We start from the raw sequence: 72089 nt of genomic DNA on the forward strand, positions 1-72089 counted from the left end.
CACATGTTCCTGGACTCAAAAAGCTGTTTGGACATGTGCTGTTTTCAGATTCTGAAAAGTGGATTGAAAATGTGTCAGACTGTAAAAGTACTTATCACTTGCCAAAAAAAGAGTAGTAAGTGTGCTTTCAAATTGGCAAAGAAATTTCGTTTTCTGCCTAATATCAAACCATTACTCTGTGTGCAAAGAGGAATTGTTGACAGAGATTTATTGCGTAATACTCTGGTAATTTTAGATTGGCATTAGTAGGAAAGGGGCAGCTATTTTTCTGCAGAAGCATACTCTTAGCACACACCCAGCTGCTTATCCTGTAGAATCATGCATAGTATTCACAACCGAGTGGTGTTTGAGGTTGCAGTAAGTAATGCAAATACATTCAACAACACTAAGGCTGGTTGCCTTTGCTGGAGTGTAGTCATTCACCCAGGTTACACATGTTCCTGGTCTCAAAAAGCTGTTTGGACATGTGCTGTTTTCAGATTCTGAAAAGTGGATTGAAAATGTGTCAGACTGTAAAAGTACTTATCACTTGCCAAAAAAAGAGTAGTAAGTGTGCTTTCAAAATGACAAAGAAATTTCGTTTTCTGCCTAATATCAAACCATGACTCTGTGTGCAAAGAGGAATTGTTGACAGAGATTTATTGCGTATTACTCTGGTAATTTTAGATTGGCATTAGTAGGAAAGGGGCAGCTATTTTTCTGCAGAAGCAGACTCTTAGCACACACCCAGCTGTTTATCCTGTAGAATCATGCATAGTATTCACAACCGAGTGGTGTTTGAGGTTGCAGTGAGTAATGCAAATACATTCAACAACACTAAGGCTGGTTGCCTTTGCTGGAGTGTAGTCATTCACCCAGGTTACACATGTTCCTGGTCTCAAAAAGCTGTTTGGACATGTGCTGTTTTCAGATTCTGAAAAGTGGATTGAAAATGTGTCAGACTGTAAAAGTACTTATCACTTGCCAAAAAAAGAGTAGTAAGTGTGCTTTCAAATTGGCAAAGAAATTTCGTTTTCTGCCTAATATCAAACCATGACTCTGTGTGCAAAGAGGAATTGTTGACAGAGATTTATTGCGTATTACTCTGGTAATTTTAGATTGGCATTAGTAGGAAAGGGGCAGCTATTTTTCTGCAGAAGCAGACTCTTAGCACACACCCAGCTGCTTATCCTGTAGAATCATGCATAGTATTCACAACCGAGTGGTGTTTGAGGTTGCAGTAAGTAATGCAAATACATTCAACAACACTAAGGCTGGTTGCCTTTGCTGGAGTGTAGTCATTCACCCAGGTTACACATGTTCCTGGTCTCAAAAAGCTGTTTGGACATGTGCTGTTTTCAGATTCTGAAAAGTGGATTGAAAATGTGTCAGACTGTAAAAGTACTTATCACTTGCCAAAAAAAGAGTAGTAAGTGTGCTTTCAAAATGACAAAGAAATTTCGTTTTCTGCCTAATATCAAACCATGACTCTGTGTGCAAAGAGGAATTGTTGACAGAGATTTATTGCGTATTACTCTGGTAATTTTAGATTGGCATTAGTAGGAAAGGGGCAGCTATTTTTCTGCAGAAGCAGACTCTTAGCACACACCCAGCTGCTTATCCTGTAGAATCATGCATAGTATTCACAACCGAGTGCTGTTTGAGGTTGCAGTGAGTAATGCAAATACATTCAACAACACTAAGGCTGGTTGCCTTTGCTGGAGTGTAGTCATTCACCCAGGTTACACATGTTCCTGGACTCAAAAAGCTGTTTGGACATGTGCTGTTTTCAGATTCTGAAAAGTGGATTGAAAATGTGTCAGACTGTAAAAGTACTTATCACTTGCCAAAAAAAGAGTAGTAAGTGTGCTTTCAAATTGGCAAAGAAATTTCGTTTTCTGCCTAATATCAAACCATGACTCTGTGTGCAAAGAGGAATTGTTGACAGAGATTTATTGCGTATTACTCTGGTAATTTTAGATTGGCATTAGTAGGAAAGGGGCAGCTATTTTTCTGCAGAAGCAGACTCTTAGCATACACCCAGCTGCTTATCCTGTAGAATCATGCATAGTATTCACAACCGAGTGGTGTTTGAGGTTGCAGTAAGTAATGCAAATACATTCAACAACACTAAGGCTGGTTGCCTTTGCTGGAGTGTAGTCATTCACCCAGGTTACACATGTTCCTGGTCTCAAAAAGCTGTTTGGACATGTGCTGTTTTCAGATTCTGAAAAGTGGATTGAAAATGTGTCAGACTGTAAAAGTACTTATCACTTGCCAAAAAAAGAGTAGTAAGTGTGCTTTCAAAATGGCAAAGAAATTTCGTTTTCTGCCTACTATCAAACCATGACTCTGTGTGCAAAGAGGAATTGTTGACAGAGATTTATTGCGTATTACTCTGGTAATTTTAGATTGGCATTAGTAGGAAAGGGGCAGCTATTTTTCTGCAGAACCAGACTCTTAGCACACACCCAGCTGCTTATCCTGTAGAATCATGCATAGTATTCACAACCGAGTGGTGTTTGAGGTTGCAGTAAGTAATGCAAATACATTCAACAACACTAAGGCTGGTTGCCTTTGCTGGAGTGTAGTCATTCACCCAGGTTACACATGTTCTTGGTCTCAAAAAGCTGTTTGGACATGTGCTGTTTTCAGATTCTGAAAAGTGGATTGAAAATGTGTCAGACTGTAAAAGTACTTATCACTTGCCAAAAAAAGAGTAGTAAGTGTGCTTTCAAATTGGCAAAGAAATTTCGTTTTCTGCCTAATATCAAACCATGACTCTGTGTGCAAAGAGGAATTGTTGACAGAGATTTATTGCGTATTACTCTGGTAATTTTAGATTGGCATTAGTAGGAAAGGGGCAATTATTTTTCTGCAGAAGCAGACTCTTAGCACACACCCAGCTGCTTATCCTGTAGAATCATGCATAGTATTCACAACCGAGTGGTGTTTGAGGTTGCAGTGAGTAATGCAAATACATTCACAACACTAAGGCTGGTTGCCTTTGCTGGAGTGTAGTCATTCACCCAGGTTACACATGTTCCTGGTCTCAAAAAGCTGTTTGGACATGTGCTGTTTTCAGATTCTGAAAAGTGGATTGAAAATGTGTCAGACTGTAAAAGTACTTATCACTTGCCAAAAAAAGAGTAGTAAGTGTGCTTTAAAATAGGCAAAGAAATTTCGTTTTCTGCCTAATATCAAACCATTACTCTGTGTGCAAAGAGGAATTGTTGACAGAGATTTATTGCGTAATACTCTGGTAATTTTAGATTGGCATTAGTAGGAAAGGGGCAGCTATTTTTCTGCAGAAGCAGACTCTTAGCACACACCCAGCTGCTTATCCTGTAGAATCATGCATAGTATTCACAACCGAGTGGTGTTTGAGGTTGCAGTAAGTAATGCAAATACATTCAACAACACTAAGGCTGGTTGCCTTTGCTGGAGTGTAGTCATTCACCCAGGTTACACATGTTCCTGGTCTCAAAAAGCTGTTTGGACATGTGCTGTTTTCAGATTCTGAAAAGTGGATTGAAAATGTGTCAGACTGTAAAAGTACTTATCACTTGCCAAAAAAAGAGTAGTAAGTGTGCTTTCAAAATGACAAAGAAATTTCGTTTTCTGCCTAATATCAAACCATGACTCTGTGTGCAAAGAGGAATTGTTGACAGAGATTTATTGCGTATTACTCTGGTAATTTTAGATTGGCATTAGTAGGAAAGGGGCAGCTATTTTTCTGCAGAAGCAGACTCTTAGCACACACCCAGCTGCTTATCCTGTAGAATCATGCATAGTATTCACAACCGAGTGGTGTTTGAGGTTGCAGTGAGTAATGCAAATACATTCAACAACACTAAGGCTGGTTGCCTTTGCTGGAGTGTAGTCATTCACCCAGGTTACACATGTTCCTGGTCTCAAAAAGCTGTTTGGACATGTGCTGTTTTCAGATTCTGAAAAGTGGATTGAAAATGTGTCAGACTGTAAAAGTACTTATCACTTGCCAAAAAAAGAGTAGTAAGTGTGCTTTCAAATTGGCAAATAAATTTAGTTTTCTGCCTAATATCAAACCATGACTCTGTGTGCAAAGAGGAATTGTTGACAGAGATTTATTGCGTATTACTCTGGTAATTTTAGATTGGCATTAGTAGGAAAGGGGCAGCTATTTTTCTGCAGAAGCAGACTCTTAGCACACACCCAGCTGCTTATCCTGTAGAATCATGCATAGTATTCACAACCGAGTGGTGTTTGAGGTTGCAGTAAGTAATGCAAATACATTCAACAACACTAAGGCTGGTTGCCTTTGCTGGAGTGTAGTCATTCACCCAGGTTACACATGTTCCTGGACTCAAAAAGCTGTTTGGACATGTGCTGGTTTCAGATTCTGAAAAGTGGATTGAAAATGTGTCAGACTGTAAAAGTACTTATCACTTGCCAAAAAAAGAGTAGTAAGTGTGCTTTCAAATTGGCAAAGAAATTTCGTTTTCTGCCTAATATCAAACCATGACTCTGTGTGCAAAGAGGAATTGTTGACAGAGATTTATTGCGTATTACTCTGGTAATTTTAGATTGGCATTAGTAGGAAAGGGGCAGCTATTTTTCTGCAGAAGCAGACTCTTAGCATACACCCAGCTGCTTATCCTGTAGAATCATGCATAGTATTCACAACCGAGTGGTGTTTGAGGTTGCAGTAAGTAATGCAAATACATTCAACAACACTAAGGCTGGTTGCCTTTGCTGGAGTGTAGTCATTCACCCAGGTTACACATGTTCCTGGTCTCAAAAAGCTGTTTGGACATGTGCTGTTTTCAGATTCTGAAAAGTGGATTGAAAATGTGTCAGACTGTAAAAGTACTTATCACTTGCCAAAAAAGAGTAGTAAGTGTGCTTTCAAAATGGCAAAGAAATTTCGTTTTCTGCCTACTATCAAACCATGACTCTGTGTGCAAAGAGGAATTGTTGACAGAGATTTATTGCGTATTACTCTGGTAATTTTAGATTGGCATTAGTAGGAAAGGGGCAGCTATTTTTCTGCAGAAGCAGACTCTTAGCACACACCCAGCTGCTTATCCTGTAGAATCATGCATAGTATTCACAACCGAGTGGTGTTTGAGGTTGCAGTAAGTAATGCAAATACATTCAACAACACTAAGGCTGGTTGCCTTTGCTGGAGTGTAGTCATTCACCCAGGTTACACATGTTCCTGGTCTCAAAAAGCTGTTTGGACATGTGCTGTTTTCAGATTCTGAAAAGTGGATTGAAAATGTGTCAGACTGTAAAAGTACTTATCACTTGCCAAAAAAAGAGTAGTAAGTGTGCTTTCAAAATGGCAAAGAAATTTCGTTTTCTGCCTACTATCAAACCATGACTCTGTGTGCAAAGAGGAATTGTTGACAGAGATTTATTGCGTATTACTCTGGTAATTTTAGATTGGCATTAGTAGGAAAGGGGCAGCTATTTTTCTGCAGAAGCAGACTCTTAGCACACACCCAGCTGCTTATCCTGTAGAATCATGCATAGTATTCACAACCGAGTGGTGTTTGAGGTTGCAGTAAGTAATGCAAATACATTCAACAACACTAAGGCTGGTTGCCTTTGCTGGAGTGTAGTCATTCACCCAGGTTACACATGTTCCCGGTCTTAAAAAGCTGTTTGGACATGTGCTGTTTTCAGATTCTGAAAAGTGGATTGAAAATGTGTCAGACTGTAAAAGTACTTATCACTTGCCAAAAAAAGAGTAGTAAGTGTGCTTTCAAAATGGCAAAGAAATTTCGTTTTCTGCCTACTATCAAACCATGACTCTGTGTGCAAAGAGGAATTGTTGACAGAGATTTATTGCGTATTACTCTGGTAATTTTAGATTGGCATTAGTAGGAAAGGGGCAGCTATTTTTCTGCAGAAGCAGACTCTTAGCACACACCCAGCTGCTTATCCTGTAGAATCATGCATAGTATTCACAACCGAGTGGTGTTTGAGGTTGCAGTGAGTAATGCAAATACATTCAACAACACTAAGGCTGGTTGCCTTTGCTGGAGTGTAGTCATTCACCCAGGTTACACATGTTCCTGGTCTCAAAAAGCTGTTTGGACATGTGCTGTTTTCAGATTCTGAAAAGTGGATTGAAAATGTGTCAGACTGTAAAAGTACTTATCACTTGCCAAAAAAAGAGTAGTAAGTGTGCTTTCAAATTGGCAAAGAAATTTCGTTTTCTGCCTACTATCAAACCATGACTCTGTGTGCAAAGAGGAATTGTTGACAGAGATTTATTGCGTATTACTCTGGTAATTTTAGATTGGCATTAGTAGGAAAGGGGCAGCTATTTTTCTGCAGAAGCAGACTCTTAGCACACACCCAGCTGCTTATCCTGTAGAATCATGCATAGTATTCACAACCGAGTGGTGTTTGAGGTTGCAGTGAGTAATGCAAATACATTCAACAACACTAAGGCTGGTTGCCTTTGCTGGAGTGTAGTCATTCACCCAGGTTACACATGTTCCTGGTCTCAAAAAGCTGTTTGGACATGTGCTGTTTTCAGATTCTGAAAAGTGGATTGAAAATGTGTCAGACTGTAAAAGTACTTATCACTTGCCAAAAAAAGAGTAGTAAGTGTGCTTTCAAAATGACAAAGAAATTTCATTTTCTGCCTAATATCAAACCATGACTCTGTGTGCAAAGAGGAATTGTTGACAGAGATTTATTGCGTATTACTCTGGTAATTTTAGATTGGCATTAGTAGGAAAGGGGCAGCTATTTTTCTGCAGAAGCAGACTCTTAGCACACACCCAGCTGCTTATCCTGTAGAATCATGCATAGTATTCACAACCGAGTGGTGTTTGAGGTTGCAGTGAGTAATGCAAATACATTCAACAACACTAAGGCTGGTTGCCTTTGCTGGAGTGTAGTCATTCACCCAGGTTACACATGTTCCTGGTCTCAAAAAGCTGTTTGGACATGTGCTGTTTTCAGATTCTGAAAAGTGGATTGAAAATGTGTCAGACTGTAAAAGTACTTATCACTTGCCAAAAAAAGAGTAGTAAGTGTGCTTTCAAAATGGCAAAGAAATTTCGTTTTCTGCCTACTATCAAACCATGACTCTGTGTGCAAAGAGGAATTGTTGACAGAGATTTATTGCGTATTACTCTGGTAATTTTAGATTGGCATTAGTAGGAAAGGGGCAGCTATTTTTCTGCAGAAGCAGACTCTTAGCACACACCCAGCTGCTTATCCTGTAGAATCATGCATAGTATTCACAACCGAGTGGTGTTTGAGGTTGCAGTAAGTAATGCAAATACATTCAACAACACTAAGGCTGGTTGCCTTTGCTGGAGTGTAGTCATTCACCCAGGTTACACATGTTCCTGGTCTCAAAAAGCTGTTTGGACATGTGCTGTTTTCAGATTCTGAAAAGTGGATTGAAAATGTGTCAGACTGTAAAAGTACTTATCACTTGCCAAAAAAAGAGTAGTAAGTGTGCTTTCAAAATGGCAAAGAAATTTCGTTTTCTGCCTACTATCAAACCATGACTCTGTGTGCAAAGAGGAATTGTTGACAGAGATTTATTGCGTATTACTCTGGTAATTTTAGATTGGCATTAGTAGGAAAGGGGCAGCTATTTTTCTGCAGAACCAGACTCTTAGCACACACCCAGCTGCTTATCCTGTAGAATCATGCATAGTATTCACAACCGAGTGGTGTTTGAGGTTGCAGTAAGTAATGCAAATACATTCAACAACACTAAGGCTGGTTGCCTTTGCTGGAGTGTAGTCATTCACCCAGGTTACACATGTTCCTGGTCTTAAAAAGCTGTTTGGACATGTGCTGTTTTCAGATTCTGAAAAGTGGATTGAAAATGTGTCAGACTGTAAAAGTACTTATCACTTGCCAAAAAAAGAGTAGTAAGTGTGCTTTCAAAATGGCAAAGAAATTTCGTTTTCTGCCTACTATCAAACCATTACTCTGTGTGCAAAGATGAATTGTTGACAGAGATTTATTGCGTATTACTCTGGTAATTTTAGATTGGCATTAGTAGGAAAGGGGCAGCTATTTTTCTGCAGAAGCAGACTCTTAGCACACACCCAGCTGCTTATCCTGTAGAATCATGCATAGTATTCACAACCGAGTGGTGTTTGAGGTTGCAGTGAGTAATGCAAATACATTCAACAACACTAAGGCTGGTTGCCTTTGCTGGAGTGTAGTCATTCACCCAGGTTACACATGTTCCTGGTCTCAAAAAGCTGTTTGGACATGTGCTGTTTTCAGATTCTGAAAAGTGGATTGAAAATGTGTCAGACTGTAAAAGTACTTATCACTTGCCAAAAAAAGAGTAGTAAGTGTGCTTTCAAATTGGCAAAGAAATTTCGTTTTCTGCCTAATATCAAACCATGACTCTGTGTGCAAAGAGGGATTGTTGACAGAGATTTATTGCGTATTACTCTGGTAATTTTAGATTGGCATTAGTAGGAAAGGGGCAGCTATTTTTCTGCAGAAGCAGACTCTTAGCACACACCCAGCTGCTTATCCTGTAGAATCATGCATAGTATTCACAACCGAGTGGTGTTTGAGGTTGCAGTAAGTAATGCAAATACATTCAACAACACTAAGGCTGGTTGCCTTTGCTGGAGTGTAGTCATTCACCCAGGTTACACATGTTCCTGGTCTTAAAAAGCTGTTTGGACATGTGCTGTTTTCAGATTCTGAAAAGTGGATTGAAAATGTGTCAGACTGTAAAAGTACTTATCACTTGCCAAAAAAAGAGTAGTAAGTGTGCTTTCAAAATGGCAAAGAAATTTCGTTTTCTGCCTACTATCAAACCATGACTCTGTGTGCAAAGAGGAATTGTTGACAGAGATTTATTGCGTATTACTCTGGTAATTTTAGATTGGCATTAGTAGGAAAGGGGCAGCTATTTTTCTGCAGAAGCAGACTCTTAGCACACACCCAGCTGCTTATCCTGTAGAATCATGCATAGTATTCACAACCGAGTGGTGTTTGAGGTTGCAGTGAGTAATGCAAATACATTCAACAACACTAAGGCTGGTTGCCTTTGCTGGAGTGTAGTCATTCACCCAGGTTACACATGTTCCTGGTCTCAAAAAGCTGTTTGGACATGTGCTGTTTTCAGATTCTGAAAAGTGGATTGAAAATGTGTCAGACTGTAAAAGTACTTATCACTTGCCAAAAAAAGAGTAGTAAGTGTGCTTTCAAATTGGCAAAGAAATTTCGTTTTCTGCCTAATATCAAACCATGACTCTGTGTGCAAAGAGGAATTGTTGACAGAGATTTATTGCGTATTACTCTGGTAATTTTAGATTGGCATTAGTAGGAAAGGGGCAGCTATTTTTCTGCAGAAGCAGACTCTTAGCACACACCCAGCTGCTTATCCTGTAGAATCATGCATAGTATTCACAACCGAGTGGTGTTTGAGGTTGCAGTGAGTAATGCAAATACATTCAACAACACTAAGGCTGGTTGCCTTTGCTGGAGTGTAGTCATTCACCCAGGTTACACATGTTCCTGGTCTCAAAAAGCTGTTTGGACATGTGCTGTTTTCAGATTCTGAAAAGTGGATTGAAAATGTGTCAGACTGTAAAAGTACTTATCACTTGCCAAAAAAAGAGTAGTAAGTGTGCTTTCAAAATGACAAAGAAATTTCGTTTTCTGCCTAATATCAAACCATGACTCTGTGTGCAAAGAGGAATTGTTGACAGAGATTTATTGCGTATTACTCTGGTAATTTTAGATTGGCATTAGTAGGAAAGGGGCAGCTATTTTTCTGCAGAAGCAGACTCTTAGCACACACCCAGCTGCTTATCCTGTAGAATCATGCATAGTATTCACAACCGAGTGGTGTTTGAGGTTGCAGTGAGTAATGCAAATACATTCAACAACACTAAGGCTGGTTGCCTTTGCTGGAGTGTAGTCATTCACCCAGGTTACACATGTTCCTGGTCTCAAAAAGCTGTTTGGACATGTGCTGTTTTCAGATTCTGAAAAGTGGATTGAAAATGTGTCAGACTGTAAAAGTACTTATCACTTGCCAAAAAAAGAGTAGTAAGTGTGCTTTCAAATTGGCAAAGAAATTTCGTTTTCTGCCTAATATCAAACCATGACTCTGTGTGCAAAGACGAATTGTTGACAGATTTATTGCGTAATACTCTGGTAATTTTAGATTGGCATTAGTAGGAAAGGAGCAGCTATTTTTCTGCAGAAGCAGACTCTTAGCACACACCCAGCTGCTTATCCTGTAGAATCATGCATAGTATTCACAACCGAGTGGTGTTTGAGGTTGCAGTGAGTCATGCAAATACATTCAACAACACTAAGGCTGGTTGCCTTTGCTGGAGTGTAGTCATTCACCCAGGTTACACATGTTCCTGGTCTCAAAAAGCTGTTTGGACATGTGCTGTTTTCAGATTCTGAAAAGTGGATTGAAAATGTGTCAGACTGTAAAAGTACTTATCACTTGCCAAAAAAAGAGTAGTAAGTGTGCTTTCAAATTGGCAAAGAAATTTCGTTTTCTGCCTAATATCAAACCATGACTCTGTGTGCAAAAAGGAATTGTTGACAGAGATTTATTGCGTATTACTCTGGTAATTTTAGATTGGCATTAGTAGGAAAGGGGCAGCTATTTTTCTGCAGAAGCAGACTCTTAGCATACACCCAGCTGCTTATCCTGTAGAATCATGCATAGTATTCACAACCGAGTGGTGTTTGAGGTTGCAGTAAGTAATGCAAATACATTCAACAACACTAAGGCTGGTTGCCTTTGCTGGAGTGTAGTCATTCACCCAGGTTACACATGTTCCTGGTCTCAAAAAGCTGTTTGGACATGTGCTGTTTTCAGATTCTGAAAAGTGGATTGAAAATGTGTCAGACTGTAAAAGTACTTATCACTTGCCAAAAAAAGAGTAGTAAGTGTGCTTTCAAAATGGCAAAGAAATTTCGTTTTCTGCCTACTATCAAACCATGACTCTGTGTGCAAAGAGGAATTGTTGACAGAGATTTATTGCGTATTACTCTGGTAATTTTAGATTGGCATTAGTAGGAAAGGGGCAGCTATTTTTCTGCAGAAGCAGACTCTTAGCACACACCCAGCTGCTTATCCTGTAGAATCATGCATAGTATTCACAACCGAGTGGTGTTTGAGGTTGCAGTGAGTAATGCAAATACATTCAACAACACTAAGGCTGGTTGCCTTTGCTGGAGTGTAGTCATTCACCCAGGTTACACATGTTCCTGGTCTCAAAAAGCTGTTTGGACATGTGTTGTTTTCAGATTCTGAAAAGTGGATTGAAAAAGTACTTATCACTTGCCAAAAAAAGAGTAGTAAGTGTGCTTTCAAATTGGCAAAGAAATTTCGTTTTCTGCCTAATATCAAACCATGACTCTGTGTGCAAAGAGGAATTGTTGACAGAGATTTATTGCGTATTACTCTGGTAATTTTAGATTGGCATTAGTAGGAAAGGGGCAATTATTTTTCTGCAGAAGCAGACTCTTAGCACACACCCAGCTGCTTATCCTGTAGAATCATGCATAGTATTCACAACCGAGTGGTGTTTGAGGTTGCAGTAAGTAATGCAAATACATTCAACAACACTAAGGCTGGTTGCCTTTGCTGGAGTGTAGTCATTCACCCAGGTTACACATGTTCCTGGTCTCAAAAAGCTGTTTGGACATGTGCTGTTTTCAGATTCTGAAAAGTGGATTGAAAATGTGTCATACTGTAAAAGTACTTATCACTTGCCAAAAAAAGAGTAGTAAGTATGCTTTCAAAATGACAAAGAAATTTCGTTTTCTGCCTAATATCAAACCATGACTCTGTGTGCAAAGAGGAATTGTTGACAGAGATTTATTGCGTATTACTCTGGTAATTTTAGATTGGCATTAGTAGGAAAGGGGCAGCTATTTTTCTGCAGAAGCAGACTCTTAGCACACACCCAGCTGCTTATCCTGTAGAATCATGCATAGTATTCACAACCGAGTGGTGTTTGAGGTTGCAGTGAGTAATGCAAATACATTCAACAACACTAAGGCTGGTTGCCTTTGCTGGAGTGTAGTCATTCACCCAGGTTACACATGTTCCTGGTCTCAAAAAGCTGTTTGGACATGTGCTGTTTTCAGATTCTGAAAAGTGGATTGAAAATGTGTCAGACTGTAAAAGTACTTATCACTTGCCAAAAAAAGAGTAGTAAGTGTGCTTTAAAATTGGCAAAGAAATTTCGTTTTCTGCCTAATATCAAACCATTACTCTGTGTGCAAAGAGGAATTGTTGACAGAGATTTATTGCGTAATACTCTGGTAATTTTAGATTGGCATTAGTAGGAAAGGGGCAGCTATTTTTCTGCAGAAGCATACTCTTAGCACACACCCAGCTGCTTATCCTGTAGAATCATGCATAGTATTCACAACCGAGTGGTGTTTGAGGTTGCAGTAAGTAATGCAAATACATTCAACAACACTAAGGCTGGTTGCCTTTGCTGGAGTGTAGTCATTCACCCAGGTTACACATGTTCCTGGTCTCAAAAAGCTGTTTGGACATGTGCTGTTTTCAGATTCTGAAAAGTGGATTGAAAATGTGTCAGACTGTAAAAGTACTTATCACTTGCCAAAAAAAGAGTAGTAAGTGTGCTTTCAAAATGACAAAGAAATTTCGTTTTCTGCCTAATATCAAACCATGACTCTGTGTGCAAAGAGGAATTGTTGACAGAGATTTATTGCGTATTACTCTGGTAATTTTAGATTGGCATTAGTAGGAAAGGGGCAGCTATTTTTCTGCAGAAGCAGACTCTTAGCACACACCCAGCTGCTTATCCTGTAGAATCATGCATAGTATTCACAACCGAGTGGTGTTTGAGGTTGCAGTGAGTAATGCAAATACATTCAACAACACTAAGGCTGGTTGCCTTTGCTGGAGTGTAGTCATTCACCCAGGTTACACATGTTCCTGGTCTCAAAAAGCTGTTTGGACATGTGCTGTTTTCAGATTCTGAAAAGTAGATTGAAAATGTGTCAGACTGTAAAAGTACTTATCACTTGCCAAAAAAAGAGTAGTAAGTGTGCTTTCAAATTGGCAAATAAATTTCGTTTTCTGCCTAATATCAAACCATGACTCTGTGTGCAAAGAGGAATTGTTGACAGAGATTTATTGCGTATTACTCTGGTAATTTTAGATTGGCATTAGTAGGAAAGGGGCAGCTATTTTTCTGCAGAAGCAGACTCTTAGCACACACCCAGCTGCTTATCCTGTAGAATCATGCATAGTATTCACAACCGAGTGGTGTTTGAGGTTGCAGTAAGTAATGCAAATACATTCAACAACACTAAGGCTGGTTGCCTTTGCTGGAGTGTAGTCATTCACCCAGGTTACACATGTTCCTGGACTCAAAAAGCTGTTTGGACATGTGCTGTTTTCAGATTCTGAAAAGTGGATTGAAAATGTGTCAGACTGTAAAAGTACTTATCACTTGCCAAAAAAAGAGTAGTAAGTGTGCTTTCAAATTGGCAAAGAAATTTCGTTTTCTGCCTAATATCAAACCATGACTCTGTGTGCAAAGAGGAATTGTTGACAGAGATTTATTGCGTATTACTCTGGTAATTTTAGATTGGCATTAGTAGGAAAGGGGCAGCTATTTTTCTGCAGAAGCAGACTCTTAGCATACACCCAGCTGCTTATCCTGTAGAATCATGCATAGTATTCACAACCGAGTGGTGTTTGAGGTTGCAGTAAGTAATGCAAATACATTCAACAACACTAAGGCTGGTTGCCTTTGCTGGAGTGTAGTCATTCACCCAGGTTACACATGTTCCTGGTCTCAAAAAGCTGTTTGGACATGTGCTGTTTTCAGATTCTGAAAAGTGGATTGAAAATGTGTCAGACTGTAAAAGTACTTATCACTTGCCAAAAAAAGAGTAGTAAGTGTGCTTTCAAAATGACAAAGAAATTTCGTTTTCTGCCTAATATCAAACCATGACTCTGTGTGCAAAGAGGAATTGTTGACAGAGATTTATTGCGTATTACTCTGGTAATTTTAGATTGGCATTAGTAGGAAAGGGGCAGCTATTTTTCTGCAGAAGCAGACTCTTAGCACACACCCAGCTGCTTATCCTGTAGAATCATGCATAGTATTCACAACCGAGTGGTGTTTGAGGTTGCAGTGAGTAATGCAAATACATTCAACAACACTAAGGCTGGTTGCCTTTGCTGGAGTGTAGTCATTCACCCAGGTTACACATGTTCCTGGTCTCAAAAAGCTGTTTGGACATGTGCTGTTTTCAGATTCTGAAAAGTGGATTGAAAATGTGTCAGACTGTAAAAGTACTTATCACTTGCCAAAAAAAGAGTAGTAAGTGTGCTTTCAAATTGGCAAAGAAATTTCGTTTTCTGCCTAATATCAAACCATGACTCTGTGTGCAAAGACGAATTGTTGACAGATTTATTGCGTAATACTCTGGTAATTTTAGATTGGCATTAGTAGGAAAGGGGCAGCTATTTTTCTGCAGAAGCAGACTCTTAGCACACACCCAGCTGCTTATCCTGTAGAATCATGCATAGTATTCACAACCGAGTGGTGTTTGAGGTTGCAGTGAGTCATGCAAATACATTCAACAACACTAAGGCTGGTTGCCTTTGCTGGAGTGTAGTCATTCACCCAGGTTACACATGTTCCTGGTCTCAAAAAGCTGTTTGGACATGTGCTGTTTTCAGATTCTGAAAAGTGGATTGAAAATGTGTCAGACTGTAAAAGTACTTATCACTTGCCAAAAAAAGAGTAGTAAGTGTGCTTTCAAATTGGCAAAGAAATTTCGTTTTCTGCCTAATATCAAACCATGACTCTGTGTGCAAAAAGGAATTGTTGACAGAGATTTATTGCGTATTACTCTGGTAATTTTAGATTGGCATTAGTAGGAAAGGGGCAGCTATTTTTCTGCAGAAGCAGACTCTTAGCATACACCCAGCTGCTTATCCTGTAGAATCATGCATAGTATTCACAACCGAGTGGTGTTTGAGGTTGCAGTAAGTAATGCAAATACATTCAACAACACTAAGGCTGGTTGCCTTTGCTGGAGTGTAGTCATTCACCCAGGTTACACATGTTCCTGGTCTCAAAAAGCTGTTTGGACATGTGCTGTTTTCAGATTCTGAAAAGTGGATTGAAAATGTGTCAGACTGTAAAAGTACTTATCACTTGCCAAAAAAAGAGTAGTAAGTGTGCTTTCAAAATGGCAAAAAAAATTCGTTTTCTGCCTACTATCAAACCATGACTCTGTGTGCAAAGAGGAATTGTTGACAGAGATTTATTGCGTATTACTCTGGTAATTTTAGATTGGCATTAGTAGGAAAGGGGCAGCTATTTTTCTGCAGAAGCAGACTCTTAGCACACACCCAGCTGCTTATCCTGTAGAATCATGCATAGTATTCACAACCGAGTGGTGTTTGAGGTTGCAGTGAGTAATGCAAATACATTCAACAACACTAAGGCTGGTTGCCTTTGCTGGAGTGTAGTCATTCACCCAGGTTACACATGTTCCTGGTCTCAAAAAGCTGTTTGGACATGTGCTGTTTTCAGATTCTGAAAAGTGGATTGAAAATGTGTCAGACTGTAAAAGTACTTATCACTTGCCAAAAAAAGAGTAGTAAGTGTGCTTTCAAATTGGCAAAGAAATTTCGTTTTTTGCCTAATATCAAACCATGACTCTGTGTGCAAAGAGGAATTGTTGACAGAGATTTATTGCGTATTACTCTGGTAATTTTAGATTGGCATTAGTAGGAAAGGGGCAGGTATTTTTCTGCAGAAGCAGACTCTTAGCACACACCCAGCTGCTTATCCTGTAGAATCATGCATAGTATTCACAACCGAGTGGTGTTTGAGGTTGCAGTAAGTAATGCAAATACATTCAACAACACTAAGGCTGGTTGCCTTTGCTGGAGTGTAGTCATTCACCCAGGTTACACATGTTCCTGGTCTCAAAAAGCTGTTTGGACATGTGCTGTTTTCAGATTCTGAAAAGTGGATTGAAAATGTGTCAGACTGTAAAAGTACTTATCACTTGCCAAAAAAAGAGTAGTAAGTGTGCTTTCAAAATGACAAAGAAATTTCGTTTTCTGCCTAATATCAAACCATGACTCTGTGTGCAAAGAGGAATTGTTGACAGAGATTTATTGCGTATTACTCTGGTAATTTTAGATTGGCATTAGTAGGAAAGGGGCAGCTATTTTTCTGCAGAAGCAGACTCTTAGCACACACCCAGCTGCTTATCCTGTAGAATCATGCATAGTATTCACAACCGAGTGGTGTTTGAGGTTGCAGTGAGTAATGCAAATACATTCAACAACACTAAGGCTGGTTGCCTTTGCTGGAGTGTAGTCATTCACCCAGGTTACACATGTTCCTGGTCTCAAAAAGCTGTTTGGACATGTGCTGTTTTCAGATTCTGAAAAGTGGATTGAAAATGTGTCAGACTGTAAAAGTACTTATCACTTGCCAAAAAAAGAGTAGTAAGTGTGCTTTAAAATTGGCAAAGAAATTTCGTTTTCTGCCTAATATCAAACCATTACTCTGTGTGCAAAGAGGAATTGTTGACAGAGATTTATTGCGTAATACTCTGGTAATTTTAGATTGGCATTAGTAGGAAAGGGGCAGCTATTTTTCTGCAGAAGTATACTCTTAGCACACACCCAGCTGCTTATCCTGTAGAATCATGCATAGTATTCACAACCGAGTGGTGTTTGAGGTTGCAGTAAGTAATGCAAATACATTCAACAACACTAAGGCTGGTTGCCTTTGCTGGAGAGTAGTCATTCACCCAGGTTACACATGTTCCTGGCCTCAAAAAGCTGTTTGGACATGTGCTGTTTTCAGATTCTGAAAAGTGGATTGAAAATGTGTCAGACTGTAAAAGTACTTATCACTTGCCAAAAAAAGAGTAGTAGGTGTGCTTTCAAAATGACAAAGTAATTTCGTTTTCTGCCTAATATCAAACCATGACTCTGTGTGCAAAGAGGAATTGTTGACAGAGATTTATTGCGTATTACTCTGGTAATTTTAGATTGGCATTAGTAGGAAAGGGGCAGCTATTTTTCTGCAGAAGCAGACTCTTAGCACACACCCAGCTGCTTATCCTGTAGAATCATGCATAGTATTCACAACCGAGTGGTGTTTGAGGTTGCAGTGAGTAATGCAAATACATTCAACAACACTAAGGCTGGTTGCCTTTGCTGGAGTATAGTCATTCACCCAGGTAACACATGTTCCTGGTCTCAAAAAGCTGTTTGGACATGTGCTGTTTTCAGATTCTGAAAAGTGGATTGAAAATGTGTCAGACTGTAAAAGTACTTATCACTTGCCAAAAAAAGAGTAGTAAGTGTGCTTTCAAATTGGCAAATAAATTTCGTTTTCTGCCTAATATCAAACCATGACTCTGTGTGCAAAGAGGAATTGTTGACAGAGATTTATTGCGTATTACTCTTGTAATTTTAGATTGGCATTAGTAGGAAAGGGGCAGCTATTTTTCTGCAGAAGCAGACTCTTAGCACACACCCAGCTGCTTATCCTGTAGAATCATGCATAGTATTCACAACCGAGTGGTGTTTGAGGTTGCAGTAAGTAATGCAAATACATTCAACAACACTAAGGCTGGTTGCCTTTGCTGGAGTGTAGTCATTCACCCAGGTTACACATGTTCCTGGTCTCAAAAAGCTGTTTGGACATGTGCTGTTTTCAGATTCTGAAAAGTGGATTGAAAATGTGTCAGACTGTAAAAGTACTTATCACTTGCCAAAAAAAGAGTAGTAAGTGTGCTTTCAAAATGGCAAAGGAATTTCGTTTTCTGCCTACTATCAAACCATGACTCTGTGTGCAAAGAGGAATTGTTGACAGAGATTTATTGCGTATTACTCTGGTAATTTTAGATTGGCATTAGTAGGCAAGGGGCAACTATTTTTCTGCAGAAGCAGACTCTTAGCACACACCCAGCTGCTTATCCTGTAGAATCATGCATAGTATTCACAACCGAGTGGTGTTTGAGGTTGCAGTGAGTAATGCAAATACATTCAACAACACTAAGGCTGGTTGCCTTTGCTGGAGTGTAGTCATTCACCCAGGTTACACATGTTCCTGGTCTCAAAAAGCTGTTTGGACATGTGCTGTTTTCAGATTCTGAAAAGTGGATTGAAAATGTGTCAGACTGTAAAATTACTTATCACTTGCCAAAAAAAGAGTAGTAAGTGTGCTTTCAAATTGGCAAAGAAATTTCGTTTTCTGCCTAATATCAAACCATGACTCTGTGTGCAAAGACGAATTGTTGACAGATTTATTGCGTAATACTCTGGTAATTTTAGATTGGCATTAGTAGGAAAGGGGCAGCTATTTTTCTGCAGAAGCAGACTCTTAGCACACACCCAGCTGCTTATCCTGTAGAATCATGCATAGTATTCACAACCGAGTGGTGTTTGAGGTTGCAGTGAGTCATGCAAATACATTCAACAACACTAAGGCTGGTTGCCTTTGCTGGAGTGTAGTCATTCACCCAGGTTACACATGTTCCTGGTCTCAAAAAGCTGTTTGGACATGTGCTGTTTTCAGATTCTGAAAAGTGGATTGAAAATGTGTCAGACTCTAAAAGTACTTATCACTTGCCAAAAAAAGAGTAGTAAGTGTGCTTTCAAATTGGCAAAGAAATTTCGTTTTCTGCCTAATATCAAACCATGACTCTGTGTGCAAAAAGGAATTGTTGACAGAGATTTATTGCGTATTACTCTGGTAATTTTAGATTGGCATTAGTAGGAAAGGGGCAGCTATTTTTCTGCAGAAGCAGACTCTTAGCATACACCCAGCTGCTTATCCTGTAGAATCATGCATAGTATTCACAACCGAGTGGTGTTTGAGGTTGCAGTAAGTAATGCAAATACATTCAACAACACTAAGGCTGGTTGCCTTTGCTGGAGTGTAGTCATTCACCCAGGTTACACATGTTCCTGGTCTCAAAAAGCTGTTTGGACATGTGCTGTTTTCAGATTCTGAAAAGTGGATTGAAAATGTGTCAGACTGTAAAAGTACTTATCACTTGCCAAAAAAAGAGTAGTAAGTGTGCTTTCAAAATGGCAAAGAAATTTCGTTTTCTGCCTACTATCAAACCATGACTCTGTGTGCAAAGAGGAATTGTTGACAGAGATTTATTGCGTATTACTCTGGTAATTTTAGATTGGCATTAGTAGGAAAGGGGCAGCTATTTTTCTGCAGAAGCAGACTCTTAGCACACACCCAGCTGCTTATCCTGTAGAATCATGCATAGTATTCACAACCGAGTGGTGTTTGAGGTTGCAGTGAGTAATGCAAATACATTCAACAACACTAAGGCTGGTTGCCTTTGCTGGAGTGTAGTCATTCACCCAGGTTACACATGTTCCTGGTCTCAAAAAGCTGTTTGGACATGTGCTGTTTTCAGATTCTGAAAAGTGGATTGAAAATGTGTCAGACTGTAAAAGTACTTATCACTTGCCAAAAAAAGAGTAGTAAGTGTGCTTTCAAATTGGCAAAGAAATTTCGTTTTCTGCCTAATATCAAACCATGACTCTGTGTGCAAAGAGGAATTGTTGACAGAGATTTATTGCGTATTACTCTGGTAATTTTAGATTGGCATTAGTAGGAAAGTGGCAGCTATTTTTCTGCAGAAGCAGACTCTTAGCACACACCCAGCTGCTTATCCTGTAGAATCATGCATAGTATTCACAACCGAGTGGTGTTTGAGGTTGCAGTAAGTAATGCAAATACATTCAACAACACTAAGGCTGGTTGCCTTTGCTGGAGTGTAGTCATTCACCCAGGTTACACATGTTCCTGGTCTCAAAAAGCTGTTTGAACATGTGCTGTTTTCAGATTCTGAAAAGTGGATTGAAAATGTGTCAGACTGTAAAAGTACTTATCACTTGCCAAAAAAAGAGTAGTAAGTGTGCTTTCAAAATGACAAAGAAATTTCGTTTTCTGCCTAATATCAAACCATGACTCTGTGTGCAAAGAGGAATTGTTGACAGAGATTTATTGCGTATTACTCTGGTAATTTTAGATTGGCATTAGTAGGAAAGGGGCAGCTATTTTTCTGCAGAAGCAGACTCTTAGCACACACCCAGCTGCTTATCCTGTAGAATCATGCATAGTATTCACAACCGAGTGGTGTTTGAGGTTGCAGTGAGTAATGCAAATACATTCAACAACACTAAGGCTGGTTGCCTTTGCTGGAGTGTAGTCATTCACCCAGGTTACACATGTTCCTGGTCTCAAAAAGCTGTTTGGACATGTGCTGTTTTCAGATTCTGAAAAGTGGATTGAAAATGTGTCAGACTGTAAAAGTACTTATCACTTGCCAAAAAAAGAGTAGTAAGTGTGCTTTAAAATTGGCAAAGAAATTTCGTTTTCTGCCTAATATCAAACCATTACTCTGTGTGCAAAGAGGAATTGTTGACAGAGATTTATTGCGTAATACTCTGGTAATTTTAGATTGGCATTAGTAGGAAAGGGGCAGCTATTTTTCTGCAGAAGCATACTCTTAGCACACACCCAGCTGCTTATCCTGTAGAATCATGCATAGTATTCACAACCGAGTGGTGTTTGAGGTTGCAGTAAGTAATGCAAATACATTCAACAACACTAAGGCTGGTTGCCTTTGCTGGAGTGTAGTCATTCACCCAGGTTACACATGTTCCTGGTCTCAAAAAGCTGTTTGGACATGTGCTGTTTTCAGATTCTGAAAAGTGGATTGAAAATGTGTCAGACTGTAAAAGTACTTATCACTTGCCAAAAAAAGAGTAGTAAGTGTGCTTTCAAAAGGACAAAGTAATTTCGTTTTCTGCCTAATATCAAACCATGACTCTGTATGCAAAGAGGAATTGTTGACAGAGATTTATTGCGTATTACTCTGGTAATTTTAGATTGGCATTAGTAGGAAAGGGGCAGCTATTTTTCTGCAGAAGCAGACTCCTAGCACACACCCAGCTGCTTATCCTGTAGAATCATGCATAGTATTCACAACCGAGTGGTGTTTGAGGTTGCAGTGAGTAATGCAAATACATTCAACAACACTAAGGCTGGTTGCCTTTGCTGGAGTGTAGTCATTCACCCAGGTTACACATGTTCCTGGTCTCAAAAAGCTGTTTGGACATGTGCTGTTTTCAGATTCTGAAAAGTGGATTGAAAATGTGTCAGACTGTAAAAGTACTTATCACTTGCCAAAAAAAGAGTAGTAAGTGTGCTTTCAAATTGGCAAATAAATTTCGTTTTCTGCCTAATATCAAACCATGACTCTGTGTGCAAAGACGAATTGTTGACAGATTTATTGCGTATTACTCTGGTAATTTTAGATTGGCATTAGTAGGAAAGGGGCAGCTATTTTTCTGCAGAACCAGACTCTTAGCACACACCCAGCTGCTTATCCTGTAGAATCATGCATAGTATTCACAACCGAGTGGTGTTTGAGGTTGCAGTAAGTAATGCAAATACATTCAACAACACTAAGGCTGGTTGCCTTTGCTGGAGTGTAGTCATTCACCCAGGTTACACATGTTCCTGGTCTTAAAAAGCTGTTTGGACATGTGCTGTTTTCAGATTCTGAAAAGTGGATTGAAAATGTGTCAGACTGTAAAAGTACTTATCACTTGCCAAAAAAAGAGTAGTAAGTGTGCTTTCAAAATGGCAAAGAAATTTCGTTTTCTGCCTACTATCAAACCATGACTCTGTGTGCAAAGAGGAATTGTTGACAGAGATTTATTGCGTATTACTCTGGTAATTTTAGATTGGCATTAGTAGGAAAGGGGCAGCTATTTTTCTGCAGAAGCAGACTCTTAGCACACACCCAGCTGCTTATCCTGTAGAATTATGCATAGTATTCACAACCGAGTGGTGTTTGAGGTTGCAGTGAGTAATGCAAATACATTCAACAACACTAAGGCTGGTTGCCTTTGCTGGAGTGTAGTCATTCACCCAGGTTACACATGTTCCTGGTCTCAAAAAGCTGTTTGGACATGTGCTGTTTTCAGATTCTGAAAAGTGGATTGAAAATGTGTCAGACTGTAAAAGTACTTATCACTTGCCAAAAAAAGAGTAGTAAGTGTGCTTTCAAAATGGCAAAGAAATTTCGTTTTCTGCCTACTATCAAACCATGACTCTGTGTGCAAAGAGGAATTGTTGACAGAGATTTATTGCGTATTACTCTGGTAATTTTAGATTGGCATTAGTAGGAAAGGGGCAGCTATTTTTCTGCAGAAGCAGACTCTTAGCACACACCCAGCTGCTTATCCTGTAGAATCATGCATAGTATTCACAACCGAGTGGTGTTTGAGGTTGCAGTGAGTAATGCAAATACATTCAACAACACTAAGGCTGGTTGCCTTTGCTGGAGTGTAGTCATTCACCCAGGTTACACATGTTCCTGGTCTCAAAAAGCTGTTTGGACATGTGCTGTTTTCAGATTCTGAAAAGTGGATTGAAAATGTGTCAGACTGTAAAAGTACTTATCACTTGCCAAAAAAAGAGTAGTAAGTGTGCTTTCAAATTGGCAAAGAAATTTCGCTTTCTGCCTAATATCAAACCATGACTCTGTGTGCAAAGAGGAATTGTTGACAGAGATTTATTGCGTATTACTCTGGTAATTTTAGATTGGCATTAGTAGGAAAGGGGCAGCTATTTTTCTGCAGAAGCAGACTCTTAGCACACACCCAGCTGCTTATCCTGTAGAATCATGCATAGTATTCACAACCGAGTGGTGTTTGAGGTTGCAGTGAGTAATGCAAATACATTCAACAACACTAAGGCTGGTTGCCTTTGCTGGAGTGTAGTCATTCACCCAGGTTACACATGTTCCTGGTCTCAAAAAGCTGTTTGGACATGTGCTGTTTTCAGATTCTGAAAAGTGGATTGAAAATGTGTCAGACTGTAAAAGTACTTATCACTTGCCAAAAAAAGAGTAGTAAGTGTGCTTTCAAATTGGCAAATAAATTTCGTTTTCTGCCTAATATCAAACCATGACTCTGTGTGCAAAGAGGAATTGTTGACAGAGATTTATTGCGTATTACTCTGGTAATTTTAGATTGGCATTAGTAGGAAAGGGGCAGCTATTTTTCTGCAGAAGCAGACTCTTAGCACACACCCAGCTGCTTATCCTGTAGAATCATGCATAGTATTCACAACCGAGTGGTGTTTGAGGTTGCAGTAAGTAATGCAAATACATTCAACAACACTAAGACTGGTTGCCTTTGCTGGAGTGTAGTCATTCACCCAGGTTACACATGTTCCTGGTCTCAAAAAGCTGTTTGGACATGTGCTGTTTTCAGATTCTGAAAAGTGGATTGAAAATGTGTCAGACTGTAAAAGTACTTATCACTTGCCAAAAAAAGAGTAGTAAGTGTGCTTTCAAAATGACAAAGAAATTTCGTTTTCTGCCTAATATCAAACCATGACTCTGTGTGCAAAGAGGAATTGTTGACAGAGATTTATTGCGTATTACTCTGGTAATTTTAGATTGGCATTAGTAGGAAAGGGGCAGCTATTTTTCTGCAGAAGCAGACTCTTAGCACACACCCAGCTGCTTATCCTGTAGAATCATGCATAGTATTCACAACCGAGTGGTGTTTGAGGTTGCAGTGAGTAATGCAAATACATTCAACAACACTAAGGCTGGTTGCCTTTGCTGGAGTGTAGTCATTCACCCAGGTTACACATGTTCCTGGACTCAAAAAGCTGTTTGGACATGTGCTGTTTTCAGATTCTGAAAAGTGGATTGAAAATGTGTCAGACTGTAAAAGTACTTATCACTTGCCAAAAAAAGAGTAGTAAGTGTGCTTTCAAATTGGCAAAGAAATTTCGTTTTCTGCCTAATATCAAACCATGACTCTGTGTGCAAAGAGGAATTGTTGACAGAGATTTATTGCGTATTACTCTGGTAATTTTAGATTGGCATTAGTAGGAAAGGGGCAGCTATTTTTCTGCAGAAGCAGACTCTTAGCATACACCCAGCTGCTTATCCTGTAGAATCATGCATAGTATTCACAACCGAGTGGTGTTTGAGGTTGCAGTAAGTAATGCAAATACATTCAACAACACTAAGGCTGGTTGCCTTTGCTGGAGTGTAGTCATTCACCCAGGTTACACATGTTCCTGGTCTCAAAAAGCTGTTTGGACATGTGCTGTTTTCAGATTCTGAAAAGTGGATTGAAAATGTGTCAGACTGTAAAAGTACTTATCACTTGCCAAAAAAAGAGTAGTAAGTGTGCTTTCAAAATGGCAAAGAAATTTCGTTTTCTGCCTACTATCAAACCATGACTCTGTGTGCAAAGAGGAATTGTTGACAGAGATTTATTGCGTATTACTCTGGTAATTTTAGATTGGCATTAGTAGGAAAGGGGCAGCTATTTTTCTGCAGAAGCAGACTCTTAGCACACACCCAGCTGCTTATCCTGTAGAATCATGCATAGTATTCACAACCGAGTGGTGTTTGAGGTTGCAGTAAGTAATGCAAATACATTCAACAACACTAAGGCTGGTTGCCTTTGCTGGAGTGTAGTCATTCACCCAGGTTACACATGTTCCTGGTCTCAAAAAGCTGTTTGGACATGTGCTGTTTTCAGATTCTGAAAAGTGGATTGAAAATGTGTCAGACTGTAAAAGTACTTATCACTTGCCAAAAAAAGATTAGTAAGTGTGCTTTCAAAATGGCAAAGAAATTTCGTTTTCTGCCTACTATCAAACCATGACTCTGTGTGCAAAGAGGAATTGTTGACAGAGATTTATTGCGTATTACTCTGGTAATTTTAGATTGGCATTAGTAGGAAAGGGGCAGCTATTTTTCTGCAGAAGCAGACTCTTAGCACACACCCAGCTGCTTATCCTGTAGAATCATGCATAGTATTCACAACCGAGTGGTGTTTGAGGTTGCAGTAAGTAATGCAAATACATTCAACAACACTAAGGCTGGTTGCCTTTGCTGGAGTGTAGTCATTCACCCAGGTTACACATGTTCCTGGTCTTAAAAAGCTGTTTGGACATGTGCTGTTTTCAGATTCTGAAAAGTGGATTGAAAATGTGTCAGACTGTAAAAGTACTTATCACTTGCCAAAAAAAGAGTAGTAAGTGTGCTTTCAAAATGGCAAAGAAATTTCGTTTTCTGCCTACTATCAAACCATGACTCTGTGTGCAAAGAGGAATTGTTGACAGAGATTTATTGCGTATTACTCTGGTAATTTTAGATTGGCATTAGTAGGAAAGGGGCAGCTATTTTTCTGCAGAAGCAGACTCTTAGCACACACCCAGCTGCTTATCCTGTAGAATCATGCATAGTATTCACAACCGAGTGGTGTTTGAGGTTGCAGTGAGTAATGCAAATACATTCAACAACACTAAGGCTGGTTGCCTTTGCTGGAGTGTAGTCATTCACCCAGGTTACACATGTTCCTGGTCTCAAAAAGCTGTTTGGACATGTGCTGTTTTCAGATTCTGAAAAGTGGATTGAAAATGTGTCAGACTGTAAAAGTACTTATCACTTGCCAAAAAAAGAGTAGTAAGTGTGCTTTCAAATTGGCAAAGAAATTTCGCTTTCTGCCTAATATCAAACCATGACTCTGTGTGCAAAGAGGAATTGTTGACAGAGATTTATTGCGTATTACTCTGGTAATTTTAGATTGGCATTAGTAGGAAAGGGGCAGCTATTTTTCTGCAGAAGCAGACTCTTAGCACACACCCAGCTGCTTATCCTGTAGAATCATGCATAGTATTCACAACCGAGTGGTGTTTGAGGTTGCAGTGAGTAATGCAAATACATTCAACAACACTAAGGCTGGTTGCCTTTGCTGGAGTGTAGTCATTCACCCAGGTTACACATGTTCCTGGTCTCAAAAAGCTGTTTGGACATGTGCTGTTTTCAGATTCTGAAAAGTGGATTGAAAATGTGTCAGACTGTAAAAGTACTTATCACTTGCCAAAAAAAGAGTAGTAAGTGTGCTTTCAAATTGGCAAATAAATTTCGTTTTCTGCCTAATATCAAACCATGACTCTGTGTGCAAAGAGGAATTGTTGACAGAGATTTATTGCGTATTACTCTGGTAATTTTAGATTGGCATTAGTAGGAAAGGGGCAGCTATTTTTCTGCAGAAGCAGACTCTTAGCACACACCCAGCTGCTTATCCTGTAGAATCATGCATAGTATTCACAACCGAGTGGTGTTTGAGGTTGCAGTAAGTAATGCAAATACATTCAACAACACTAAGGCTGGTTGCCTTTGCTGGAGTGTAGTCATTCACCCAGGTTACACATGTTCCTGGTCTCAAAAAGCTGTTTGGACATGTGCTGTTTTCAGATTCTGAAAAGTGGATTGAAAATGTGTCAGACTGTAAAAGTACTTATCACTTGCCAAAAAAAGAGTAGTAAGTGTGCTTTCAAAATGACAAAGAAATTTCGTTTTCTGCCTAATATCAAACCATGACTCTGTGTGCAAAGAGGAATTGTTGACAGAGATTTATTGCGTATTACTCTGGTAATTTTAGATTGGCATTAGTAGGAAAGGGGCAGCTATTTTTCTGCAGAAGCAGACTCTTAGCACACACCCAGCTGCTTATCCTGTAGAATCATGCATAGTCTTCACAACCGAGTGGTGTTTGAGGTTGCAGTGAGTAATGCAAATACATTCAACAACACTAAGGCTGGTTGCCTTTGCTGGAGTGTAGTCATTCACCCAGGTTACACATGTTCCTGGACTCAAAAAGCTGTTTGGACATGTGCTGTTTTCAGATTCTGAAAAGTGGATTGAAAATGTGTCAGACTGTAAAAGTACTTATCACTTGCCAAAAAAAGAGTAGTAAGTGTGCTTTCAAATTGGCAAAGAAATTTCGTTTTCTGCCTAATATCAAACCATGACTCTGTGTGCAAAGAGGAATTGTTGACAGAGATTTATTGCGTATTACTCTGGTAATTTTAGATTGGCATTAGTAGGAAAGGGGCAGCTATTTTTCTGCAGAAGCAGACTCTTAGCATACACCCAGCTGCTTATCCTGTAGAATCATGCATAGTATTCACAACCGAGTGGTGTTTGAGGTTGCAGTAAGTAATGCAAATACATTCAACAACACTAAGGCTGGTTGCCTTTGCTGGAGTGTAGTCATTCACCCAGGTTACACATGTTCCTGGTCTCAAAAAGCTGTTTGGACATGTGCTGTTTTCAGATTCTGAAAAGTGGATTGAAAATGTGTCAGACTGTAAAAGTACTTATCACTTGCCAAAAAAAGAGTAGTAAGTGTGCTTTCAAAATGGCAAAGAAATTTCGTTTTCTGCCTACTATCAAACCATGACTCTGTGTGCAAAGAGGAATTGTTGACAGAGATTTATTGCGTATTACTCTGGTAATTTTAGATTGGCATTAGTAGGAAAGGGGCAGCTATTTTTCTGCAGAACCAGACTCTTAGCACACACCCAGCTGCTTATCCTGTAGAATCATGCATAGTATTCACAACCGAGTGGTGTTTGAGGTTGCAGTAAGTAATGCAAATACATTCAACAACACTAAGGCTGGTTGCCTTTGCTGGAGTGTAGTCATTCACCCAGGTTACACATGTTCCTGGTCTTAAAAAGCTGTTTGGACATGTGCTGTTTTCAGATTCTGAAAAGTGGATTGAAAATGTGTCAGACTGTAAAAGTACTTATCACTTGCCAAAAAAAGAGTAGTAAGTGTGCTTTCAAAATGGCAAAGAAATTTCGTTTTCTGCCTACTATCAAACCATGACTCTGTGTGCAAAGAGGAATTGTTGACAGAGATTTATTGCGTATTACTCTGGTAATTTTAGATTGGCATTAGTAGGAAAGGGGCAGCTATTTTTCTGCAGAAGCAGACTCTTAGCACACACCCAGCTGCTTATCCTGTAGAATCATGCATAGTATTCACAACCGAGTGGTGTTTGAGGTTGCAGTGAGTAATGCAAATACATTCAACGACACTAAGGCTGGTTGCCTTTGCTGGAGTGTAGTCATTCACCCAGGTTACACATGTTCCTGGTCTCAAAAAGCTGTTTGGACATGTGCTGTTTTCAGATTCTGAAAAGTGGATTGAAAATGTGTCAGACTGTAAAAGTACTTATCACTTGCCAAAAAAAGAGTAGTAAGTGTGCTTTCAAATTGGCAAAGAAATTTCGCTTTCTGCCTAATATCAAACCATGACTCTGTGTGCAAAGAGGAATTGTTGACAGAGATTTATTGCGTATTACTCTGGTAATTTTAGATTGGCATTAGTAGGAAAGGGGCAGCTATTTTTCTGCAGAAGCAGACTCTTAGCACACACCCAGCTGCTTATCCTGTAGAATCATGCATAGTATTCACAACCGAGTGGTGTTTGAGGTTGCAGTGAGTAATGCAAATACATTCAACAACACTAAGGCTGGTTGCCTTTGCTGGAGTGTAGTCATTCACCCAGGTTACACATGTTCCTGGTCTCAAAAAGCTGTTTGGACATGTGCTGTTTTCAGATTCTGAAAAGTGGATTGAAAATGTGTCAGACTGTAAAAGTACTTATCACTTGCCAAAAAAAGAGTAGTAAGTGTGCTTTCAAATTGGCAAATAAATTTCGTTTTCTGCCTAATATCAAACCATGACTCTGTGTGCAAAGAGGAATTGTTGACAGAGATTTATTGCGTATTACTCTGGTAATTTTAGATTGGCATTAGTAGGAAAGGGGCAGCTATTTTTCTGCAGAAGCAGACTCTTAGCACACACCCAGCTGCTTATCCTGTAGAATCATGCATAGTATTCACAACCGAGTGGTGTTTGAGGTTGCAGTAAGTAATGCAAATACATTCAACAACACTAAGGCTGGTTGCCTTTGCTGGAGTGTAGTCATTCACCCAGGTTACACATGTTCCTGGTCTCAAAAAGCTGTTTGGACATGTGCTGTTTTCAGATTATGAAAAGTGGATTGAAAATGTGTCAGACTGTAAAAGTACTTATCACTTGCCAACAAAAAGAGTAGTAAGTGTGCTTTCAAATTGGCAAAGAAATTTCGTTTTCTGCCTAATATCAAACCATGACTCTGTGTGCAAAGACGAATTGTTGACAGATTTATTGCGTAATACTCTGGTAATTTTAGATTGGCATTAGTAGGAAAGGGGCAGCTATTTTTCTGCAGAAGCAGACTCTTAGCACACACCCAGCTGCTTATCCTGTAGAATCATGCATAGTATTCACAACCGAGTGGTGTTTGAGGTTGCAGTGAGTCATGCAAATACATTCAACAACACTAAGGCTGGTTGCCTTTGCTGGAGTGTAGTCATTCACCCAGGTTACACATGTTCCTGGTCTCAAAAAGCTGTTTGGACATGTGCTGTTTTCAGATTCTGAAAAGTGGATTGAAAATGTGTCAGACTGTAAAAGTACTTATCACTTGCCAAAAAAAGAGTAGTAAGTGTGCTTTCAAATTGGCAAAGAAATTTCGTTTTCTGCCTAATATCAAACCATGACTCTGTGTGCAAAAAGGAATTGTTGACAGAGATTTATTGCGTATTACTCTGGTAATTTTAGATTGGCATTAGTAGGAAAGGGGCAGCTATTTTTCTGCAGAAGCAGACTCTTAGCATACACCCAGCTGCTTATCCTGTAGAATCATGCATAGTATTCACAACCGAGTGGTGTTTGAGGTTGCAGTAAGTAATGCAAATACATTCAACAACACTAAGGCTGGTTGCCTTTGCTGGAGTGTAGTCATTCACCCAGGTTACACATGTTCCTGGTCTCAAAAAGCTGTTTGGACATGTGCTGTTTTCAGATTCTGAAAAGTGGATTGAAAATGTGTCAGACTGTAAAAGTACTTATCACTTGCCAAAAAAAGAGTAGTAAGTGTGCTTTCAAAATGGCAAAGAAATTTCGTTTTCTGCCTTCTATCAAACCATGACTCTGTGTGCAAAGAGGAATTGTTGACAGAGATTTATTGCGTATTACTCTGGTAATTTTAGATTGGCATTAGTAGGAAAGGGGCAGCTATTTTTCTGCAGAAGCAGACTCTTAGCACACACCCAGCTGCTTATCCTGTAGAATCATGCATAGTATTCACAACCGAGTGGTGTTTGAGGTTGCAGTGAGTAATGCAAATACATTCAACAACACTAAGGCTGGTTGCCTTTGCTGGAGTGTAGTCATTCACCCAGGTTACACATGTTCCTGGTCTCAAAAAGCTGTTTGGACATGTGCTGTTTTCAGATTCTGAAAAGTGGATTGAAAATGTGTCAGACTGTAAAAGTACTTATCACTTGCCAAAAAAAGAGTAGTAAGTGTGCTTTCAAATTGGCAAAGAAATTTCGTTTTTTGCCTAATATCAAACCATGACTCTGTGTGCAAAGAGGAATTGTTGACAGAGATTTATTGCGTATTACTCTGGTAATTTTAGATTGGCATTAGTAGGAAAGGGGCAGCTATTTTTCTGCAGAAGCAGACTCTTAGCACACACCCAGCTGCTTATCCTGTAGAATCATGCATAGTATTCACAACCGAGTGGTGTTTGAGGTTGCAGTAAGTAATGCAAATACATTCAACAACACTAAGGCTGGTTGCCTTTGCTGGAGTGTAGTCATTCACCCAGGTTACACATGTTCCTGGTCTCAAAAAGCTGTTTGGACATGTGCTGTTTTCAGATTCTGAAAAGTGGATTGAAAATGTGTCAGACTGTAAAAGTACTTATCACTTGCCAAAAAAAGAGTAGTAAGTGTGCTTTCAAAATGACAAAGAAATTTCGTTTTCTGCCTAATATCAAACCATGACTCTGTGTGCAAAGAGGAATTGTTGACAGAGATTTATTGCGTATTACTCTGGTAATTTTAGATTGGCATTAGTAGGAAAGGGGCAGCTATTTTCTGCAGAAGCAGACTCTTAGCACACACCCAGCTGCTTATCCTGTAGAATCATGCATAGTATTCACAACCGAGTGGTGTTTGAGGTTGCAGTGAGTAATGCAAATACATTCAACAACACTAAGGCTGGTTGCCTTTGCTGGAGTGTAGTCATTCACCCAGGTTACACATGTTCCTGGTCTCAAAAAGCTGTTTGGACATGTGCTGTTTTCAGATTCTGAAAAGTGGATTGAAAATGTGTCAGACTGTAAAAGTACTTATCACTTGCCAAAAAAAGAGTAGTAAGTGTGCTTTAAAATTGGCAAAGAAATTTCGTTTTCTGCCTAATATCAAACCATTACTCTGTGTGCAAAGAGGAATTGTTGACAGAGATTTATTGCGTAATACTCTGGTAATTTTAGATTGGCATTAGTAGGAAAGGGGCAGCTATTTTTCTGCAGAAGTATACTCTTAGCACACACCCAGCTGCTTATCCTGTAGAATCATGCATAGTATTCACAACCGAGTGGTGTTTGAGGTTGCAGTAAGTAATGCAAATACATTCAACAACACTAAGGCTGGTTGCCTTTGCTGGAGTGTAGTCATTCACCCAGGTTACACATGTTCCTGGTCTCAAAAAGCTGTTTGGACATGTGCTGTTTTCAGATTCTGAAAAGTGGATTGAAAATGTGTCAGACTGTAAAAGTACTTATCACTTGCCAAAAAAAGAGTAGTAAGTGTGCTTTCAAAATGACAAAGTAATTTCGTTTTCTGCCTAATATCAAACCATGACTCTGTGTGCAAAGAGGAATTGTTGACAGAGATTTATTGCGTATTACTCTGGTAATTTTAGATTGGCATTAGTAGGAAAGGGGCAGCTATTTTTCTGCAGAAGCAGACTCTTAGCACACACCCAGCTGCTTATCCTGTAGAATCATGCATAGTATTCACAACCGAGTGGTGTTTGAGGTTGCAGTGAGTAATGCAAATACATTCAACAACACTAAGGCTGGTTGCCTTTGCTGGAGTGTAGTCATTCACCCAGGTAACACATGTTCCTGGTCTCAAAAAGCTGTTTGGACATGTGCTGTTTTCAGATTCTGAAAAGTGGATTGAAAATGTGTCAGACTGTAAAAGTACTTATCACTTGCCAAAAAAAGAGTAGTAAGTGTGCTTTCAAATTGGCAAATAAATTTCGTTTTCTGCCTAATATCAAACCATGACTCTGTGTGCAAAGAGGAATTGTTGACAGAGATTTATTGCGTATTACTCTGGTAATTTTAGATTGGCATTAGTAGGAAAGGGGCAGCTATTTTTCTGCAGAAGCAGACTCTTAGCACACACCCAGCTGCTTATCCTGTAGAATCATGCATAGTATTCACAACCGAGTGGTGTTTGAGGTTGCAGTAAGTAATGCAAATACATTCAACAACACTAAGGCTGGTTGCCTTTGCTGGAGTGTAGTCATTCACCCAGGTTACACATGTTCCTGGTCTCAAAAAGCTGTTTGGACATGTGCTGTTTTCAGATTCTGAAAAGTGGATTGAAAATGTGTCAGACTGTAAAAGTACTTATCACTTGCCAAAAAAAGAGTAGTAAGTGTGCTTTCAAAATGGCAAAGGAATTTCGTTTTCTGCCTACTATCAAACCATGACTCTGTGTGCAAAGAGGAATTGTTGACAGAGATTTATTGCGTATTACTCTGGTAATTTTAGATTGGCATTAGTAGGAAAGGGGCAGCTATTTTTCTGCAGAAGCAGACTCTTAGCACACACCCAGCTGCTTATCCTGTAGAATCATGCATAGTATTCACAACCGAGTGGTGTTTGAGGTTGCAGTGAGTAATGCAAATACATTCAACAACACTAAGGCTGGTTGCCTTTGCTGGAGTGTAGTCATTCACCCAGGTTACACATGTTCCTGGTCTCAAAAAGCTGTTTGGAAATGTGCTGTTTTCAGATTCTGAAAAGTGGATTGAAAATGTGTCAGACTGTAGAAGTACTTATCACTTGCCAAAAAAAGAGTAGTAAGTGTGCTTTCAAATTGGCAAAGAAATTTCGTTTTCTGCCTAATATCAAACCATGACTCTGTGTGCAAAGATGAATTGTTGACAGATTTATTGCGTAATACTCTGGTAATTTTAGATTGGCATTAGTAGGAAAGGGGCAGCTATTTTTCTGCAGAAGCAGACTCTTAGCACACACCCAGCTGCTTATCCTGTAGAATCATGCATAGTATTCACAACCGAGTGGTGTTTGAGGTTGCAGTGAGTCATGCAAATACATTCAACAACACTAAGGCTGGTTGCCTTTGCTGGAGTGTAGTCATTCACCCAGGTTACACATGTTCCTGGTCTCAAAAAGCTGTTTGGACATGTGCTGTTTTCAGATTCTGAAAAGTGGATTGAAAATGTGTCAGACTGTAAAAGTACTTATCACTTGCCAAAAAAAGAGTAGTAAGTGTGCTTTCAAATTGGCAAAGAAATTTCGTTTTCTGCCTAATATCAAACCATGACTCTGTGTGCAAAAAGGAATTGTTGACAGAGATTTATTGCGTATTACTCTGGTAATTTTAGATTGGCATTAGTAGGAAAGGGGCAGCTATTTTTCTGCAGAAGCAGACTCTTAGCATACACCCAGCTGCTTATCCTGTAGAATCATGCATAGTATTCACAACCGAGTGGTGTTTGAGGTTGCAGTAAGTAATGCAAATACATTCAACAACACTAAGGCTGGTTGCCTTTGCTGGAGTGTAGTCATTCACCCAGGTTACACATGTTCCTGGTCTCAAAAAGCTGTTTGGACATGTGCTGTTTTCAGATTCTGAAAAGTGGATTGAAAATGTGTCAGACTGTAAAAGTACTTATCACTTGCCAAAAAAAGAGTAGTAAGTGTGCTTTCAAATTGGCAAAGAAATTTCGTTTTCTGCCTAATATCAAACCATGACTCTGTGTGCAAAGAGGAATTGTTGACAGAGATTTATTGCGTATTACTCTGGTAATTTTAGATTGGCATTAGTAGGAAAGTGGCAGCTATTTTTCTGCAGAAGCAGACTCTTAGCATACACCCAGCTGCTTATCCTGTAGAATCATGCATAGTATTCACAACTGAGTGGTGTTTGAGGTTGCAGTAAGTAATGCAAATACATTCAACAACACTAAGGCTGGTTGCCTTTGCTGGAGTGTAGTCATTCACCCAGGTTACACATGTTCCTGGTCTCAAAAAGCTGTTTGGACATGTGCTGTTTTCAGATTCTGAAAAGTGGATTGAAAATGTGTCAGACTGTAAAAGTACTTATCACTTGCCAAAAAAAGAGTAGTAAGTGTGCTTTCAAAATGACAAAGAAATTTCGTTTTCTGCCTAATATCAAACCATGACTCTGTGTGCAAAGAGGAATTGTTGACAGAGATTTATTGCGTATTACTCTGGTAATTTTAGATTGGCATTAGTAGGAAAGGGGCAGCTATTTTTCTGCAGAAGCAGACTCTTAGCACACACCCAGCTGCTTATCCTGTAGAATCATGCATAGTATTCACAACCGAGTGGTGTTTGAGGTTGCAGTAAGTAATGCAAATACATTCAACAACACTAAGGCTGGTTGCCTTTGCTGGAGTGTAGTCATTCACCCATGTTACACATGTTCCTGGTCTCAAAAAGCTGTTTGGACATGTGCTGTTTTCAGATTCTGAAAAGTGGATTGAAAATGTGTCAGACTGTAAAAGTACTTATCACTTGCCAAAAAAAGAGTAGTAAGTGTGCTTTCAAAATGACAAAGTAATTTCGTTTTCTGCCTAATATCAAACCATGACTCTGTGTGCAAAGAGGAATTGTTGACAGAGATTTATTGCGTATTACTCTGGTAATTTTAGATTGGCATTAGTAGGAAAGGGGCAGCTATTTTTCTGCAGAAGCAGACTCTTAGCATACACCCAGCTGCTTATCCTGTAGAATCATGCATAGTATTCACAACCGAGTGGTGTTTGAGGTTGCAGTAAGTAATGCAAATACATTCAACAACACTAAGGCTGGTTGCCTTTGCTGGAGTGTAGTCATTCACCCAGGTTACACATGTTCCTGGTCTCAAAAAGCTGTTTGGACATGTGCTGTTTTCAGATTCTGAAAAGTGGATTGAAAATGTGTCAGACTGTAAAAGTACTTATCACTTGCCAAAAAAAGAGTAGTAAGTGTGCTTTCAAAATGGCAAAGAAATTTCGTTTTCTGCCTACTATCAAACCATGACTCTGTGTGCAAAGAGGAATTGTTGACAGAGATTTATTGCGTATTACTCTGGTAATTTTAGATTGGCATTAGTAGGAAAGGGGCAGCTATTTTTCTGCAGAAGCAGACTCTTAGCACACACCCAGCTGCTTATCCTGTAGAATCATGCATAGTATTCACAACCGAGTGGTGTTTGAGGTTGCAGTGAGTAATGCAAATACATTCAACAACACTAAGGCTGGTTGCCTTTGCTGGAGTGTAGTCATTCACCCAGGTTACACATGTTCCTGGTCTCAAAAAGCTGTTTGGACATGTGCTGTTTTCAGATTCTGAAAAGTGGATTGAAAATGTGTCAGACTGTAAAAGTACTTATCACTTGCCAAAAAAAGAGTAGTAAGTGTGCTTTAAAATTGGCAAAGAAATTTCGTTTTCTGCCTAATATCAAACCATTACTCTGTGTGCAAAGAGGAATTGTTGACAGAGATCTATTGCGTAATACTCTGGTAATTTTAGATTGGCATTAGTAGGAAAGGGGCAGCTATTTTTCTGCAGAAGCATACTCTTAGCACACACCCAGCTGCTTATCCTGTAGAATCATGCATAGTATTCACAACCGAGTGGTGTTTGAGGTTGCAGTAAGTAATGCAAATACATTCAACAACACTAAGGCTGGTTGCCTTTGCTGGAGTGTAGTCATTCACCCAGGTTACACATGTTCCTGGTCTCAAAAAGCTGTTTGGACATGTGCTGTTTTCAGATTCTGAAAAGTGGATTGAAAATGTGTCAGACTGTAAAAGTACTTATCACTTGCCAAAAAAAGAGTAGTAAGTGTGCTTTCAAAATGGCAAAGAAATTTCGTTTTCTGCCTACTATCAAACCATGACTCTGTGTGCAAAGAGGAATTGTTGACAGAGATTTATTGCGTATTACTCTGGTAATTTTAGATTGGCATTAGTAGGAAAGGGGCAGCTATTTTTCTGCAGAACCAGACTCTTAGCACACACCCAGCTGCTTATCCTGTAGAATCATGCATAGTATTCACAACCGAGTGGTGTTTGAGGTTGCAGTGAGTAATGCAAATACATTCAACAACACTAAGGCTGGTTGCCTTTGCTGGAGTGTAGTCATTCACCCAGGTTACACATGTTCCTGGTCTCAAAAAGCTGTTTGGACATGTGCTGTTTTCAGATTCTGAAAAGTGGATTGAAAATGTGTCAGACTGTAAAAGTACTTATCACTTGCCAAAAAAAGAGTAGTAAGTGTGCTTTCAAATTGGCAAAGAAATTTCGTTTTCTGCCTAATATCAAACCATGACTCTGTGTGCAAAGAGGAATTGTTGACAGAGATTTATTGAGTATTACTCTGGTAATATTAGATTGGCATTAGTAGGAAAGGGGCAGCTATTTTTCTGCAGAAGCAGACTCTTAGCACACACCCAGCTGCTTATCCTGTAGAATCATGCATAGTATTCACAACCGAGTGGTGTTTGAGGTTGCAGTAAGTAATGCAAATACATTCAACAACACTAAGGCTGGTTGCCTTTGCTGGAGTGTAGTCATTCACCCAGGTTACACATGTTCCTGGTCTCAAAAAGCTGTTTGGACATGTGCTGTTTTCAGATTCTGAAAAGTGGATTGAAAATGTGTCAGACTGTAAAAGTACTTATCACTTGCCAAAAAAAGAGTAGTAAGTGTGCTTTCAAATTGGCAAAGAAATTTCGTTTTCTGCCTAATATCAAACCATGACTCTGTGTGCAAAGAGGAATTGTTGACAGAGATTTATTGCGTAATACTCTGGTAATTTTAGATTGGCATTAGTAGGAAAGGGGCAGCTATTTTTCTGCAGAAGCAGACTCTTAGCATACACCCAGCTGCTTATCCTGTAGAATCATGCATAGTATTCACAACCGAGTGGTGTTTGAGGTTGCAGTAAGTAATGCAAATACATTCAACAACTCTAAGGCTGGTTGCCTTTGCTGGAGTGTAGTCATTCACCCAGGTTACACATGTTCCTGGTCTCAAAAAGCTGTTTGGACATGTGCTGTTTTCAGATTCTGAAAAGTGGATTGAAAATGTGTCAGACTGTAAAAGTACTTATCACTTGCCAAAAAAAGAGTAGTAAGTGTGCTTTCAAAATGGCAAAGAAATTTCGTTTTCTGCCTACTATCAAACCATGACTCTGTGTGCAAAGAGGAATTGTTGACAGAGATTTATTGCGTATTACTCTGGTAATTTTAGATTGGCATTAGTAGGAAAGGGGCAGCTATTTTTCTGCAGAAGCAGACTCTTAGCACACACCCAGCTGCTTATCCTGTAGAATCATGCATAGTATTCACAACCGAGTGGTGTTTGAGGTTGCAGTGAGTAATGCAAATACATTCAACAACACTAAGGCTGGTTGCCTTTGCTGGAGTGTAGTCATTCACCCAGGTTACACATGTTCCTGGTCTCAAAAAGCTGTTTGGACATGTGCTGTTTTCAGATTCTGAAAAGTGGATTGAAAATGTGTCAGACTGTAAAAGTACTTATCACTTGCCAAAAAAAGAGTAGTAAGTGTGCTTTCAAATTGGCAAAGAAATTTCGTTTTCTGCCTAATATCAAACCATGACTCTGTGTGCAAAGAGGAATTGTTGACAGAGATTTATTGCGTATTACTCTGGTAATTTTAGATTGGCATTAGTAGGAAAGGGGCAGCTATTTTTCTGCAGAAGCAGACTCTTAGCATACACCCAGCTGCTTATCCTGTAGAATCATGCATAGTATTCACAACCGAGTGGTGTTTGAGGTTGCAGTAAGTAATGCAAATACATTCAACAACACTAAGGCTGGTTGCCTTTGCTGGAGTGTAGTCATTCACCCAGGTTACACATGTTCCTGGTCTCAAAAAGCTGTTTGGACATGTGCTGTTTTCAGATTCTGAAAAGTGGATTGAAGATGTGTCAGACTGTAAAAGTACTTATCACTTGCCAAAAAAAGAGTAGTAAGTGTGCTTTCAAAATGGCAAAGAAATTTCGTTTTCTGCCTACTATCAAACCATGACTCTGTGTGGAAAGAGGAATTGTTGACAGAGATTTATTGCGTATTACTCTGGTAATTTTAGATTGGCATTAGTAGGAAAGGGGCAGCTATTTTTCTGCAGAAGCAGACTCTTAGCACACACCCAGCTGCTTATCCTGTAGAATCATGCATAGTATTCACAACCGAGTGGTGTTTGAGGTTGCAGTGAGTAATGCAAATACATTCAACAACACTAAGGCTGGTTGCCTTTGCTGGAGTGTAGTCATTCACCCAGGTTACACATGTTCCTGGTCTCAAAAAGCTGTTTGGACATGTGCTGTTTTCAGATTCTGAAAAGTGGATTGAAAATGTGTCAGACTGTAAAAGTACTTATCACTTGCCAAAAAAAGAGTAGTAAGTGTGCTTTCAAATTGGCAAAGAAATTTCGTTTTCTGCCTAATATCAAACCATGACTCTGTGTGCAAAGAGGAATTGTTGACAGAGATTTATTGCGTATTACTCTGGTAATTTTAGATTGGCATTAGTAGGAAAGGGGCAGCTATTTTTCTGCAGAAGCAGACTCTTAGCACACACCCAGCTGCTTATCCTGTAGAATCATGCATAGTATTCACAACCGAGTGGTGTTTGAGGTTGCAGTAAGTAATGCAAATACATTCAACAACACTAAGGCTGGTTGTCTTTGCTGGAGTGTAGTCATTCACCCAGGTTACACATGTTCCTGGTCTCAAAAAGCTGTTTGGACATGTGCTGTTTTCAGATTCTGAAAAGTGGATTGAAAATGTGTCAGACTGTAAAAGTACTTATCACTTGCCAAAAAAAGAGTAGTAAGTGTGCTTTCAAAATGACAAAGAAATTTCGTTTTCTGCCTAATATCAAACCATGACTCTGTGTGCAAAGAGGAATTGTTGACAGAGATTTATTGCGTATTACTCTGTAATTTTAGATTGGCATTAGTAGGAAAGGGGCAGCTAATTTTCTGCAGAAGCAGACTCTTAGCATACACCCAGCTGCTTATCCTGTAGAATCATGCATAGTATTCACAACCGAGTGGTGTTTGAGGTTGCAGTAAGTAATGCAAATACATTCAACAACACTAAGGCTGGTTGCCTTTGCTGGAGTGTAGTCATTCACCCAGGTTACACATGTTCCTGGTCTCAAAAAGCTGTTTGGACATGTGCTGTTTTCAGATTCTGAAAAGTGGATTGAAAATGTGTCAGACTGTAAAAATACTTATCACTTGCCAAAAAAAGAGTAGTAAGTGTGCTTTCAAAATGGCAAAGAAATTTCGTTTTCTGCCTACTATCAAACCATGACTCTGTGTGCAAAGAGGAATTGTTGACAGAGATTTATTGCGTATTACTCTGGTAATTTTAGATTGGCTTTAGTAGGAAAGGGGCAGCTATTTTTCTGCAGAAGCAGACTCTTAGCACACACCCAGCTGCTTATCCTGTAGAATCATGCATAGTATTCACAACCGAGTGGTGTTTGAGGTTGCAGTAAGTAATGCAAATACATTCAACAACACTAAGGCTGGTTGCCTTTGCTGGAGTGTAGTCATTCACCCAGGTTACCCATGTTCCTGGTCTCAAAAAGCTGTTTGGACATGTGCTGTTTTCAGATTCTGAAAAGTGGATTGAAAATGTGTCAGACTGTAAAAGTACTTATCACTTGCCAAAAAAAGAGTAGTAAGTGTGCTTTCAAAATGGCAAAGAAATTTCGTTTTCTGCCTACTATCAAACCATGACTCTGTGTGCAAAGAGGAATTGTTGACAGAGATTTATTGCGTATTACTCTGGTAATTTTAGATTGGCATTAGTAGGAAAGGGGCAGCTATTTTTCTGCAGAAGCAGACTCTTAGCACACACCCAGCTGCTTATCCTGTAGAATCATGCATAGTATTCACAACCGAGTGGTGTTTGAGGTTGCAGTAAGTAATGCAAATACGTTCAACAACACTAAGGCTGGTTGTCTTTGCTGGAGTGTAGTCATTCACCCAGGTTACACATGTTCCTGGTCTCAAAAAGCTGTTTGGACATGTGCTGTTTTCAGATTCTGAAAAGTGGATTGAAAATGTGTCAGACTGTAAAAGTACTTATCACTTGCCAAAAAAAGAGTAGTAAGTGTGCTTTCAAAATGACAAAGAAATTTCGTTTTCTGCCTAATATCAAACCATGACTCTGTGTGCAAAGAGGAATTGTTGACAGAGATTTATTGCGTATTACTCTGGTAATTTTAGATTGGCATTAGTAGGAAAGGGGCAGCTATTTTTCTGCAGAAGCAGACTCTTAGCACACACCCAGCTGCTTATCCTGTAGAATCATGCATAGTATTCACAACCGAGTGGTGTTTGAGGTTGCAGTGAGTAATGCAAATACATTCAACAACACTAAGGCTGGTTGCCTTTGCTGGAGTGTAGTCATTCACCCAGGTTACACATGTTCCTGGTCTCAAAAAGCTGTTTGGACATGTGCTGTTTTCAGATTCTGAAAAGTGGATTGAAAATGTGTCAGACTGTAAAAGTACTTATCACTTGCCAAAAAAAGAGTAGTAAGTGTGCTTTCAAATTGGCAAAGAAATTTCGTTTTCTGCCTAATATCAAACCATGACTCTGTGTGCAAAGAGGAATTGTTGACAGAGATTTATTGCGTATTACTCTGGTAATTTTAGATTGGCATTAGTAGGAAAGGGGCAGCTATTTTTCTGCAGAAGCAGACTCTTAGCACACACCCAGCTGCTTATCCTGTAGAATCATGCATAGTATTCACAACCGAGTGGTGTTTGAGGTTGCAGTAAGTAATGCAAATACGTTCAACAACACTAAGGCTGGTTGTCTTTGCTGGAGTGTAGTCATTCACCCAGGTTACACATGTTCCTGGTCTCAAAAAGCTGTTTGGACATGTGCTGTTTTCAGATTCTGAAAAGTGGATTGAAAATGTGTCAGACTGTAAAAGTACTTATCACTTGCCAAAAAAAGAGTAGTAAGTGTGCTTTCAAAATGACAAAGAAATTTCGTTTTCTGCCTAATATCAAACCATGACTCTGTGTGCAAAGAGGAATTGTTGACAGAGATTTATTGCGTATTACTCTGGTAATTTTAGATTGGCATTAGTAGGAAAGGGGCAGCTATTTTTCTGCAGAAGCAGACTCTTAGCACACACCCAGCTGCTTATCCTGTAGAATCATGCATAGTATTCACAACCGAGAGGTGTTTGAGGTTGCAGTGAGTAATGCAAATACATTCAACAACACTAAGGCTGGTTGCCTTTGCTGGAGTGTAGTCATTCACCCAGGTTACACATGTTCCTGGTCTCACAAAGCTGTTTGGACATGTGCTGTTTTCAGATTCTGAAAAGTGGATTGAAAATGTGTCAGACTGTAAAAGTACTTATCACTTGCCAAAAAAAGAGTAGTAAGTGTGCTTTCAAATTGGCAAAGAAATTTCGTTTTCTGCCTAATATCAAACCATGACTCTGTGTGCAAAGAGGAATTGTTGACAGAGATTTATTGCGTATTACTCTGGTAATTTTAGATTGGCATTAGTAGGAAAGGGGCAGCTAATTTTCTGCAGAAGCAGACTCTTAGCATACACCCAGCTGCTTATCCTGTAGAATCATGCATAGTATTCACAACCGAGTGGTGTTTGAGGTTGCAGTAAGTAATGCAAATCCATTCAACAACACTAAGGCTGGTTGCCTTTGCTGGAGTGTAGTCATTCACCCAGGTTACACATGTTCCTGGTCTCAAAAAGCTGTTTGGACATGTGCTGTTTTCAGATTCTGAAAAGTGGATTGAAAATGTGTCAGACTGTAAAAGTACTTATCACTTGCCAAAAAAAGAGTAGTAAGTGTGCTTTCAAAATGGCAAAGAAATTTCGTTTTCTGCCTACTATCAAACCATGACTCTGTGTGCAAAGAGGAATTGTTGACAGAGATTTATTGCGTATTACTCTGGTAATTTTAGATTGGCATTAGTAGGAAAGGGGCAGCTATTTTTCTGCAGAAGCAGACTCTTAGCACACACCCAGCTGCTTATCCTGTAGAATCATGCATAATATTCACAACCGAGTGGTGTTTGAGGTTGCAGTAAGTAATGCAAATACATTCAACAACACTAAGGCTGGTTGCCTTTGCTGGAGTGTAGTTATTCACCGAGGTTACACATGTTCCTGGTCTCAAAAAGCTGTTTGGACATGTGCTGTTTTCAGATTCTGAAAAGTGGATTGAAAATGTGTCAGACTGTAAAAGTACTTATCACTTGCCAAAAAAAGAGTAGTAAGTGTGCTTTCAAAATGGCAAAGAAATTTCGTTTTCTGCCTAATATCAAACCATGACTCTGTGTGCAAAGAGGAATTGTTGACAGAGATTTATTGCGTATTACTCTGGTAATTTTAGATTGGCATTAGTAGGAAAGGGGCAGCTATTTTTCTGCAGAAGCAGACTCTTAGCACACACCCAGCTGCTTATCCTGTAGAATCATGCATAGTATTCACAACCGAGTGGTGTTTGAGGTTGCAGTGAGTAATGCAAATCCATTCAACATCACTAAGGCTGGTTGCCTTTGCTGGAGTGTAGTCATTCACCCAGGTTACACATGTTCCTGGTCTCAAAAAGCTGTTTGGACATGTGCTGTTTTCAGATTCTGAAAAGTGGATTGAAAATGTGTCAGACTGTAAAAGTACTTATCACTTGCCAAAAAAAGAGTAGTAAGTGTGCTTTCAAATTGGCAAAGAAATTTTGTTTTCTGCCTAATATCAAACCATGACTCTGTGTCCAAAGAGGAATTGTTTTTAGATATTTAATTTGTGATGGTTTTATTGTGATTTTCACTTGTAGGAAAGGGGTACATAGTATTTTAAGATTTGAAAAGATCATAAAAAATATAGTAATATATTTAAATTAAATAAAGGCATTTTTTTTTAGTTTCTTTCAGGTATTGCTGAAGAGCAGTGAACAAAATTTAAGATGCCTACAAAATCCAGACTAAGGAAAAACCAGAAAAAAAATCTATATTTGAAGACAACTGGAGGACCTAAGTTAGTTGGAGATGCTCATGTTGGGAAAAAGAGAAAGTCTTCTGGTAAGCAGACAAAAGATTTTTTAAAAAATATCTTCAAAAAAAGGAAAAATGTACAAAATGTCTGTACTGGAAATAATGTTTTAAATAGAAAACAACAGGAGAAAATTGAGCATTTAGTTAATGCAAATATACCTTCAGAAACAATAAAGATTAACTTAAAAAGAAAAACAGCGTTTAAAGAGATTCGTAGAAAAATGTTTCAGAGAAGAGTTATGTCCAATTTGATAAAGGATGTGAAGAAATATAAGAAAAAAGCAAAATTTTATAAGAGAAAAAAAGAAATTGAAGCCATTGTAGCAAAGGCTTTAGAATTAAAAAGGAAACTATTCATTTTAATTTTGAACAGGATGCGTACATTAGATAAAATGGTCAATGTACTGAAATCACAAAGCAAAAGGAAAAGACTAGTGAAAAGAACAAACTTTTGTAAAGTGTTTTTAGGAGAATGGATGCATAGTTCAAGTAGTGAACCTTTTTTTAACGAAGAGAGTTATCTTCAAAGTAATAGTTTGCTGCATGCAGTTGACACCCGAGGTCGTGCTTATGAAGTGAAAAATGGTTGTATAATGGAGAAGGAGAAAATGGTTCCAAGAGATGAGGAACAAGTGATGGCGGATGAGGTTATGGGGAGACGTCCTAAAGCCCCAGTGTATACTTGGAATTGTAGTAGTATTTACACTATGCGTCAGGAATCTATTGATAAATTTTGTGAGTTTCTAAGAGAATATAGTAAAAAAAAGTGTTAAACAGAAGATTAAGGTGCTTCAAAGTCTAGATCCATGCAGAATGAGAGAGAATACTGGTTTGCAAGGACACTCTCTGGCTTGTCTATCTAGGAAAGTGTGTCAAAGTGTTTTTCACCATTTTAGGATGCTGGCAGTTCATCATACTGAAATGAGAAAGTTTGTGAGACGATTGTATTTTGCTAAAAGTCCAGCAATAAAGTTAGATGAATTGAATAGGGCTCTGTTCCGTGGATCGGTATCAGATGTAGAGAAGGTTACTGATGAAATTCAGTTTAGTTACTTTGGTCTAGAACAAGAGAGTGCAGGTAATGACACAGTTATCGAGGAAGATGTGGAAGAGAATGTAGAACCCTCTGTAAGTAAGAAATTTGATGATCAAATGACAAAATTTGCAATAATCTCTAATGAAAGACCAAATATTACTTGTATTTGTTGCCGCAGAACTCATTATAAAAATCAAACCAGGAATGTTGATCTGTATAAAAAAAGTGAAAATGAAGATAATTATAAGTGGAAGGATTTTGCAACATATATATTTCTGGAAAATTGTTTTGAATTGGGTGAAGATCAGCCTATTTGTAAATACTGTTATAACAAGTTAGAAGAAAATAGAATGCCGACCAGAGCTGTACATAATAATTTAGAATTGGATGCTATTCCTGCCGAACTTTCTGATTTAAATACATATGAGTCTATACTCATTCAATGTGTATGTATGGAGCCCAATACTGGTAAATTACCTCCTTCTGATTTACTGAGAGGTTTAAAAGGAAGAGTGGTGTATTTGCCCTTGGATTTGAAAAAAAATATGGAAACTATTGATGCAGATACTTTGGAAACTGACCCATTAGTAATTCTGGTTAATGGTGTACCTACAAAGAATAGGAAGATTTGGCAAGAGCTGGTGGATGTACGAAAAGTACAAAGAGCAAATTTGTATTTGAAAAAAAATAATAAATGGTATGAATCAATTTATATAGAAGAAGAAGAAGAAGAAGATTTACAAGAAGACACAGAAACACCAACTGGTCAAATTGAAAAAGTGGACAAGTCAAAGGAAGAAGAAATTTATGAACATTTTAGCATACATCCTCTTCATTCAAAAGAAGTTATGGGAGACACTATTGATCTGTTTCAGATGAAGAAAGCAAAAGGAACTCCCGTGAGTGTATGGGAGGAGAGCTTGGAAGCTCGATGTTTTCCCCAGCTGTTTCCTACAGGAAAAGGAGGACGATACGACGAACGTCCAGAACAGATTCCAGCTTCTGAGTATCGGACTACAAGACTATATGCAGAAGATCCAAGATTTCATCAAAGTATTCCTTATTTGTTCCATCTTTTATTTGAAAGCGACTTGTCTGCATTATCTTATGCAGTAAATCACATTTTAAAAAGTGGAGTACATTTACAAAATGTGTCTGCTAAGGATTTTATGGAGAAAGTGCAGCACCGAGATGATCATTTGGAAACACAACTGATCAATCTGATGGCTTGTCAGCGTGGGACAAATGAATATTGGTACCGACACCATGGTGAATTAAAATGCATGTTACGGAATTTAGGAACTCCAACATGGTTCCTTACCCTAAGCTGTGCTGAGTACGCTTGGGATGATTTACTGGATTTTCTACGAGAGGCAAATTCAAACATTAAAAACATCCAATATAAGACAGCAGGAGAACTGTGCTCATTGGATCCGGTTAATGTTTGCAGATATTTCAATCATAGATTTGAGGCTATGATGTGCTTCATCTGCAATAAAAAAAATCCACCTCTTGGAGAAGTTGTGGATTTCTTTTGGAGAAAAGAGTACCAAGCAAGAGGTGCTCCTCATATTCATATGCTGTTGTGGATCAAGGATGCCCCAAAATTTGGAACAGATGCTGATGAAGCAGTGTTATCTTTCATTGAAGAATATGCAACATGTGCTATACCAAAAAGCACAGAAGAGAAAAAGTTAAAGGAGCAAGTTTTACGTTTCCAAAGTCATCGGTGTGGAAAATACTGTCGACGGAAATACAAGAGCAAAGATAAATTCTACACTAAATGTCGATTTGGATTTCCTAGACCTGTTCTTTCAAAAGGAAGAGTAAACAGTTTTATGTCAGCTGTGAGACATACTATTACAAGAAAATCACCTAAGAACACCTACAACCTAAAAAGAAAAGAAGAATCAAAATATATAAATGACTACAACCCAGTCATTTTATCCATGTGGAATGCTAACATGGATATACAGTATGTAGCTGACAATTCCATTGCTGTTGCTCGATATGTAACGTCTTACATTACTAAATCAGAAAAGACTGAATTGAAAGAAATGTGGGAAGAGATTTCTCACGAGAAGACTGTCAGTAAGAAGCTATACAGTTTCAGTTTAAAGATGTTATCGCATCAAGAAATTGGATCCTACGAATGTTCAGATAGGTTATCTTCTGCAAGTCTCTACTCGAAATCAAGAAGAATAATTTGGGCAAGTTTAGGCCTTGCAGCAATGAGAAATCGGGTACTGAAATTTGTTGGAGAAATTGAATATTTAGCACAGTTCGAACCTGAAAGTACAGACATTTTAAAAACAAACATGTTGGACACATATTACCCAAAAAGAAGTCATCACCTTGAAAACATGTGTCTCTATGAAGTGCTGCAGAACTTCATTTTTAAACGGAATGCCACAGAAGACATCAACAATGGAAAATATAAAGTCAGTGGTGAGGAAGGATGTTTGGTGAAGCAAACAAAAGGAAGTTTGATAAATCACCGGAAGCTGAGTTGCGACACTACTGACAAAAAGGAATTTTACTACTTGGCACTTTTACAGCTGTTCAAACCATGGCGTTCAGAGGATGAACTACTTGGAGAATTCCAGAGCTATGAGGACTCATTTAATGCATGTAAAGATACGATTGAATGCAGTACTTTCACAAATTATGTCCAAATGTTAAATGAAGAAATTGAACAGGAAGCTACAATTGCAGCTGAAGTAGCTAGAGACAGTTCTCAAGACAGCCAAAGTTCAGGAACGCTCAGTCAAGATCCCCTTGGACAACCAATCGTAGAAAATGAAGCTGCAATAGCCATGACTGAAGTGGAAACGGCTATGAATCAAGCTCAAGAAGAATTAATAGACTTACCAAATTTGGAAGAACAACTGAATGAAGAACAGCAACAAATTTATGGAGAGATCAGAAACAAAATTGATCACGGATTACTACATAAAAAAAAGAGTGCTCATGCACATCATTTGAACCAATCAGGATGAATGTGAGCGGACAAGCTGGAACTGGAAAAAGTTTCTTAATAAAAGTCATCAGAAGCTACCTACAGCAAAAAACGGATTCAACTTTGTCTTGTGTGGTAACTGCTCCAACTGGGTTAGCAGCATATAACATAAAAGGAATTACCTTACATCGTTTGCCAATGTTACCAGTGGAGCATGAGAACAAAATAGAATACCACAAGCTAACAGGAGAAGCATGCTTTGAAGTGTCAAGAGTGTTGAAGAAGATGCAAGTTCTCATTATTGATGAGGTGAGCATGGTATCAAACTTAATGCTTGCCTTTGTGCATTTAAGAATGCAGCAAATTCTAAGGAGAGACTATGACGTGTTATTTGGTGGAAAACATGTCATAGTTTTTGGGGATCTTCTACAGCTTACTCCAGTTAAAGGACAACCAGTGTTTAATACTGTGACACATGAAGACACAAAGAAGTCATTGGGAAGCATTGGTGATGCAAATATTTGGTCCTTCTTTGAGTACAAGGAACTTACTACTAATATGAGGCAAGCAAACGATGAAGATTATGCAAGTATTCTGAAAGATACCAGAATTGGACTACTCACTGAAGTTGGCAGGAAAGCATTACAGAGTCGGTTGCTACATAATTTATTCCCAAGTGAAGAAATAGTTGCAGAGAAAATATACCAGAACATTGCAGAAAAAAATACTGTAATCTGCTTAATGTCAACACTACGTGAGTGCTCAGTATTCAATGAGGAACTTTTGAAATTGGAAACGGAAGAGATTAAGAAATTGGAAGCAGTGGACAAAATTCAGCATGAAAGAATTACAATTACATTAACAGGCGAACTGAGAAAAAAATTGGATTCTATAGAGAAGAAATTTTTGAAAACAGCTGGATTAGAAAAAAATCTATATGTTTGCATGAACTGTAGAGTATTTTTAAGGAGAAATTTGGATGTTGAAAAAGGCTTAGTGAATGGAGCTATGGGTAAAGTTGTGGGTTTTGTGAACTACCAGAAAAAGATGGGATTGAATTTTTAAAAATAAAGTTTGATCAGATTGAAGAGGTTAAAGACATTTGTCGTTGTTCAGTCCGTTTTTTGCTAGTGAAAGACTTATATGTACGTAGGAAGCAGTTTCCGTTTTCTCTAACTATTCACAAGTCTCAAGGATTAACTGTAGATTGTGCTTTTGTGAACATTGGTTCAACTGTGTTCAAAGAAGGTATGGCTTATGTTGCTTTGTCACGAGTGAAAACATTATCTGGTTTTATTCATGATAGACTTTGATGACTCAAAAGTTAGTGCTGATGCAAATTGTGTAAAGGAGTATAATAGATTAAGAAGAACCTATGCTCCTCATTTAGGTCAGTATCCTGTGTTGGAAAAACGTGTTGTTTCTCGGAAAAGGAGAAGTGAGAATATCTGTAATGAGGATGTAGAGAAGAGAAAACAAAAGAAGAGTGATGTAATTGCAAGCAAAAAGAAAAAGGTCAATTTTGAAGAGGTTGTTGGTTGTCATTTTGAAAATAGCTCTGGTGTCAACTGCAACGCTAATGTAGTGCTGAATGTTGTATTTTATCTTGAAAGTTTGCAAGAGCAGATAATAGTAAATCAGGGAAAAAGATTCTGTTCTGTGCTGAGTCTCCTTTTTGAAAAGCTGAGTATTGATAAAACTAAAATAGAAAGTGCTACTGAAATTAGAAAACGTTTAGATGTATGTTCAGGATGTACACAGTTTTCTCAAAATGTACAGCAAGATGCACAGGAATTCTTGATGTATTTTCTTCAGGTACTGGAAGAAGAAGGGGTACAAATAGAAAATATGTTTGGTCTCTCTTATAAATGGGAACATAGTTGTGAAAACTGTTTCAATACATGTGGCTCTAATGTTGATTCTGAAAGGTTTATTTATTTAACATTGCCAGAGAGTAAATCAGTCACTTTTGCTAAATTAGTTAAAGATGCTAATCATAGCATGGAATGCGGTGAGTGTAAATCTGACATGTTTTCAACGTTAATTTTAAAGGAATACGGACAGTATGTAATTTTAATGATGCAACGATGTAGAGCTGATGGCTCAAAATTGGATACTTTAATAAAGAAGTTTACAGGACAGCAATTATCAATTTCAGGAAAAACTTTTGTAATAGTTGCAATAATTTTCCATGATGGACCTACTGTAACTTCTGGTCATTACACAGTTTATCTAAAATGTAAAAAAGGCTGGACAATGTGTAATGATTGTCAATTGGTTTTTAAGCAACGTTTGCCTTTTGATTTAGCAAATTCCTATCTAATCTTCCTGAAACCTAAATTTTAGAGAGAATTGGCAACATCTGTACAAATCAATTTTACCATTTTATTGGATTACCATTGGAATTTTCTAATAAAAAGATTTTTAAAATTACCATTTGGCCTAAAGGAAAGGTAACCAATTGTATTGTGGACTTATTTAATTCCTAATTAATCTTTCGGAAACCAAAATTTTAGAGAGAATTGGTAACATCTGTACAAATCAAATTTTGGAATTTTATTGGATTACCATTGGAAATTTAATCAAAAAAGAATTTAAAAATTACCATTTGGCCTAAAGGAAAGGTAACCAGATGTATTGTGCAGTTATTTGAGATATATTATTTTTGTGATTATGCTTCTGTAACAAAATTGTCAGACGGTATTTTTTAGAAATAGTTATTGTTATTAGATGAAATTTTTTTTTTATATTTTGCATTTCTATAATGTTATGTTTAAGTGAGAAGAGATTCTGGGCTTTTTTAAAACAATCTTTGAGATTGGTATTTTTTTTTGCCCGCTGTTAAGTGATGAATGCAATTGCTTTCACGATTTATAGTGAAATGCAATATATTCTGAAAACAGCAAAAAAATGGCAAAAAATTGTTTTTGGAAAATATGTAAATACGTGTACTGTATTATAAAATGTTTTATTAAATATTAATACTTTTTTCTTTTTTTTTCAGATTGAGAAAGAAAATTTTCGAAAAATAAAACCATTTTTCTAGCAATTTAAATAAAATTTAAATTGATATTTAATTTTTTGGGTGGGTCAGGTAAGTCAGAAATTTCATGGTCCCTTTTTTCCACTTCTCCTCAATCAGATTTTCAGTTTTTCGTTATTAATCCCTCAAGGACCTTGTAATGTGGTAATTGTTTTTTAAAGTTTTTTTAAAAAAATTAAAAAAAGTTGAAAGGCAAGGTTGGCTCTTAAAAGAGCCGTTGTGTTCATACAGGGACAGAGGAAAGAAAGAATGGGAATATTAGCTGGTAGGACAAATGTGCTGGTCTATTCTGTTGTTAATTAGGGGAACACTGGTCTCCCCACGAACAATTAGACCATGACAATTTGAGCACCGCATTGTAACCCTCGCAAATCGATGGTTAGTTTCCAGAGGACCAGAAAAAGGTGATTCTCCCCCCACAGATGAAGGGCTCAGCTGAGCTGCCGAAGATGTACTCGGCTGAGCTGCTGTGGATGTGCTCGGTCGACTTACTGAAGGGTTTGCTCCAGTATGTCGAGCATTTGTCCTAGGGTGTACATCCTCAAGGTGTCTTAACATAGTGTGATTCCCGAAGGAATACTTCTTGTTAGGATTACCTCTAGAAAGTACACGCTGGCAAAGCTTGCAAGTCACTAAAGGAGCATTTACCTTTTTTTGGGCATCAGGAAACGTAAAATACTCCCATATAAAAGAGCTCTTTTGTTTCCTCCTTCTCTGCCTGATGGTGGTGCTGCTAGCCTCACTCTCAGAAGAGGACTGCTGTTCTGCCATCGTATCACAAAGACAACTCAGCTCCTTCTCCTAAGGGATCACAAGCAGAAATGAAGGGAATGGGTGTGGTGTAGGAGAGTTCTAGAACTGAAAGTAGTTTAAACCAATCAAAAGTGTTGTTTCTTGATCACATGACCCACCGTGCGCGTACGTTATGCTTACGGAGCGCTTACGGTAAAAGTACGCATGTGCGTATAAAAGACACGTGCACGCGCGCATGTGCATAACAGGCACGCCCCAACACTTCCGCGTAACGTGCGCGTTTAACGTATGCACTTACGCGCCGCATACGCAGTACGCACGTCTATGTAAATTGCGTAACCATACGCAAAAAGAGTAGAAATATTACGTACATAAAGCAAACCGTGCGCTTACGGTAAGCTTACCGTACGCGCACGTAAAAAAAAAAAAACATTGGACAGAAAGAATCACTATGTTATACTATATATCTTACCTGTTTGGTTAAAAAAAAGGTGAAAAAAATATATATTGCAGAAGTTTTTACATTTTACAATAGTGTTTAAAGAGAATATAAAGAAAAAATAAAAAGATGTAAAAAACCTTGCAAAAAAAAAAAAAAAAAAATCACACACGTTAAATATAAGAATTAGCATTTAAAAAACCATACAAATTCACTGAAAAAACCATGGGTTTCACACACGTTATAGTTAGGAATTATCATTTAAAAAACCTTGCAAATTCAGTGAAAAAACCATAGGTTTCACAGACGTTATAGTTAGCTGGACATTTTACTCGTAAAAAACCAATGAAATTCCCCCGTTATAGTTAGTTAAGCTAACTATAACTCGCGCACCCGCAATCCACTGCTGATGACGTCACATATAACATCACTCATGACATGGTCACTGACATCACTCATGACATCACTGATGACATCTCAAATGACATCACTGATGACATCACTGATGACATCATCCTTGTGATAAAGTGGCAGACCTCCTCTCACCCTAATATAACCTTTGATACACACATTAAAAAATAGAGACTAAACTTTTCAAAACAATGGACATACCAATACCAGTTACAACAACCTCTTCAGTAATTCTAAGATCCACATACACATCCACTCATTCACCAACAGTCCTATACAGTCACTCATACATGTACTCACTCATCATATGTACTCATACACCTATACATCCAGTTACACAATGCCACTCATCCATAGAGTTACTCACACACATAGTCACTCATGCTAATAAAGAATCAAACATACATTTATTTGCATATACAGTTATACACACACCACCACACTTACTTCCACGGAAACTTACACATACTTAGTCTTTTAAACAATCACTTATAGAAACACATACTTATTCATACAGGAACTCTTTCAATCTCTCACTCTCACATATACTCACTTACATACACCAATAGTCACATATACTAGTTTAAAACATATGTAGTTACTCATAGAGACACTATTGAGACAGTCATTCACTCACTAACATACCCATGCACACACTCATCCACCCATACAGTCCTGCACACATGCTGTCTTCAACACAAACAGTGAGTCACTCATTCATGCACCTATGCACTACGTAATACCCCCCACCGAACCATGCAGACACTCAGACTGATACTCAAAAAACCAACTAATAACCTATATAGACACCCATGTACCTACTCACCAACCCATGCAGCCACTTATACACAAAGTGAGAGACTGATACAGATATTTACATATTTAAACATTACTCACTAAGCCATGTATTCACTATGATACACTTAATCAGTCAGTTACAAAATATATTTTTGAAAAAAAATCATCCTTTTAGACACTTATATACCCATTTATTCTTCCATCGACCTTGAGATATACATATATAAAACATATTTAATTTTCAGAAAAACACACATTCACTGGATGATGTCATCAGTGATGTCATTAGTGATGTCATTTAAGATGTCATGAGTGATGTCATGAGTGATGTCAGTGACCATGTCATGAGTGATGTTATATGTGACGTCATCAGCAGTGGATTGCGGGTGCGCGAGTTATAGTCAGCTTAACTAACTATAACGGGGGAATTTCATTGGTTTTTTACGAGTAAAATGTCCAGCTAACTATAACGTCTGTGAAACCTATGGTTTTTTCACTGAATTTGCAGGTTTTTTAAATGATAATTCCTAACTATAACGTGTGTGAAACCCATGGTTTTTTCAGTGAATATATATATGTGTGTATATTCTCTACTGGAGGTCGCCAGTAGATAATTATAGTTAGGACCTAGTTTCCATAGGAAAAGCATTTTTTGTTTTCCCAATAACTTTGGCGCCGGATGACGAATCTTCACGAAATTTTCAAAACTTGTGGGGCGCTCCGGTCAGCTCCTATCCGGAAAGTTTCAGGGTGATTCGCCAAGCGGGGGCTGAGTAAAAAGGGGGCTCCATGTTAATTCCCATAGGAAACTGTAGACATGGCTACAGCTCAAACTGCTCAATGGAATTACACCAAATTTAGCAAAAAGGTAGCCCTTGTTTCGGAAAGAGACCTTTTTTTTTTAAATGGAGTAAATCCGTTCAGTAGTTCCTGAGAGATTAAAAAAATAGAGGTCGGAAAATCAATTTCCCATAGGAAACCTTAGACACGTTTACAGCTGAAACTGCTGAACGGAATTACACCAAATTTGGCAAAAAGGTAGCCCTTGGTTCAGAAAGAGACCTTTTTTAGGTCTCGCCTGACCCAGCGCATGCTTTCACTTTCGCGGCCGTTTTGATGTTTGATCGCGGTCGCGATTGCGATCACTTTCACTTTCACGGCTGCTTGTTTCCTCTGGTCACCGAGCTTTGTCTTCATACCTAAGAGGTTTTGCTCCCCTGCACCTGGAGTCTGCACCATTACAATACCTTCCTGCTCCAGCCCTTGTTTTTAGACTCTGACATGGTAACACCCCACACTGCAGCCGCGAACTTGCCTTCCTAGTTGCTATTGCCCACCACTTTCTGCATTTTTCTTCTTCCTATATTTTACTTCTGTCCGTAATCCAAGAGTCTCGACCTCTGGATATTACGGATTGCAGGCTCGAACTCCTGCCGCAGGAGTTATTTAGACACCTTCACGGCTCCCCGTTCTAATACTTTTTTACTTAAACCTCGGACCCCTTGTTCCGAGTTTAATCCTCATCAAACTGATTTCCTGTATTCTCTTTTATCAGCCTTACCGTTAGATCAATTAGTGTTTTCGCTAACTGCAGACTGCAGCCTCGAACCTCATTATTGGGATTTGTAATTTGTCACTTTTACGACTCTCCGTTGTCATTTTCCCCCTACCTTACGGCATTTGCTTTACAACATATGGAACCAGCACCCACCGCTCTTTTAGCATCTGGACCGCAGTTGAAACCCAGCGATTACCACAGACTTGTGTGCACCGTTCTCTCGTGAGTATTTCAAACACCTCCCCAGCGCCTCCCACCATGCCCCTCCTGGGGATCCCTCATACCGTCCTCTCGCTTTCTTACTTATGTGCCTCCTGCTATATCATTTTCAAAACCCTCCCTGATCGCTGGCATCTTTTCAGCACCGCTCTCTCGCACTTTAGCCTAAGCGCCACCTTGCTATCTCGTTTTCAAACCCTCCCTTGTCACTTGCGTATTATCAGAACACCGGCGCTGGGCACCCTGATGCCGCGGGTGATTCTACCATGGCATCGCAGCCCCCAACACAGCGATGCAATACCGACCTCGTTTCTCGTTTCTCCCCACCACCTGTTTTCAATCTACACTCTCCGCTCAGACTTTCTCTATAAACTTTACAGATACTTCACAACAACCGCATAAGAATTCCTGGTAAATTGAACGTGACAGTGATTACACAAGTAATCCCAGATTCTCATTAGTCTGTCTTTACAATATTATGTACCTTGGCTCACTAACCCCACCCTGTATGTGGGTGTACCTTTGTTCCTATCGGAAAAACACCCGCATGTTACTGATACCTCCTAGTGGGTTGTACTCCATGTTTGACAACTGTTTTTTCCCGTTAAATTACCCGCAGGTTATTTCATTGTCCTGAACTAAAAGTTCCCCTTTTTTGGCTTCTACGTACATGCACATGCACCATGCCAACCCATTCCCAGTTGTTCGACTGAACAAAGGTTCAAAATGATTTCACTCTCGTGTTTCACTATACACAAGCCACAGAGGCCTTTTAAAACTGCGTGCATTTCCTCCTCTTCGGCGCATGAACCAAATCTGATACATGTATGCAACCGGATCCACAGAATGGGTCTAGCCTCCAATACGGCTCTGTCCCCCCTTTTAGATGTTAGCATGATATTTTTGATATTTTTGTTGCCTATTCGTTTCTTTAAACCCTGCCTTTGGTGCAGGGCACCCTGTAAGATATTAGCATGACTCTTTTGTTGCTTATTTATTTGTTGCTTATTTGTTTCTTTAAACCTTGTACGCCTATGCATAATGTTGAAATGTTTTACTATATGAGCTGCATGTTAGCCTAACGTACCGGTATAGAATTGGTTAAGACCAATATGTTGGCCCATTGCCTCTGTATAGCAAATAGCATGACATATATTGTTTGCCCATTCCCCCCTCTAAATCTTTCATGGGAGGGACTCTGACCCAGGGACCATCAGAGTGATTTAAAGACATAACAAGCATTGGCATAGCCAATAGGTCTTGCCTTTGGGACCTTATAAGTGTTTTGCCATGCAACAGTTATTGTTGCACCAAGGATATTGTGCTGCATAACTAAATACTTATAAGGTCCCAAAAGCGAGACCTATTGGCTATGCCAATGCTTGTTTTAAATGGTGTAAATCAGTTCGGTAGTTTTTGAGATATTTAAGGAAACATTTGTTTATATATCTGGGCGGGACCTAACTACACAAGCACGAGCTTGGCTCTAATTGGATGACAACACTTCAATCCAGGAAGTGTTGGCAGCCATCTTGGTGGAATGCTTTTAGGTCTCGCCTAGCGACGCAGCGTATGTGCTGTACGTTTGGCGAGATCTATTGTTGTCGATCTACCCAAAAACCACTGCACTAACCTAAACCCTAAAACACTACCCCCAGCACGACCCCCTATACTACACAAATACCACTGCACTACCCTACACCCTAAAAGACTACCCCCAGCATGACCCCCTACACTACCCAAACACCACAGCATTACCCTAAACCCTAAAACACTACCCCCAGCACGACAAGCTCCACTACACAAACACCACTGCACTACAACACTACCCCCAACATGACACCCTACTCTACACAAACACCACTGCACTACCCTAAACCCTAAAACACTACACCCAACATGACCCCCTACACTACCCAAACACCACTGCATTACCCTAAACCCAAAAACACAACACACAGCATGACCCCCTACACTATCCAAGCATCACAGCACTATCCTAAAACATGACCCCCTACACTACACAAACACAACTGCACTACCCTAAACCCTAAAACACTACCCCCATCACGACCCCCTACACTACACAAACACCACTGCACTACCCTAAACCCTAAAACACAACCCCCAGCATGGCCCCCTACACTACACAAACACCACTGCACTGCCCTAAACCCTAGAACACTACCCCCAGCATGACCCCCTACAGTACCCAAAAACCACTGCACTGCCCTAAACCCTAAAACACTACCCGTAGCACGATCACCCTACACTACCCAAACACCACTACACCGCCCTAAACCCTAAAACACTACCCCCAGCGTGACACCCTACACTACACAAATACCACTGCACTACCCTAAACCCTAAAACACTACACCCAACATGACCCCCTACACTACCCAAACCCCACTGCATTACCCTAAACCCTAAAGCACAACCCCCAGCATGACCCCCTACACAACCCAAACATCACTGCACTACCATAAAACACGACCCCCTACACTACACAAACACCACTGTACTACACTAAACCCTAAAACACCACCCCCAGCACGACCCCCTACACTACACAAACACCACAGCACTACCCTAAACCCTAAAACACTACCCCCAGCACGACCCCCTACACTACACAAACACCACTGCACTGCCCTAAACCCTAAAACACTATCCCCAGCATGACCCCCTACACTACCCAAACATCACTAAATTACCCTAAACCCTAAAACACACTCCCCAGCATGATCCCCTACACTACCCAAACATCACTGCACTACCCTAAAACACGACCCCCTACACTACACAAAAACCACAGCACTACCCTAAAACCTAAATCACTACCCCAGCACGACCCCTATACTACACAAACACCACTGCACTGCCCTAAACCCTAAATCACTTCCCCCAGCATGACCCCCTACACTACACAAACACCACTACTACCCCAGCATGACACCCTACACTACACAAATACCACTGCATTACCCTAAACCCTAAATCACTACACCCAACACGACCCCCTACACTACCCAAACACCACTGCATTACCCTAAACCCTAAAACACAATCCCCAGCATGATCCCCTACACTACCCAAACATCACTGCACTACCCTAAAACACGACCCCCTACACTACACAAACACCACAGCACTACCCTAAACCCTAAAACACTACCCCAAGCACGACCCCCTACACTACACAAACACCACAGCACTACCCTAAACCCTAAAACACTACCCCCAGCATGACCCCCTACACTACACAAACACCACTGCACTGCCCTAAACCCTAAAACACTATCCCCAGCATGACCCCCTACACTACCCAAACACCACTGCATTACCCTAAACCCTAAAACACTATCCCCAGCATGATCCCCTACACTACCCAAACATCACTGCACTACCCTAAAACACGACCCCCTACACTACACAAACACCACAGCACTACCCTAAACCCTAAATCACTACCCCAGCATGACCCCTATACTACACAAACACCACTGCACTGCCCTAAACCCTAAAACACTATCCCCAGCATGACCCCCTACACTACACAAACACCACTGCACTACTCTAAACCCTAAAACACTACCCCCAGCATGACCCCCTACACTACACAAACACCACTGCACTGCCCTAAACCCTAAAACACTATCCCCAGCATGACCCCCTACACTACCCAAACACCACTACATTACCCTAAACCCTAAAACACACTCCCCAGCATGATTCCCTACACTACCCAAACATCACTGCACTACCCTAAAACACGACCCCCTACACTACACAAAAACCACAGCACTACCCTAAACCCTAAATCACTACCCCAGCACGACCCCTATACTACACAAACACAACTGCACTGCCCTAAACCCTAAATCACTACCCCCAGCATGACCCCCTACACTACACAAACACCACTGCACTACCCTAAACCCTAAACACTACCCCAGCATGACACCCTACTCTACACAAATACCACTGCATTACCCTAAACCCTAAATCACTACACCCAACACGACCCCCTACACTCCCCAAACACCACTGCATTACCCTAAACCCTAAAACACAATCTCCAGCATGATCCCCTACACTACCCAAACATCACTGCACTACCCTAAAACACGACCCCCTACACTACACAAACACCACAGCACTACCCTAAACCATAAAACACTACCCCCAGCACGACCCCCAACACTACACAAACACCACAGCACTACCCTAAACCCTAAAACACTACCCCCAGCATGACCCCCTACACTACACAAACACCACTGCACTGCCCTAAACCCTAAAACACTATCCCCAGCATGACCCCCTACACTACCCAAACACCACTGCATTACCCTAAACCCTAAAACACTATCCCCAGCATGATCCCCTACACTACCCAAACATCACTGCACTACCCTAAAACACGACCCCCTACACTACACAAACACCACAGCACTACCCTAAACCCTAAATCACTACCCCAGCACGACCCCTATACTACACAAACACCACTGCACTGCCCTAAACCCTAAATCACTATACCCAACACGACCCCCTACACTACCCAAACACCACTGCATTACCCTAAACCCTAAAACACAATCCCCAGCATGATCCCCTACACTACCCAAACATCACTGCACTACCCTAAATTACGACCCCCTACACTACACAAACACCACAGCACTACCCTAAACCCTAAAACACTACCCCCAGCACGACCCCCTACACTACACAAACACCACGGCACTGCCCTAAACCCTAAAACACTATCCCCAGCATGACCCCCTACACTACACAAACACCACTGCACTGCACTGCCCTAAACCCTAAAACACTACCCCCAGCATAACCCCCTACACTACCCAAACACCACTGCACTGCCCTAAACCCTAAAATAATACCCCTAGCACGATCACCCTACACTACCCAAACACCACTGCACTAAACCCAAAAACATTACCCCCAGGATGACACCCTATACTTTCCAAACACCACTGTACTACCCTAAACCCTAAATCTACCCCCAGCACGACCCCCTACACTACACAAGCACCACTGCACTACTCAAACCCTAAATCTACCCCCAGCATGACCCCCTACACTACACAAACACCACTTCACTACCGTGAACCCTAAAACACTACCCCCAGCACGACCCCCTACACGACCCAAACACCACTGCACAAACCATAAAACATGACCCCCTACACTCAACAAACAACACTGCACTACCCTAAACACTAAAACACTACCCCCAGCACAACACCCTATACTACCCAAACACCACTGCACTACCCTAAACCCTAAAACACGAACCCCTAAACTCCCCAAACACCACTGCACTACCCTAATCCCTAAATCTACCCCCAGCAAGACCTCATACATTATTATTATTATTATTATTATTATTATTATTATTATTTATTTTTTATAAAGCGCATAGTCACCCGGAGGTATCCCAGCGCTAAAAACCCTAATTCAACAAATCTGAGGCCCGGGAGCTAAGTGCAAAAGAGAGGAAGGGTGGGAAATCAAAACAGGGGGGGGGCATGGAAGCTAGGGAAAGAGATGTGTTTTTAGCAGCTTCCTGAAGCGCAGATATTGTGGTTCAAGACGTAAATCATGGGGGAGTGAATTCCAAAGACGGGCAGCTTGTACCGAGAAGCGTCTTCCTCCTGATCGGGCTTTCCTGAATCTCGGGGTATTGATGAGGTTTTCTGCGTTAGAACGGAGGGATCTAGTGGTAATGTAAGGGGTGACAAAATTGCTGAGGATTGGGGGGCCTTGGTTATGCAACGTTTTGTAGACCAGGCACAGGGCCTTAAATTTGACTCTCTCCCTTATGGGGAGCCAATGGAGGAGTTTGAGAGCAGGTTTAGCAGATGATCTGGCCGGGGTGTTTGTGATGATCCGGGCAGCAGTGTTCTGAATTCTCTGCAATTTATTAAGGGTCGCTTCAGGAGCGCCCAGATAAATCACGTTACTGTAATCTAGTCTCGATATTATGAGACCTTGGATTAGCAGTTTTTGGGATTTAGGGGGAAGAAGGGGCAGGACTTTCCTCAAAGATTTTAGAAGACCGAAGCAGGTCCCTGCTACCTTCTTTGCTTGCGGAATAAATGAGAGATCGGAGTCGATCCATACTCCCAAGCTGTTCACCTCTGTTTTTGGGTCAGGGAGAGGACCTAGACAGGCTGGCCAACTGTCCAGGGGGAGTGAGGTTCCTTTCGGGCCAAGTAGAAGGACCTCCGTTTTTGTCCCGTTTAGTTTTAAGGCTGATCTATTCATCCAACGATGAACCTGCGTAAGGCAGTTGAAGAGATCAGCTTTCTGTTGTTTGGGATGGGACAAAGACACCACTAATTGTGTGTCGTCAGCATAGCTGACGACGCTCACTCCGAATGGGGTGATAACCTCCTCCAATGTGGACATATAGATATTAAATAATGTAGGGCTCAGGGAAGAGCCCTGAGGCACACCACATTGGAGGGGCATTTCGGAGGAGCGGGCGTTCGTCTCCCAAATCTGATAGGACCGTTGGGCCAGGAAAGATGACAGCCAGGATAGGGCTGTACCTTCCACTCCAACTCTTGCCAATCTTTCGATAAGGAGTTGATGGTCGACGGTATCGAACGCCGCGCTAAGGTCGAGGAGGATCACTGCCACTGATCCTCCCCCATCCAGTAGCGCTCTGGCCTCCTCTACCGCTGCCAGGAGGGCGATGTCCGTGCCCTGCCCTGGTCGGAAGCCCGTCTGGGAACTTTTTAGTTTGTTATTGGCCTCTAGAAACTGCGAGAGTTTCCTGTTGACTAATTTTTCCGCGATCTTGCTGACTCCTGGGAGTAGGGAAATGGGCCTGTAGTTCGCCAGGCTCTCAGGATCGAGAGAAGGTTTCTTCAGTAGGGCTTTTACCACAGCTTTCTTCCAGCTCGAGGGTACGACTCCTTGTTGGAGTGAGGTATTAATCAAATGAGTAAGGGAGGGGATGATAGTGGGGGCTACCTCCTTAAGGATCCGAAGAGGAGCAGGGTCCCTAGGGGAGCCGCTCTTCATGGAGTTGAACGTATTTCTCACTTCGTCTATTGTGACCTGGCCCCATGTGGACAGACAAGTGGACGATGTCGTGTATTGGGAAACAATTTCTTCCCCTGGGCTCGAGGGAGGAATTGAGTCCAGAATAAGTCGGATTTTGTCATGGAAGAAATTAGCCAATTTTTGTCATTTTTCCTGGTCTGCTTTAGGGTCGGAAGGAGGTCCCAGTCCTTGTTCTGGGGGTTTTGAGAGCTCTTTCAGGATGGCGTATGCTTCCTTACTGGAGCATCCCGCTTTTTCTATTCTCTCCTGATAAAACGCGCTTTTGGTTTTGCGAATAGCGATTTTGTAGCTTAGAAGAGAGGTAGAGTAGGTGTTTTTATTGGTTCCTGATTTTTCACGTCTCCAAGCGCGTTCGGTTTTTTTGCACTCTTGGCGCAGAGCTTTAAGCTCTGGAGTATACCATAGAGCGGGGGAAATTCTCTTGGGCTGTTTAAGGGTGGTGGTTTTCGGAAGCATCGTATCAAGGGACGAAGTGATCCAATCACAAAATTGTTTGTCAGCCGTGTTGGGGTCAAAGGAGAGCTCGGGAATGGAGTCTGCAAGAGAAGCAGCCCATTTCTCCGGTGACAATTTGCGCCATTGTCGGTCGGTAACCTGGATTTTAGGGGTTAGGAGAGTAGGTTTGGGGATTTCCCAGGAAAAAGGGACCAGAAAATGGTCCGTCCATGGTAGGGTCACAGGTAGGTTGGTGGTCACCGTTGCTATATTGGTGAGGATAGGGTCCAATAGATGGCCCTTCTCATGGGTAGGCTCGTTATTCACTAGATGTATCTTTAAAGATGTTAAGTCGTGTCTAATATCCGAGGCTACTCGATCCATGGGGTCTAGGAAGTGGAAATTCAGGTCACCTAGTATAAGGAAGATGGAGGTGGAGGAAGCTAATTGTGATACAGATTCGAATATGGAATTGATAAAATTGCCTGGGGCTCCTGGGGGGCGATAGATCAGTAGCCCTGCCAGGGAAAGGGATGAGGAGATTTGGATGGAGAATTGGCCGCTCTCGCAGTCCTCGATACCAGCGTTAGCCATCCTACAGGTGAATTGTTCCCTGTGAATTATAGCTACCCCGCCTCCTCTCCCTTTAGGTCTATTTAAAGCTTGGCAGAAGTATCCAGTGGGTAGGACCGCGACGACGTCAGGGTCGGTGTTATCTGATAGCCATGTTTCCGTTAAGAACAGTAGGTCAAGATCCTGATTCTGAATCAAAAGGTTTACTTCGGTAGCATGTTTGGGGAGCGAACGGCAGTTAAGGAGTCCCAACTTCAAAGGGAGTGTGGTAGATTTCAGGGGAGGAGTCGGATTGCATCGAGGACAGAACGAGAAAGCATTACCTGCGGTGAGCGTGTGGTAGCAGGTAAGGATGTTCTTAGGTCGAAGGGAGCGCAATATATCTGCTGTATACGTCACTCGGTCCTGAGGGCCACCCGGCAGAGTGACGGGGCCTAGGGCCGTCCGGGGCCGGACGGGCCCAGACGGGCTTGCCTTTGGCGCGCCTTCGGCGTGCTGACGGCGCGCCCGCTGCGCCCGTCCGCTGCGCGTCCGGTGATTGCACATCCTTATAGGTAAAAAAGGGGCGGGTGGGTGTGGCCTCAGGTGGGCGTGGCCTCGCTTCCTCGCCGTGAATGGCGGCGAAGAGTGATTTCCTGGCTATCTTCGTTGCAGCGAAGGGGTCGCTGTTTGTGCGTGACTCTAGCCCGCTGCTGTGATGCTTGCCGGGTGAGTGCGCTTTAAAAATGCAGTTTTACGTGGTGACACAGAATAAACAAAGTGACAATTTTTAAAATAATCGGCGGTCTCCCGGCTTCCGCCTCAGGAGATTGAAAGGGTTCTAGTAGCTTAGCGCTGACAGCAGCGTATTTATGCTGTGGGAGTGGGCGTGGCCTCAGGTGGGCGTGGCCTCGCTTCCTCGCCGTGAATGGCGGCGAAGAGTGATTTCCTGGCTATCTTCGTTGCAGCGAAGGGGTCGCTGTTTGTGCGTGACTCTAGCCCGCTGCTGTGATGCTTGCCGGGTGAGTGCGCTTTAAAAATGCAGTTTTACGTGGTGACACAGAGTAAACAAAGTGACAATTTTTAAAATAATCGACGGTCTCCCGGCTTCCGCCTCAGGAGATTGAAAGGGTTCTACTACACAACACAACACAATCACCACTTCACTGCCCTAAACCCTAAAACATTACTCTCAGCAGGACCCCCTACACTACGCAAACACCACTGCACTACCCTAAACCCTAAAACACTACCCCCAGCGTGACCCCCTACACTACCCAAACACAACTGCACTACCCTAAACCCTAAAACACTACCCCCAGCCCGACCCCTTACACTACACAAGCACCACTGCACTACTCTAAACCCTAAATCTACACCCAGCATGACCCCCTACACTACACAAACACCACTGCACTAACCTGAACCCTAAAACACTACCCCAGCATGACCCCCTACACGACCCAAACACCACTGCTCAACCCTAAACCCTAAACCCTAAAACATGATCCCCTACACTCAACAAACAGCACTGCACTACCCTAAACACTAAAACACTACCCCCAGCACAACCCCCTATACTACCCAAACACCACTGCACTACCCTAAACCCTAAAACACGAACCCCTAAACTACCCAAACACCATTGAACTACCCTAAACCCTAAATCTACCCCCAGCAAGACCTCCTACACTACACAATCACCACTTCACTGCCCTAAACCCTAAAACACTACTGCCAGCACGACCCCCTAAACAACGCAAACACCACTGCACTACCCTAAACCCTAAAACACTACCCCCTACACTACACAAACACCACTGCACTACCCTAAACCCTAAAACACTACCCCCAGTGTGACCCCCTACACTACACAAACACCACTGCACTACCTTAAACACTAAAACACTACCCCTAGCCCGACTCCACAAACACCACTGCACTACCCTAAACCCTATATCTACCTCCAGCATGACCCCCTACACTACCCAAACACCACTGCACTACCCTAAACGCTAAAACACTACCCCAGCATGACCCCTACACTACACTAACACCACTGCACTAACCTAAACCCTAAAACACTACCCCCAGCGTGACCCCCTACACTACCCAAACACCACTGCACTGCCCTAATCCCTAAAACAATACCCCTGGCGCGACCCCCTACACTACACAAACACCACTGCACTGCACTAAACCCTAAAACACTACTCCCAGCACAACCCCCTACACGACCCAAACACCACTGCACTGCCCTAAACACTACCCCCAGCATGATCCCCTACACTATACAACCACCACTGCACTACCCTAAACCCTAAAACACTACCTGCAGCATGACCCCCTAGACTACCCAAACACCACTGCACATCCCTAAAACACTACCCTCAGTACGACCCCCTACACTACTCAAACACAACAGCACTACCCTAAAACCTAAAACACTACCCCCTAAACTACACAAACACCACTGCACTACCCTAAATCCTAAAAGGCTACCCCCAGCACGACCCCCTACACTACACAAACACCACTGCACTACCCTAAGCTCTAAAACACTACCCCAGCACGACCCCCTACACTACCCAAACACTACTGCACTGCACTGCCCTAAACCCTTAAACACTTCCCCAGCACAGCCCCCTACACAACACAAACACCACTTCACTACCCTAAACCCTAAAACATTACCCCTAACACGACCCCCTACACTACCCAAACACCACTGCACTACCCTAAACCCTTAAACACTTCCCCAACACAGCCCCCTACACTACCCAAACATGACTGCACTACCCTAAACCCTAAAACACTACCACCGGCACGACCCCTACACTACAAAAACACCACGGCACTACCCTAAAACCTAAAACACTACCCCCTAAACTACACAAACACCACTTCACTACCCTAAATCCTAAAACACTACCGCCAGCAGGACCCCCTACACTACACAAACGCCACTGCACTACCCTAAACCCTTAAACACTTCCCCAGTACAGCCCCCTACACTACCCAAACATCACTGCACTACCATAAGCCCTAAAACACTACCCCCAACACTACCCCTACACTACCCAAACACCACTGCACTACCCTAAACCCTAAAACACTACCCTCAGCAGGACCCCCTACACAACACAAACACCACTGCACTACACTAAACCCTAAAACATTACCCCTAACACGACCCCCTACACTACTCAAACACCACTGCACTACCCTAAACCCTAAAACACTACGGCCAGCATGACCCCCTACACTACACAAACACCACGGCACTACTCTAAAACACTATCCCCAGCAGAAGCTCCTACACAACACAAACACCACTGTACTACCCTAAACCCTAAAACATTACCTCTAGCACAACCCCCTACACTACCCAAACACAACTGCTCTATCCTAAACCCTAAAACACTACCCCAGCATGACCCCCTACACTACACAAACACCACTGCACTACCCTAAACCCTAAAACACTACCCCTGGCACAACCACTTACACTACCCAAACACCACTGCGCTACCCTAAACCCTAAGACACTTCCCCCAGCATGACCCCCTACACTCTCTGAACACAACTACACTACCCTAAACCCTAAATCAACCCCCCGCACAAACCCCTACCCTACCCAAACACCACTGCCCTAAACCCTAAAACACTGCCCCCAGCACGACCCCCTACATTACCCAAACTCCACTGCAATGCACTGCCCTAAACCCAAAAACACTACCCCCAGCACGACCCCCTACACTATTCAAATACCACTGCACTACCCTAAACGCTAAAACACTACCCCAGCATGACCCCTACACTACACTAACACCACTGCACTACCCTAAACCCTAAAACACTACCCCCAGTGTGACCCCCTACACTACCCAAACACCACTGCACTGCCCTAATCCCTAAAACAATACCCCTGGCGCGACCCCCTACACTACACAAACACCACTGCACTGCACTAAACCCTAAAACACTACTCCCAGCACGACCCCCTACACGACCTAAACACCACTGCACTGCCCTAAACACTACCCCCAGCATGATCCCCTACACTATACAAACACCACTGCACTACCCTAAACCCTAAAACACTACCTGCAGCATGACCCCCTAGACTACCCAAACACCACTGCACATCCCTAAAACACTACCCTCAGTACGACCCCCTACACTACTCAAACACAACAGCACTACCCTAAAACCTAAAACACTACCCCCTAAACTACACAAACACCACTGCACTACCCTAAATCTTAAAAGGCTACCCCCAGCACGACACCCTACACTACACAAACACCACTGCACTACCTTAAACTCTTAAACACTTCCCCAGCACAGCCCCCTACACTACCCAAACATCACTGCACTACCCTAAGCCCTAAAACACTACCCCAGCACGACCCCCTACACTACCCAAACACCACTGCACTGCACTGCCCTAAACCCTTAAACACTTCCCCAGCACAGCCCCCTACACAACAGAAACACCACTTCACTACCCTAAACCCTCAAACATTACCCCTAACACGACCCCCTACACTACCCAAACACCACTGCACTACCCTAAACCCTTAAACACTTCCTCAACACAGCCCCCTACACTACCCAAACATGACTGCACTACCCTAAACCCTAAAACACTACCACCGGCACGACCCCTACACTACAAAAACACCACGGCACTACCCGAAAACCTAAAACACTACCCCCTAAACTACACAAACACCACTTCACTACCCTAAATCCTAAAACACTACCGCCAGCAGGACCCCCTACACTACACAAACGCCACTGCACTACCCTAAACCCTTAAACACTACCCTCAGCAGGAGCCCTACACAACACAAACACCACTGCACTACACTAAACCCTAAAACATTACCCCTAACACGACCCCCTACACTACTCAAACACCACTGCACTACCCTAAACCCTAAGACACTTCCCCCAGCATGACCCCCTACACTCTCTGAACACAACTGCACTACCCTAAACCCTAAATCAACCCCCCGCACAAACCCCTACCCTACCCAAACACCACTGCCCTAAACCCTAAAACACTGCCCCCAGCACGACCCCCTACATTACCCAAACTCCACTGCAATGCACTGCCCTAAACCCAAAAACACTACCCCCAGCACGACCCCCTACACTATTCAAATACCACTGCACTTCCCTAAACGCTAAAACACTACCCCAGCATGACCCCTACACTACACTAACACCACTGCACTACCCTAAACCCTAAATCACTACCCCCAGCGTGACCCCCTACACTACCCAAACACCACTGCACTGCCCTAATCCCTAAAACAATACCCCTGGTGCGACCCCCTACACTACACAAACATCACTGCACTGCACTAAACCCTAAAACACTACTCCCAGCACAACCCTCTACACGACCCAAACACCACTGCACTGCCCTAAACACTACACCCAGCATGATCCCCTACACTATACAAACACCACTGCACTACCCTAAACCCTAAAACACTACCTGCAGCATGACCCCCTAGACTACCCAAACACCACTGCACATCCCTAAAACACTACCCTCAGTACGACCCCCTACACTACTCAAACACAACAGCACTACCCTAAAACCTAAAACACTACAACCTAAACTACACAAACACCACTGCACTACCCTAAATCTTAAAAGGCTACCCCCAGCACGACACCCTACACTACACAAACACCACTGCACTACACTAAACCCTAAAACATTACCCCTAACACGACCCCCTATACTACTCAAACACCACTGCACTACCCTAAACCCTAAAACACTACTGCCAGCATGACCCCCTACACTACACAAACACCACTGCACTACCCTAAACCCTAAAACATTACCTCTAGCACAACCCCCTACACTACCCAAACACAACTGCTCTATCCTAAACCCTAAAACACTACCCCAGCATGACCCCCTACACTACACAAACACCACTGCGCTACCCTAAACCCTAAAACACTACCCCTGGCACAACCACTTACACTACCCAAACACCACTGCGCTACCCTAAACCCTAAGACACTTCCCCCAGCATGACCCCCTACACTCTCTGAACACCACTGCACTACCCTAAACCCTAAATCAACCCCCCGCACAAACCCCTACCCTACCCAAACACCACTGCCCTAAACCCTAACACACTGCCCCAGCACCACCCCCTACATTACCCAAACTCCACTGCAATGCACTGCCCTAAACCCAAAAACACTACCCCATCACGACCCCCTACACTATTCAAATACCACTGCACTACCCTAAACCCTAAAACACTACCCCCAGCGAGACCCCCTACAGTACACAAACACTACTATACTACCCTAAACCCTAAAACACTACCCCAGCATGACCCCTACACTAGCCAAACACCACTGCAATACCCTACACCCTAAAACAGTACCCCAGCATGAACCACTACACAAACACCACTGCACTACCCTAAACCCTAAAACTCTACCCCAGCACGACCCCCTACTCTACCCAAACACCACTGCACTACCCTAAACCACGGCCCCCTACACTACACAAACACCACTGCACTATCTTAAACCCTAAAGCACTACCCCATCACGACCCACTATACTACACAAACACCACTGGACTTCCCTAAACCCTAAAACACTACCCCCTACACTACACAATCACCATTGCACTACCCAAAACCCTAAAACACTACCCCAGCACGACCCCCTTCAGTACACAAACACCACTGCACTACCCTAAACTCTTAAACACTACCCCCAGCATGACCCCCAATATTACCCAAACATCACTGCACTACCATAAAACCTAAAACAATTCCTTCTATACTACCCAAACGCCACTGCACTACCAAAAACCCTAAAACACTACCCCCAGCATGACCCCCTATACTTTCCAAACACCACTGCACTACCCTAAACCCTAAATCTACCCCCAGCACGACCCCCTACACTACACAAACACCACTGCACTACCCTAAACCCTAAATCTACCCCCAGCATCACCCCCTATACTACACAAACACTACCTAACTACACTGAACCCTAAAACACTACCCCCAGCACGACCCCCTACATGACCCAAACACCACTGCACAACCCTAAACCCTAAAACATGAACCCCTACACTCAACAAACAACACTGCACTACCCTAAACACTAAAACACTACCCCCAGCACAACCCTCTATACTACCCTCACACCACTGCATTACCCTAAACCCTAAAACACGAACCCCCTACACTACCCAAACACCACTGCACTACCCTAAACCTAAATCTATACCCAGAACGACCCCCTACAGTACACAATCACCACTTCACTGCCCTAAACCCTAAAACACTACTCCCAGCACGACCCACTACACTAACCAAACACCGCTGCACTACCCTAAACCCTAAAACACGAGCCCCTACACTACACAAACACCACTGCACTACCCTCAACTCTAAAACACTACCCCCAGTACGACCCCCTACACTACACAAACACCTCTGCGCTGCCTAAAAAACACTACCCCCAGCACGACCCCCTACACTACCCAAACACCACTGCACTGCCCTAAAGCCTAAAACACTACTCCCAGCAGGACCCCCTACACAACACAAACACCACTGCACTACCCTAAACCCTAAAACATACACCTAACACGACCCCCTACACTACCCAAACACCACTGCACTACCCTAAACCCTAAAACACTACCCCCAGCACTACCCCTACACTACCCAAACAGCACTGCACTACCCTAAACCCTAAACCACTACCCCCAGCACGACCCCTACACTACAAAAATACCACGGCACTACCCTAAAACGTAAAACACTAACCCCTAAACTACACAAACACCACTGCACTACCCTAAATCCTAAAACACCACCCCCAGCACGACCCCCTACACTACACAAACGCCACTGCACTACCCTAACACCTTAAACACTTCCCCAGCACAGCCCCCTACACTACCCAAACAGCACTGCACTATCCTAAACCCTAAAGCACTACCACATCACGACCCCCTACACTACACAAACACCACTGCACATCCCTAAACCCTAAAACACAACCCTCTACACTACACAAACACCATTGCACTACCCTAAACCCTAAAACACTACCCCAGCATGACCCCCTTCACTACACAAACACCACTGCACTACCCTAAACCCTTAAACACTACCCCCAGCATGGCCCCTTCACTACACAAACACCACTGCACTGCCCTAAACCCTTAAACACTACCCCCAGAATGACCCCTACACTACCCAAACATCACTGCACTACCCTAAACCCTAAAACACTACCACTACACTACCCAAACACCACTGCACTACCCTAAACCATTAAACACTATCCCCAGTACTACCCCCTACACTACACAAGCACCACTGCACAACCCTAACCCCTAAAACACTATCCCCAGCACGACACCCTACACTACCCAAACATAACTGCACTACCCTAAACCCTAAAACACTACCACCGGGACAACTCCCTTCACTACCCAAACATCACTGCACTACCCTAAACCCTAAATCTATCCCCAGCACAACCCCCCACACTACACAAACACCACTGCACTACCCTTAACCCTAAAACATTACCCCTAGCACGACCCCCTACACTACCCAAACACAACTGCACTACCCCAAACCTTACATCTATCCCCAGCACAAACCCCTACACTACACAAACACCACTACACTACTCTACACCCTAAAACACTACCCCCAGCACAACCCCCTACACTACAAAAACACCACTGCACTACCCTAAACCCAAAACACTACCCTAACACGACCCCCTACACTACCCAAACACCACTGCACTACCCTAAACCCTAAAACACTACCCCCCGCACGATCCCGTATACTACCCAAAAACAACTCCCCTACTCTAAACTCAAAAACACTTACCCCAGCACAACCCCCTATACCACACAAACACCACGGCACTACCATAAACCCTAAAACACTGCCCCCAGCAGAACCCCCTACACTACCAAAACACAACTGCACTACCATAAACCCTAAAACCCTATCCCCAGCATGACCCCCTACACTACACAAACACCGCTGCACTACACTATTGCACTTCCCTAAACCCTAAAACACTACCCCCGCATGACCCCCACACTACCCAAACACCACTGAACTACCCTAAAACACTACTCCCAGCATGACCCCCTGCCCTACCCAAACACCACTACTCTACCCGAAACCCAAAAACACAAACCCCAGCACAAACCCCTACACTCCACAAACACCACTGTGCTACCCTAAACCCTAAAACAATCCCCAGCAGTACCACCTCTACTACACAAACACCACTGCACTATCCTAAACCCTAAATCTACCCAGCATGGACCCCTACACTACACAAACACCACTGCGCTACCCTAAACCCTAAAGCAATGCCCCCAGCATGACTTCTTGCACTACCCGAACACCACTGTGCTTCCCTAAACCCTAAAACACTTCCCCCAGCATAACCCATTACAATACAAAAATATAACTGCACTACCCCCAGCATGACCCCCTACACTACCCGATCACCACTGTACTACCCTAATCCATAAATCTACCCCAGCACAAACCGCTATACTACCCAAACACCACTGCACTACCCTAAACCCTAAAATTTGACTCCCTACACTACACAAACAACACTGCAC

The sequence above is a fragment of the Triturus cristatus genome, chromosome 1_1, assembly GCF_964204655.1.
Source record: "Triturus cristatus chromosome 1_1, aTriCri1.1, whole genome shotgun sequence".
Classification (NCBI taxonomy): domain Eukaryota; kingdom Metazoa; phylum Chordata; class Amphibia; order Caudata; family Salamandridae; genus Triturus; species Triturus cristatus.